The following is a 72,089-nucleotide window of genomic DNA, read 5'->3' on the forward strand; positions in this document are numbered from 1 at the left end:
GGCGTGGCTCACGGGGCTGTGCCGTTCTAGGCGCGGCCCGAAACTTGACCCCTATATGTGGATGAACAAATTTATAATGGAAAAGTTGACAAAGTATCCATCAACGCAGGATTTTACATTTATTGTATGCTCTTAATTTTTAATGCACATTGTTCTGTGGACATCTCCATTCTCACAGGGCCTTAATATTACAGTAGGGAATCAAAGTATTGGCATAGGCACTGCCACTGACTAGGACTGAGTTCTCTTGAAATTTAGAATTGGCAAAAGTTTTAAAAGTTACTAATTACTAAGAATTTAGGACATTTTTAAAGCTTAATTAAATTAACTTGTCACAAACTATTGATTGATCTTTAACCAGAGGAAATTTTAACTGGGCTTAAAATGCAGTGCAACTCAGAAGCCTTTTATTACAGATTTTATTTTGACTGATTTTTCAACTTCTCTCAAAGCTTTTGTTTGTGGAGGAGACTGTTAATTAAGGAGCGGTTCGAGAGACTGTTAATTAAGGAGAGATTCAAGAGACTGTTACTTGTTCAATGTTCCTGGGTGTGTTCCGGGCTGTGTTTATGTGACTTTGTTGTCCTACTCCAGGTTACACTGAGGTGATGCCATGGCAGAGCCTGGCAGAGGAGGAGACCCTTCCAGTCTGTGAGCGTGGCGATGCGTTTACTGTAGATGAGATTAAGTTGTTGGAGAAACAGACAAACCCACCTGACTACCTGACGGAGGCAGAGCTCATCACCTTGATGGAAAAACATGGCATTGGTAAGTCAGCCTTTTGTGTACCCTATCGCTGGCCATTCTAGCCCGTTTTTAGATTTTAAGCAACCCCTCTTCATTTTCTGGGGCACATATCGTGGTGCAATGTATCATTTAACACCATTGTGTAAATATTCTCATTCGGTGTGTCAAAGGTGAAGTATAGTGATCAGTGGAGGTGCCTGAGAATGGTAGATAGTTCACAGTACAGCAAGCAGGAAGGTTGTTTTATTTGAAATTTTTGCCACCAGGTCTTTGGTCCAGCAGCACACCAGACAGAGGTTTTGGTGGTTGTGGTGAAGTTATTACAGCGTCTCAAAGTAATAAAGTCGAGAAAAATCCAAACGCCCATAGCCGCAGAGATAATTTCAGCCTCTGATCCTGTGCTCTCTCCCTGAAATTAGTGTACTTATTTCAACATCTGACCCTGTGCTTGTACCTTTAGTCCGAGGACTAATTTCAGCCTCTGATCACCGGTCTCCACCTTCAGTTCATATACGAATTTCAACCTCTGAACCTATGCTCTCCCCCCTTCAGTTAGTTCACTAATTTTGTCTAATAGCACGCTCTTTCCCCTTCGGTTAATGCACTAATATCAGCCTCTGATCACGTGCTCGCACCTTCAAACCCAGCACTAATTTCAGTCGGTAAGAATTGTCGGGCTCAGAGCCCATACTATTGAGCTAGTTTGTTTCTGGAAGTGGATCCATGTGTTTTTTTTGCATTTTCTGTTTTGATATCCGATATGCTGCATTTGTAGAATTCCTTTTTTCCTCCTCTCTTCATTTCCCAGGATTTTCTTTTATTTCAGATTTACATTTTTTTCTGTTTATTTGACTGACAGATTCTCAAAAACAAATGGTTGCAAAATAGTTTCCATTAATTCATTGCTTGCATAACCTAACTGTGTATGGAGGTTGACATACTTTAATAGGGCCCAAATTCCCCCAACCCCTTTTTCCCGCGCACTCTCCCGAGATGCGCCGACTTTGTGCGCTCAAAACGGCGCCAAAAAATTTACCAAGAATTCTAGCCGCTCTGCTCTGTGTCCCGGGTCCTGGCACGGCGATTCGCGTCGAGTGGGGGGCGGAGCTACAGCCCTACGCCGAAAACCGTGCCGGCAGCTGCGCGCATGCACAGTGAAGTCTGAGCACGGCCGAAGGGACGATCCGATGCTCGCCGCCCCTAATCTTGGCCAAAGGGATCTCAGCACGGCTGCGGTAAGGGTGTGCAGATGTGGTCTCAGAGTCACTGTGTTCCTGCCCCCGATCACAATCCAGTGACACCTGTTGGAATCTCATACATGTGAACGTTAAGCAAGGATGGGATCAGGCACAGCTGTGATGCCTCACCGCGGCTGAACAGCCTGCTGATACTCACCTACTCGGGAATAATTGCCGATTGGGCAGGGGGTGCCTGTGCAAAGCAAAGAACCAAAAGCCTCCAGAGACAATAGCAGGAGTGGCATGTCTGTCAGACAGGTTTCCACAGAGTTCATGGAATCCTGTTGTTTAGAAACACCAGTAGCCATAATGAATCGCTTAGCAGAGTGTGCACAGTTGCATACGTGAGGTGACTTAAATTTTATTTTTTACTTATTTTTAAAAAATTTCTTATTGATGGTTTTTAATGCTTCTTTAATGTCATTGTGAAGGTGTTTAGTGCTTTTAGTACTTTGCAAGATCCTCTGTGCTTCCCTTACCCCCTCCCCCCCCCCCCCCCAATCTCTGGCTACCTGCGCTGATTTCTTAACTCTCCGCAAGGGTTTGCTTTGCGGCCACAGATGGCCACATACGCTGGCCTAAGTTAATTAGCAGTAACTATTAGCTGTCCAAACTGGCTTAAATGACCAAAACAAGCATAGGTGCCTGATAACGCCTCCTTTTGGAAAAAAAAACTAAACTAAAATAAATCCTAACTAACTCACTTACACTGGTGCAAATTAAATGTGCAGAATGGGGATTTTTAAAATACTCCAGAAAAATCAAGTTGCTCCAAAAAAAGCGGAGCAACTCCTGGGGAAATTTGGGCCCATAGTGAGGAAAGTGAAACCTACCATTGGTAACCTAATATTGTTTAGGGTATTTGGTACGTTTCAGTAATACAGCAATCAAATCTTTATTCACTCTACTTTTTCAAAAGGCTGCTGACCATTTTCAATTAGACATTACACTCTTGTGATGTTTCTTTGTCTATTTTTCTTGATGAACTCGCATAAACCCGTGGGTACTTCACTGTCCTCATAATGCGAGAGATGTTGGAGCAGAAGCCGTATCGTTACAGGCCTGCACAACACCACTGCCTGATGCCTGAAAACAGTCTCCCATCGTTGTAAATCAACCTTTATCACATTGCCCATTTACTTGCAATTTTAAAGTAAAGCCCACACGCAGCCCAGGAACATCCCAGGATTTCCAAAAGGCACTCGATAAGGTGCCACACAAAAGGTTACTGCAGAAGATAAAGGTACGCGGAATCGGAGGAAATGTATTAGCATGGATCGAGAATTGGCTGGCTAACCGAAAGCAGAGAGTCGGGATGAATGGGTCCTTTTCGGGTTGGAAATCGGTGGTTAGTGGTGTGCCACAGGGATTGATATACTGTTTACAATATACATAGATGACCTGGAAGAGGGGACAGAGTGTAGTGTAACAAAATTTGCAGATGACACAAAGATTAGTGGGAAAGCGGGTTGTGTAGAGGACACAGAGAGGCTGCAAAGAGATTTAGATAGGTTAAGCGAATGGGCTAAGGTTTGGCAGATGGAATACAATGTCGGAAAATGTGAGGTCATCCACCTTGGGGGAAAAAAAACAGTAAAAGGGAATATTATTTGAATGGGGAGAAATTACAACATTCTGCGGTGTCCTTGTGCATGAATCCCAAAAAGTTAGTTTGCAGGTGCAGCAGGTAATCAGGAAGGCGAATGGAATGTTGGCCTTCATTGCGAGAGGGATGGAGTACAAAAGCAGGGAAGTCCTGCTGCAACTGTACAGGGGGTATTGGTGAGGCCGCACCTGGAGTACAGCGTGCAGTTTTGGTCACCTTACTTAAGGAAGGATATACTAGCTTTGGAGAGGGTACAGAGACGATTCACTAGACTGATTCCGGAGATGAGGGGGTTACCTTATGATAATAGATTGAGTAGACTGGGTCTTTACTCGTTGGAGTTCAGAACGATGAGGGGTGATCTTATAGAAACATTTTAAATAATGAAAAGGATAGACAAGATAGAGGCAGAGAAGTTGTTGCCACTGGTCGGGGAGACTAGTACTAGGGGGCACAACCTCAAAATACGGGGGAGCCAATTTAAAACCGAGTTGAGAAGGAATTTCTTCTCCCAGAGGATTGTGAATCTGTGGCATTCTCTGTCCAAGGAAGCAGTTGAGGCTAGCTCATTGAATATATTCAAATCACAGATAGATAGATTTTTAACCAATAAGGGAATTAAGAGTTATGGGGAGCGGGCGGGTAAGTGGAGCTGAGTTCATGGCCAGATCAGCCACGATCTTGTTGAGTGGTGGAGCAGGCTTAAGGGGCTAGATGGCCTACTCCTGTTCCTAATTCTTATGTTCTTATGATTGATCCTTGGTCTATACCGAGTTAGCTGATCTCAGCTGGGGTGACGGGTTGAGGTGCCACAGTTGGCTTCAGAGCCCCTGGGATAGAAAGGGGACAAACATTTCTGCTTCGGATTACTCTCCACTGACCCATGGTGAAAAATGCACACGTGTGGACCAATGTTCCTGCTAAGCTGCGCGGCCACGCTTGCTGCTCCCTGGCTTCTCCATTGTAGATATGCCGCGCGTGCCCACAAGTTTGAATGCTCCGTGCATTGGGGGAGGGAAGCCATACAGGAGGCAGTGCAGATTATGGGGGCATTGGTGTGGACGTCAGATGATGGCCGGATCGGATTGGCTGTGATGCCTTTGTAGTTGATTGTCTTCCAACACTCACTGTCTGGGCTCGTGCATGAATTGGTGAGGTGTTGAAGAGCAGCCGTCGCGCATGGAACCATATCCCAGCAAGAGTCAGCACCTTCAGAAGAGAAAATGGGAGAAAATTTAGTGGGAGCACTAGTCTTATTCAGGCAAAGTATTTTCTTCAGAGCTGCAGATAGGATTCGATGGCGATGTGAATCATTTTTCGAGATTATGTTTGATAATAAATATCAATTATTAATATTCTTTCAGATGGTCTTGGCTTGGTTGTTCATTGAACTGCTCTGAACATTTTGCCTTTGGGTATTACACGTCCTCCCTTTTGTGTTCTTCCCTTTGCCTGGAAGTGAATTGCAAAGCTAAATGAAAAATAACAATCTGCTTCAATTCTGACATGTATAAGTCTCTCATCAGAACTACATCAGCCCAGACTGGATATAACTAAGATTTTATTGCGTAGTTTTGCAGTGTTGCCTTTTGAGTCCTGTGGTGATGCCAGCACGGGACGGGAGTGTCTCTAATGACTTATAAAGTTTTGATCGCCAGTTTTCCCTCCTTAACTGACTGAAGAGGGGGGAGAATAGAAGCCGAACAATTGCAGTCATCCGATGAAGACCTTTTCTTGCTGCTGCTGGTCACATATCCAGTACAATATTTATAGATTGTGCACCAGCAAGCTTCACGGATCCAGTATGAAGCCATGGTCCCCTATTCCCTGTCTAACAATACTTTGTAAACTGCACAAAATAGTGATTTGTACATGCTTTTGATACAAGAACAACTGCTACACAGGTCACATTTCTCGCAAGGTACATCTGGTTTGGCATTTCGAGTCTACTACCCATACTACAAAAGAACATAAGAAATAGGAGCAGGAGTAGGCCAATCGGCCCCTCTGCCATTCAACAAGATCGTGGCTGATCAGATCTTGGCCTTAACTCCACTTCCTGCCTGTTCCCCATAACCCTTGACTTGCCTGTAGCTCAAAAATCTGTCTATCCTCGCCTTGAATATATTCAATGACCCAGCGTCCAAAGCTCTCTGAGGCAGAAAATTCCAAAGATTCACAACCCTCTGAGAGAAGAAATTCCTTCTCATCTCTGTCTTAGATGGACGACCCCTTATTCTGAAACTATGCCCCCTAGTTCAAAGGGAAACATCCTCTCTGCATCTACCCTGTCAAGTCCCCTCAGAATCTCATATGTTTCAATAAGATCACCTCTCATTCTTCTAAATTCCAATGAGTATAGGCCCAACCTGCTTAACCTTTCCTCATAAGTCAACCCCTTCATCTCAGAAATCAACCTTGTGAACCTTCTCTGAACAGCCTCCAATGCAAGTATATCCCTCCTTAAATAAAGAGACCAAAACTATACGCAGTACTTGAGATGTGGTCTCACCAATATACTGTACAGTTGTAGCAAGATTTCCCTACTTTTATACTCCATCCCCCTTGCAATAAAGGCCAACATTCCATTTGCCTTCCTAATTACGTGCTGTACCAGCATGCTAACTTTTTGCGTTTCATGTACGAGGACCCCCAGATCCCTCTGTACCGCAGCATTCTGTAGTCTCTCTCCATTTAAACAATATTTTGCTTTTCCATCCTTCCACATTTTCACACATACTCCATCTGCCAAATTTTTGCCCACTCACTTAACCTATCTACATCCCTTTGCAGACTCGTTGTGTCCTCCTGACAATTTGCTTTCCCACCTATCTTTGTATCGTTAGCAAATTTGGCTACAGTACACTCGGTCCCTTCATCCAAGTCATTAATATAAATTGTAAATAGTTGAGTCCCTAGCACTGATCCATGTGGCACCCCACTAGTTACAGTTTGCCAACCTGAAAATTACCCATTTATCCCGACTCTCTGTTTTCTACTAGTAAGCCATTCCTCTATCCATGCTAATATATTACCCCCAACCCCGTGAGCTCTTACCTTGTTCAGTTATGTGGCACCTTATTGAATGCCTTTTGGAAATCCAAATACACTACATCTACTGGTCCCCCTTTATCCTCCCTGCTTGTTACATCCTCAAAGACCTCTAATAAATTTTTCCAACACGATTTCCCTTTCATAAAACCATGTTGACTCTGATTGTATTATGATTTTCTAAATGTCCTGCTACTACTCCCTTAATAATGGATTCCAGCATTTTCCCAATGACAGATGTTTAGCTAACTGGCCTATAGTTTCCTGCTTTCTGTCTCCCCACTTTCTTAAATAGGGGCGTTACATTTGTGGTTTTCCAATCCGCTTGGACCTTTCCAGAATCGAGGAAATTTTGGTAGATTAATACCAATGCATTCACTATCTCTGCAGCCACTTCTTTTATGACCCTAGGATGCAAGCGATTGGGTCCAGGAAACTTGTCAACCTTTAGTCCCATTAGTTTGCCTAGTACTTTTTCTCTAGTGAAAGTGATTGTTTTAAGTTCCTCCCTCCCTTTCACCCCTTGATTATCTGCTATTATTGGGATACTTTTAGTGTCCTCTAACTTGAAGACAGATACAAAATATTTGTTCAAAGTCTCTGCTATTTCCTCGTTTCCCATTATTTAATTCCCCAGTTTCATGCTCTGAGCGACCAACGTTTACTTTAGCTACTCTCTTCCTTTTTATATACTTGTAGAAACTCTTACTGTCTCTGTTTATATTTCTTGCTAGTTTACTCTCATAATCTATTTTCTCCCTCTTTATTATTTTTTTTAATCATCTGGTTTCTAAAAATGTCCCAATCTTCCGGCCTACCACGAATCTTTGCAACATTGTATGTCTTTTCTTTCAATTTGATACCATCCTTAACTTCCTTAGTTAACCAGGGATGGTTCATCCTTCTCGTAGAGTCTTTCTTTCGCACTGGAATATATCTTTGTTGAGAGTTATGAAATATCTCCTTAAATGTCTGCCACTGTTTATCTACCGTCTTTGGTTATCCATTTTGGCAAAAAAAATAGAAAAGCAAATTTCAATTTAAATGGAGAAAAATTGCAAAGTACTGCAGTACAGAGGGACCTGGTGCATGAAACACAAAAAGTTAGTATGCAGGTACAGCAAGTAATCAGGAAGGCAAATGGAATGTTGTCCTTTATTGCAAGCTCCTCCCTGAGTCACAATGCGGATTCTGTCCACTAAGGGGTACAACAGACATGATCTTCACCGCGCGACAACTACAAGAGAATTGCAGGGAACAGCACTAACCCTTGTACATGACCTTCTTTGACCATACAAAGGCCTTTGACACTGTCAACCATGAGGGACTATGGAGTGTCCTCCTCCGTTTCGGCTGCCCCCAAAAGTTTGTCACCATCCTCCCTCTGCCTGCTCCACGACGACATGCAAGCCATGTTCTAAGAAACCGTCCCGAACACACTCTATAAACTCATCCTCGAGGCTACCTTTATCAATTTGATTTGTCCAATCTATATTGGACGATTAAAATCACCCATGATTATTGCTGTAACTTTCTTATTGGCCCCCATTTCTTGATTTCTTGATTTATACTCTGTCCTACAGTGTAGCTACTGTTAGGGGACCTATAGACTTCTTTCCCTTACTATTTCTTATCTCCATCCAAACTGATTCTACCTCTTGATCTTCTGAGCCAAGATTATTTCTCACAACTGTACTGATCTCATCCTTTATTAACAAAGCTACTCCACCTTCTTTTCCTTTCTGCCTATCCTTCCGAAATGTCAAATACCCCTGAATATTCAGTTACCAGCCTTGGTCACCTTGCAGCCATGTCTCTGTAATGGCTATCAGATCATACTGATTTATTTATATTTGTGCCGTTAATTCATCTGTCTTGTTACGAATGCTGTGGGCATTCAGATAGAAAACATGGAAAATAGGTGTAGGAGTAGGCCATTCGGCCCTTCGTGCTGCCATTCAATATGATCATGGCTGATCATGCAACTTCAGTACCCCACTCCTGCCTTCTCTCCATACCCCCTGATCCCTTTAGCCGTAAGGGCCACATCTAACTCCCTTTTGAATATATCCAACGAACTGGACTCAACAACTTTCTGTGTAGAGAATTCCAGAGGTTCACAATTCTCTGGGTGAAAAAGTTTCTCCTCATCTCGGTCCTAGATGGCTTACCCCTTACCCTTAGACTGTGACCCCTGGTTCTGGACTTCCCCAACATCGGGAACATTCTTCCTGCATCTAATCTGTCCAATCCCCTCAGAACTTTACATGCTTCTATGAGATCTCCTCTCATTCTTCTAAATTCCAGTGAATATAAGCCTAGTCGATCCAGTCTTTCTTCATATGTCAGTCCTGCCATCCCGGGAATCAGTCTGGTGAACCTTCGCTGCACTCCCTCACTGTCCTTCCTCAGATTAGGAGAACAAAACTGCACACAATACTCCAGGTGTGGCCTCACCATGGCCCTGTACAACTGCAGTAAGACCTCCCTGCTCCTATACTCAAATCCTCTCGCTATGAAGGCCAACATGCCAGTTGCTTTCTTTACTGCCTGCTGTACCTGCATGCCAACCTTCAATGACTGATGTACCATGACACCCAGGTCTCGTTGCACCTCCCCTTTTCCTAATCTGTCACCATTCAGATAATAATCTGTCTTCCAATTTTTGCCAACAAAGTGGATAACCTCACACTTATCCATATTATACTGCATCTGCCATGCATTTGCCCACTCACCTAACTTGTCCAAGTCACCCTGCAGCCTCTTAGCATCCTCCTCACAGCTCACACTGCCACCTAGCATAGTGTCATCTGCAACTTGGAGATATTACATTCAGTGCCTTCATCTAAATCATTAATATAAATAGATGAAGAGCCTTTAATTTTGTCTTTTTACCATTTTTCCCTATTCTGACCCAATTTGCTGGTTCACTCTTACATTTGTACGCTCTGTCCCTTCCTGCCACACTCTGGCTATCGCTACCCTGCACTATTGTCTTGTCCTTTCTCTTTAACTTTCTAAATGTATCCTCACCTGAACCCTCCCCCCCCCCCCCCACTTTTTAGTTTAAAGCCATATCTACAGCCTTAGTTATTCGATTCGCCAGCATTGTATTGATAGCATTTGAGAGACCTTCACGAATTTAATTTGATAACTGTACTGTTTCCAAATGTATTGGAGCTGACCATTCTGTTAACAATTCTCAACCATCATTGTGGGTCACGGTCCTGCTACCAGTGTCTGTTATCAGGACAGAGTACTGTGTTGCCAGAGCAAACTACCGCGGATGCTGGAAATAAAAACAGAAAATGCTGGAAATACTCAGCAGATCAGGCAGCATCCCCTCCTCCCTTGCCGTGTCCCTACACATGCTTAAAATCTGTTGCATAAATTTTTCCAATTTTGATGAAAGGTCATTGAGCTGAAACGTTAACTCTGTTTCTCTTTCCACAGATGCTGCCTGACCTGCTGAGTATTTCCAGCATTTTCTGTTTTTATTACTGTGTAATCCGGTCCTGGCGATTATTCCATTATCGACCCTGTCCGTATTGGGGCTGATCATCATGTGATCATTCCTGTCAGTTACCAGGGCTAACTGTCCCGTTACCAACGAATCTGTATCAGAGTTTACTTGTTATCTGGGCTCACCATCCCGCTACTAGTATTTAGTATTGGGGTTCACTGTCCAGTTACTGTCCCCATACATTATCAGGGCTGACTATCTTATTACACACCTCTTTCTATTATCGGTGCTGACCATCCTATTACTAACCCCTTGTCGTTATAAGGAATAACCATCCCGTTACCAACCCTTTCCGTTATCGTGACTGACTATCCTTTTATGAACCCCTTTTCATTTTCAAGATGTACTGTCTTGTTACCACCCAGTCCATTATCAAGGTGGGCTGTATCTTTACTTATCCTGTTTATATCAATAACCTATCTAGTTCATATTGGAACTAACTATCACATTGCCAACCGCAACCATTATTGGAGCTGCCTGTCCTGTTGTCGACCCTACCTGTTATTGGGGCTGATCATCTCATTTCTGACCCTCTCTTTTATGAAGGCTGACTGCTGGAGTTCTTTGAGGATGTAATAAACAGGGTAGCTAAAGAGGAACCAGTGGATGTGGTGTATTTGGACTTCCAGAAGGCATTTGACAAGGTGCTACATAAAAGGTTACTGCACAAGATAAAAGTTCACAGGATTGGGGGCAATATATTAGCATGGATAGAGGATTGGCTAACTAACAGAGAACAGAAAGTCGGGATAAATGGTTCATTCTCTGGTTGGCAACCAGTAACTAATGGGGTGCCGCAGGGGTCAGTGCTGGGACCCCAACTATTTACAATCTATATTAACGACTTTGAAGAAGGGATGGAGTGTAATGTAGTCAAGTTTGCTGACGATACAAAGATGGGAGGAAAAGCAATGTGTGAAGAGAACACACAAAATCTGCAAAAGGACATAGACAGGCTAAGTGAGTGGGCAAAAATTTGGCAGATGGAGTATAATGTTGGAAAATGTGAGGTCATGCACTTTGGCAGAAAAAAATCAAAGAGCAAGTTATTATTTAAATGGAGAAAGATTGCAAAGTGCCGCAGTACAGCGGGACCTGGGGGTACTTGTGCATGAAACACAAAAAGATAGAATGCAGGTACAGCAAGTGATCAGGAAGGCCAATGGTATCTTGGCCTTTATTGCAAAGGGGATGGAGTATAAAAGCAGGGAAGTGTTGCTAGGTTTTGGTGAGGCCACACCTGGAATACTGCGTGCAATTTTGGTTTCCATATTTACGAAAGGATATACTTGCTTTGGAGGCAGTTCAGAGAAGATTCACTAGGTTGATTCCGGAATGAGGGGGTTGACTTATGAGGAAAGGTTGAGTAGGTTGGGCCTCTACTCATTGGAGTTCAGAAGAATGAGAGGTGATCTTAGCGAAACGTATAAGATTATGAGGGGGATTGACAAGGTGGATGCAGAGAGGATGTCTCCACTGATGGGGGAGACTAGAACTAGAAGGAATGATCTTAGAATAAGGGGCCACCCATTTAAAACTGAGATGAAGAGAAATTTCTTCTCTGAGGGTTGCGAATCTGTGGAATTCACTGCTTCAGAGAGCTGTGGAAGCTGGGATATTGAACAAATTTAAGACAGAAATAGACAGTTTCTTAAATGATAAGGGGTTATGGGGAGCGGGCAGGGAAGTAGAGCCGAGTCCATGATCAGATCAGCCATGATCTTATTGAATGGCGGAGCAGGCTCAAGGGGCATTATGGCCTACTCCTGCTCCTATTTCTTATGTCCTTATGTTCTTAAAGATCTCAGTTATCAGGGCTGATCGGCCCATTACCAAACACGTCTGTATCGGAATTGACGGTCCCATGACCAATCTATGTTATCCGACGTTTACAGTCCCCTTACTAATCTGTCCATTTTTGGCAGCTGACATTCCCATTCGTATTGAGGCTGATCCCTCCATTAGCAATCCAGTCTACAGCAGACATCATCATAGGCAGTCCCTCGGAATCGAGGACGACTTGCTTCCACTCTTAGATTGAGTCCTTAGGTGGCTGAACAGTCCAATACGACAGCCACAGTCCCTGCCATAGGTGGGACATACAGTCATTGAGGGGAAAGGGAGGGTGGGACTGATTTGCCGCACGCTCCTTCTGCTGCCTGCGCTTGATTTGTGCATGCTCTCGGCGATGAGACTCGAGGTGCTCAGCGCCCTCCCGGCTGCACTTCCTCCACTTATGGTGGTCTTTGGCCAGGGACTCCCAGGTGTCGGTGGGGATGTTGCACTTTATCAAGGAGGCTTTGAGGGTGTCCTTGTAACGTTTTCTCTGTCCATCTTTGGCTTGTTTGCCAGGAAGGAGTTCTGAGTAGAGCGCTGGCTTTGGGAGTCTCGTGTCTGGCATGCGGACAATGTGGCCCGCCCAGCGGAGCTGATCAAGTGTGGTCAGTGCTTCAATGCTGGGAATGTTGGCCTGGACGAGGACACTAATGTTGGTGCATCTGTCCTCCCAGGGGATTTATAGGATCTTGTGGAGGCATCGTTGGTGGTATTTCTCCAGCGACTTGAGGTGTCTTAGGACGGTGTAAATGTTCCGACAGTGACTTTATATGATACATATAAGGCACAATGTAGGCTAAATAGCAGGATCCCATGCAATTCTGGGGCAGCCAAGGGTAGGCCTTGTGGCCACACACCCAATAGGTGCCATTATATGCAATGAATGTTAGCTGTTTCTTTGTCAGCAACACTCCGGGGTCTGTCCAGGCTTTTCCATCTGTTTTATTCAGAATCCCCGTTAAGTTAAAAATTCCCACATCGGCCCAGTTTGGACGGTTCCGTGGCTTGATTATATTATAATTCCGGGAGCAGTTACTATACCCCATATTTTGGCCTCCTTTGATGTTTCTAATCAGACAGACCGATTCCCCCGGTCTTCCTATTCCCGTTGTATTGGTGATAACAAAAAATGGGGGCCGTTTGGAATTATTGTAGCACGGTTGGTATCCCCCTTCAAAGGTAGTCAGATTGTAACCTGCTGACTTCCATTTACATGCCCAGTTTTCCGTATCCTGAAACGCATTGCCTGTTTTGTTTTGATTAATTATCCACTCAGCCATTTCCGAGATATTCAAAGGAACTGTCCTCAAGGGAATCCCTCCCTTTGAGTGAATAGGAATATGCGTGTACACCCAACAACTGGAAATGTTACCTTGTTTGGCATAAATGTATGACCTATATAAAAAGGTATTTACATGTAATTCCCTTGTTACCCTACTATTTCCCTTTGGTGCAGAGGGTCGGCTGGTAAGAAAGTAGGCCTATGCCTAGAATACCTACAATCAATAATACAGTAAATTTATACATTTTCGCAAAAAGTAATTTTCCTTATTAGATTTCAGCTTCAGTTACGGGTGCTCGTTTAACGTGTGAAGCGTGGATCCAGGCTTTCTTTCCTTGGACTTTAACAGCTGCCTGGGTGGTCAATAACACTTGATAAGGTCCCTTCCACTTGGCACCCAAAGGTTCTTTATGCAACTTTTTCACATACACCCAGACTCCCGGGATGATGTCGTGTCCTCCTTCAGGTGGATTACCCCAAGCTGCCGATACCTGTCGGGAAATAGAACTAATAGCACTGGTTAAGTTCTGACAGTATGATAACAAAGTGTCACTCATTAAGTGAACATCAGCTTTCCGTAAATCGATAGTTCCTGGCAGTGACATGGGTCTTCCTGTTATAATTTCAAATGGCCTTAGACCTGTAGTTCTGTTCGGGGTTGCCCTAATACTACATAGCACTATTGGTAGTGCCTGGGGCCATGGTGTTCCTTCTTGGTGATATTTGGCAAGCCGTTGTTTCAAAGTTCGATTCATTCGTTCTACTTGTCCTGATGATTGTGGATGATAAGGACAGTGTAAATCCCACATAATGTTCAGTAACCTACAGACTTCTTGGCAGACAGCACCTGTGAAGTGTGTTCCCTGATCTGAGTCAATGCTACTCGGGACTCCCCATCGGGGAATGTAATCCTTACACAAGACCTTTGCAGTGTGATTGGCTGTGGCTCTTTTAGTTGGGACAGCTTCTACCCATCTAGAGAATCTGTCGACCATGACAAGAATGTTAGTATATCCTTGGCATGAAGGAAGCGATATATAATCAACCTGCAGATGCTGGAATGGTCCGACAGGGGCAGGAGGCCTCAGTTGGGGCATTACCATGATGGGTCCAGAATTATTTTTCTGGCAGACCACACAGCTGTCTGTTACCAGCTGGGCATGTTTTTTAAATCCCCGACCCCACCAGCTTTTCTGGAACCGTGCCGTCATCTGTTGTGAGGCCAAGTGTCCCCACGAGTGGATCTGTTGGGCTAAAAAAAGCATAAGCGCTTGTGGCGCGACTGGCTTGTCGGTAACTCTTTGTCTCCAGACACCATCTTCACATAGCTTAATTCCTGCCTCAATCCATGTCCATTTTTCCTCTCGGGAGCACTCGCCTTGCATTGTTTGAAGGTCTCGTGTCAGAGTCGTGAGTGCTTTCAATCTGCACATCTGTGTTGGTTCTTCTGGAGGAACGCCTTGTGAGGCGGCATCTTTAGCTGCCTGGTTGGCTAGGGCATTTCCCTGTGCTTCTGTGGTATTTACCTTGGTATGGGCCTTACACTTCAGGATGGACACTTCCTGAGGTAATTGTATGGTCTCCAGTAAGTCTCGGACTTCTTTTCCATTTCGGATAGGTGTACCAGCAGCAGTGAGGAATCCTCTTTTCCGCCATAACATACCAAAGTCGTGAGCGACTCCAAAAGCATAACGCGAATCAGTGTAGACATTAGCTGTCTGTCCTTCTGCTATTCGACATGCTATCCGTAACTCGGCCTGTTGTGCTGACGTTCCTGAGGGTAAACATCCTTTTGCCACTACCTCATATAAGGTTGTAACTGCCCATCCTGCTTTTCTGATACCATTGTCAACAAAGGAGGAACCATCTGTAAACAGGATGAGGTCTGGGTTCTGCAGAGGCTCCTCTACTGCTAAGGCTGCTTCTTCTGTTTCTTTTAAAATCTCCACGCAGTCATGCTCTTCACATTCTCCCCCCTCTTGCTCCCTCGATTCTGACATCGGGAGCATAGTTGCGGGATTAACCGAGCTGGCCCGGACGATATGGAGATTAGGAGCTTCCAAAACTGCTGTCCAGCGGGTCCATCTTGCTGCTGTCACCTGAGACATTCTATTCATAGACAGCAAAGCGTGTACGGTGTGGGGACACTTGACAATCAGCTTTTGATCGAGGACTAGACCCACAGTGATCATTACCGCTCGACATGTAGCTTCCATGGCCCTTAGGCAACTTCCCCATCCGAGGGCTACCGCATCCAGTTTTGCCGAATAATAGCCAATAGGTCTTTGCCGATCCCAATGTTCTTGTGTCAGTATGGCTGTCATATATCCTTCTTTCTCATGGACAAACAGGGTAAATGGCTTACCACTGTCGGGGATTCCCAGAGCCGGTGCCGAACACAAAGCCTTTTTCAAATTCAGGAAGGCCTCTTGCTGTTCTTTTGTGAGGGTAATGGCTTCTTTAAAAGCACGTTTCCCCTTTAAAATATCATTCAATGGCTGAGCAAGCTATGTGAAGGAGTCAATCCAATTTCTGTTAAAGTTACACAATCCCAAAAAAGACCTTAGTTCCTGAATAGTGGTGGGTTTTTTAGCAGCCCGAATGGCTGCAGTTCTATCCTGGGTAAGTTCTCTCTCTTTCCTTGTGAAATCTTTTGTCCCAGGTATACAACCTCTTCTTGGGATATTTGTGCTTTGTCGATGCTGGCTTTATGTCCTTTCAGCCAAAGGTGATCCAGCAAAGCTCCTAATCTTGTTCATGCTGTTCTTCCGTGTTTGAAGCTAGCAGGATCTCGTCTACATATTGGATGACAGGGGAGGTAATTCTCGCAAATGGCTTTGTAAAGCCATGTGGAATACCGTAGGGCTGTTGTGGAAACCCTGCGGTAACCGGGTCCAAGTATACTGTTGTCCTTGGACAGTGAAAGCAAACCACTGTCGAACCTCCGGTGCCAGAGGCACCGACCAAAATCCATTGGCCATATCTATAACCGAGAAATATTTATGTTCCGGTTTGAGGGCATTAAAAATGGTGGAGGGATCTGCGACCAAAGGAGCTTTTTGATCAATACACTGGTTAGCTTTCCTATAATCGACAGTCAAACGGCAAGTCTCATTAGATTTCTGTACCGGCCACACGGGGCTATTGGAGGAGCTATGCGTTTTAATAAGCACCCCTTGTTTCTCCAATTGCTGAATAACCGGTAAGATTCCCGTGATGGCAGTTCGACTGATGGGATACTGTTTAGTGCATGGAGGCTTGGTCCCTGTAAATGACGCAGGCTCCATCTGGAGTAGGCCACAATCGCTCTTATCTTTAGCCCATATCGGGTGTTCCTTTAATTCTTCTTTCTTCAAAGTTCTAATTGACCATGCCACCCGACCATCCTCGAAATGCAACGATGAATCTACTTGGATTAGAACGTCCATTCCCAAAAGGGGTTGATCTACTGGACCTATCCAGACTGGCGTGGTTAGTTCATGTGGACCCAGCCCTATAAGTACCGGTGTTGTCTTTTTAATTTCCATTTTATAGCCCCCAACTCCAGAGGCTGTACATGCCCTACCATCCAACGGCAAAAAGTCTCCATATTGTAGGGGTAAGCGTGTTACTTCCGCCCCTGTGTCTAAAAGACTGTCCACATCCTTATCGCCCACCCTCACAGTTATATATAGCCCATCTCCCCTTTGTTGTATTAGTGCGAGGAGGGGGGCCAGGGTGGGCTCTAATCGTTTTTTGCTATCCCAAGTAACTCCTTCTGTTGTTGTATTGTCAGTCGCTTAACTGCTTCTATGAGGTCGTTATCTTGTGACAAGCCTGGCTTGTTGGCTGAATTGTATCACTGGCTGTGTCCTCTTCCCCAGCCACGACCTTTCTGTTTTTCCCTGCACGTCTTGGCCCAGTGACCTTCTTTCCCACAATAATGACATTTTCCGGGTAATTTTCCTAATGACTGTTTATCGGAATCCTGGGATTTCCATCCCATAGCCTGTACAGCTCGGACTTTAGCTCCCATATCCCGATCTAATTGGTTACATCGATCCACCAATGCTGCAAAGGTAGTTCCTCTACCTTCCCAGTCCGGTAACAATACCTTAAGCATTTTGGACAGTTCTGGCTTTAGACCAGCCACGAAAGCTGCTTTCAGGGGTCCAAACACTTGTTCATCCATTTCCTCATCCGTATTATTCATACCCGAATGTTCTAGCCACGTGCATCTAAACCGCTCGTCATACTCCAGGACCTCCTCTGTTCCTTTCTGTTGGCAGGCTGCAATTTTTCCCCAGTCTGTCTTAGCTGGACTGAAGGCTTGCAGCCAGTGTTTAATCGCCTCCCATCCTGCATCTAAATCTTGCTCATCCTGCCCCAAAGCTTCTTCTACCTTGTCGTGCAATTTTCTTCCCTGTGTTTTTGGCACCATTATGGTCAAAATTTGCACTCCATCCCAGGGATGAAGTTGATATATATTTCTTAAGCGGTACAATTGGTCCCACGTTTTTACTCCCCCTTTCTTTGGATTGGGCAATTCCTTGGACCATTTATCAATTTTCTCTGGGTCTGCCGGATCATGAATTAAGTATTTTTCATACAGCCTTTGCTTCGTTTTTTTGGTTCCGCCCTCATCCGCAGTCTCTTCTGATTTGACTACAACTCGTCTTTTTTTAAACGGGACAAAGCGCACCCCTAATTCTTCATCATCCTCCGACACTGTATTGTTGGAGGATTCAGAATTCGTATCTATTCCTCGGTCGTGTCTTCGGGTTTGCGCTTTTAATTTATCCAAACATGGGTACCCTGGGAATTGATCAATACATTTTCCTTTTCCTATTACTGTCTCTTGACCTAATGATTTTTTCCATTCTTTAATTTTACCTTTAAGATCTTTAACTTCCGCTTCCAGCTTTTCAAGTTCAAGCTTTTTCTGTCGCAGCTGCGCACAAACTGCTTGCAATTGATCCTTTGTACTGGTCAGTTCTCGATCATGTTGGGACCGCATTATAATTTCATTCCGGTTTCGGATCTTTCCCATTACCTCTAGGGACCATCTAGTTCGCTCTTTATTTTTCATATGGGTCGTTTTTCCCCAGACCCTTTTAATCTTGTCCAAGGACCATTGTCCTTTGGAGGTTCCGTACTTTAGTTCGATCTTAATACAGGTTTTAGATAAGTTGAACTGTTGCTCTATGTATTCTTTCAACTGTTCGAGAATTAAATCTAGCGAAACTTCAGGTGGTGCTTGGCCACCTTTAACAGTTGTAGGCAATTCTTTGCTCTTATCTCCTGCTGCCATAATTTCTTTACTGGGGTCTCGAGTCGTAGGCTTTCTAGCCGATCAATAGGTCGGTGATTAATTAACTAACACACCGCCGAAGTTTAGACGTCTATAGAACCTCTAGCCGACTACCAACCGGAGGGTTCGAAAAGAGGTGTCCTTACCTCAGTATGTAGGTCCGATGTCCAAAATTCAGTTTCTTTCCTCAGCGATCGTGTTCATGACGCCAAAATTGTTAGATCTCTTAATTTTCAATGAAATACGAACTCCGATTGTAGTTTTAACTTCTTTAATTTGGCAGACAGCAGTAACAATTTCTTGGCTTTAAGCCAGGTCTTTGTCCTTCTGAGACCACATGGTCAAAATGGCTGTACTTATACCTGGATCAATTTACAGAAAAGAACTCTCCTTCTTTGACCTTATTGGCTCAATTAATAGTCTTTTAACCTTTTAATTGGTTCGCTACCCAAGGGTCCTAAAATGTCAAGTTGATTGATGACTTAATGCAACATGCTAAACTGCATGTAGCAGCCTTGACTTGGGGGTCTGTGAATTTTCACAGTCTGTCTAAATGCAGCCTGTTTGAATTCTCTATCAGAGAAGTTGGTTGAGGAAGATTTTTGTGATTACTTTCCCAGTGGCAGACAACAGGGAGATTCCTCTGTAGTTGCAGTCGGACTTGTCCCCTTTTTTAAAGATGGTCACGATCACTGCATCTCTGAGCTCTCCCAGCATGCTCTCCTCCCTCCAGATGAGAGCGGTGACTGTTCCTTTACCAACTCTTCGGGGCTATCTGTCCCACTATTAACCCCTATTCATATAAGGGATGGTGGTCCCATTATAGACGCCCTAGTTATTCAGAGTAGCTGGAACAGGTAATGATATTCATATGTCACATTCGGAGTCTGGCTGGATTGAAGATGTGAGTTTAGCTCATTTGCTTCGAGAATATTCATCATGGTTTTGAACTTCCAAGATCTCCCAAATTGTTAATGGAGATGGTATTCGTGTTCTGGAAATTTTTAGTTTGTCATGCAGCAATAAAGTTGAACGTTCTAATGTACTTAAGAAATTGTGGATCCTTTTGGGAACTAAAAAAATTAATTGATTCTTGCTTAATATTCACTGCAACAAGCATAACATTCATTGCATAACATTCCATTTATCTGCTGTGATGTGAGTCAAGCCTATAAACACCCTCCAGTGACATGTTCGTGTTACAAATAGCAAAGGTTGAAGCAATCAGTGCAATTACTCCAATGAGATAAGTTGTTTGGAAAATGTCAGCATTATGTCAAAGATGCAATTACTTTCCTACAGACTGTATAATAAACTTTATGAAGAATCTCTAATAATACTAACTCTTGTTTATACTGAGCTTTAAAACCGCCATTTAGTCCTGATCAGTTCTACTTGGGTTCAGAACTCCTGAACTCGCAAACAAAGCTTCAGAAAATGTGTTTGAGCATCAACTCTCGGAAATTGAGTTCAATGTGTTTCTGAAATAAAAAGAGCAAAACTTGCAACAACTATCTGAACAGGGAAGATTAAAAAGGAGGTTTTATAATTTAAAAAGCCCCAATTTATAATTGCCCAATGCTGAGTCTTTGACCAGCTTGTAGTGTTTCCCTCTCTCTGGAAGGTGAATCGGGTCCTACTGTGGTAACGTAAGTAAGAGCAGGAGTAGGCCATGCGGCCCCTCGAGCCTGCTCCACTATTCATTCAGATATTGGCTGATCTACCTCAATTCCACTTTTCTGCACTATCCCCATATCCCTTGATTCCCTTGGTATCCAAAAATGTATCAATCTCTGTCTTGAATATACTCAATGACTGAGCCTCCACTGGGGTAGAGAATGCCAAAGATTCACCACATTCTGAATGAAGACATTTCTCTTCATCTCAGTTCTAAATGGCTGACCCCTTACTCTCCAGTTAGGGGAAACATCCTCCCTGCATCTATTCTGTCAAGCCCTGTAAAAATGTTGTATGTTTCAATGAGATCACCTCTCATTCTTCTAAACTCTAGAGAATATAGGCCTAGTGTACTCAGTCTCTCCTCATAGGACAATCCTCCCACCCCAGGAATCAGTCTGGTGAACCTTTGTTGCACTCCCTCTATGGCAAGTATATCCTTCCTTAGGTAAGGAGACCAAAACTACACAATAACCAGGTCAGCCTATCAATATCTGCTAAGATATAGACGGGGATGTGTGGGAATGGGAGGCAAAGCAGAGAGATTTGATGCTTGTCAGAGCATCTGTGTTCCCCTTTTTCTGAGGTCGGCAGTGATTGAATGTAATGACTTTAACCCCCCCCCCACCAAGGCTGCAAGTTCATCCCAGTGGTGGTGCAGTGATGGGTTCTGAGAAGACTGCAACACCAGAGGCTTTATCTGAGACTTAACAGAAATGTGTAACCTAAACTATGTTTGTCTTTTCTTCGCTCCCAGGGACGGATGCCAGTATCCCGGTCCATATCAACAACATCTGCCAGCGCAACTATGTCACTGTGGAGAGCGGCCGCAGGTTGAAGCCCACCAACCTCGGGATTGTCCTCGTTCATGGATATTACAAAATCGGTAAAGTGAAATTGAGGGAAATAAACCGTAGCCCCCAGCTCCAAAACTAGGAGCTTATTTGTGCTTCCATATTTAACCTTCAGAAGTGCTGAAATGGCTCTAGATGTCTGTGCAGATGGTTTGTAAAAATGGTAAGATGTAATGATCTTGATTTGATTTCCAGGGCCTGGCTGCCCGGATTATCGGCTTGCGGACCTCTTTCTCCCCCCCACCCCACCCCACCCCCCCCCAGTGAGTACTCTCGGACACTGGTTGAAAGAGTTTTATCAGCAGACAATTCACAGTCTCACGTCGATTGTATCAATCCGCTATTCTGCAGTGATTCAAGAAGAAGGCCTGCCACACCTCCTCCAGGCAACGAGGGATGGACAATAAACACCAGCCTTGCCAGCGACTCTCTCTGTCATGTATTAGAATGGTAACCATCCATTGGGTGCTGGGTCGCGTGATTCGATCGAATTGCGCTGGAGCAGTGTTCAGGGTTGGGCTGGTTAAGATTCATCTGGAATCTACTTCTGAGTACATTGTCCGTTTGTAGTGTTGCTTTGTAGTTCTGCATTCAGTCTTTCAGAGATTGTGTGTGTTAATTACATGGAACTACCAAATGCAAAAAATACTGAAATTTGATTATGACTTGACCATTGTTTACTTGGTCAATTACCGCGTCATCGTCCCAACCCTCTTCTCAATCTTCCTCGCTGCCATGCTCCACCTCACAGTCGACAAGCCCCCCACTGGAGTGGAACTGCAGAATCAGAGGGAACCTGTTCAACCTTTTCCGTCTCCAGGCCAAGTCCAAGACCACCCCAACCTCTGTCGTCGAGCTACAGTATGCGGACGATGCCCGCATCTGCGCACATACAGAGGCTGAGCTCCAGGATAGTGTTGACGTATTTACTGAGGTGTACGAAAGCATGGGCCTTACGCTAAATGTCCGTAAGACAAAGGTCCTCCACCAGCCTGTCCTCATCGCACAGCACTGCCCCCCAGTCATCAAGATCCACGACGCGTCCCTGGACAACGTGGACCATTTCCCATACCTCAGGAGCCTCCTATCAACAAGAGCAGACATTGACAACGAGATTCAACACCGTCTCCAGTGCGCCAGTGCAACCTTCGGCCGCCTGAGGAAAAGAGTGTTCGAAGACCAGGCCCTCAAATCCGTCAAGCTCATGGTCTACAGGGCTGTAGTAATACCCGCCCTCCTGTGTGGCTCAGAGACATGGACCATGTACAGTAGACACCTCAAGTTGCTGGAGAAATACCACCAACGATGTCTCCGCAAGATCCTACAAATCCCCTTGGAGGACAGACGCACCAACGTTAGTGTCCTCGACCAGGCCAACATCCCCAGCATTGAAGCACTGACCATACTTGATCAGCTCCGTTGGGTGGGCCATATTGTTCGCATGCCAGACACGAGACTTCCAAAGCAAGCGCTCTACTCAGAACTCCTTCATGGCAAATGAGCCAAAGGTGGGCAGAGGAATCATTACAAGGACACCCTCAAAGCCTCCCTAAGTGCAGCCTCCCCACCGACGCCTGGGAGTCCCTGGCCAAAGACCGCCGTAAGTGGAGGAAGTGCATTCGGGAGGGCGCTGAGCACCTCGCGTTTCATCGCCGAGAGCATGCAGATATTGAGCGCATGCAGCGGAAAGAGCGTGCGGCAAACCTTTCCCACGCTCCCTTACCCTCAATGACTATCTGACCCACCTGTGACAGAGATTGTGGTTCTCGTATTGGACTGTTCAGCCAGCTAAGGACTCATTTTAAGAGTGGAAGCAAGTCTTCCTCGATTCCGCGGGACTGCCTATGATGATGACAAAGTATTTATATTATAAAACTAAAAGGGAAATATAAGCTATCACAATATGAATCTATTTTAATGCACCCACTTCACCAGCAAAAGCAAAGGCAGGAGTTATGTTGTGGCAGTTCCTCATGACCCCATTAGTTTTATTTGGCAGGATGGTGGCACAATTAGTTGGCACTGCACGGTGTGTCGCCGGGTCATGGGCCATTACTGCATTTGCCCACAATTCCTCATAGCCAGTCTTGGCCATACATCAACGTGCAACCACTGAGCAGAGCCCAAGCACTTATCTATAGAAAAGGAGGCAGCATTGCAGACTAAAGACAGCTCTTGTACCCACAATGGGCCACATCAGGGGCTATGCTGACAGAGGCTTACTAGCCCGCTTCACTCAGGAATGATGCATTGCCCAGCGCTATATAAATGGGGCAATTACATTATTTTAGGCTTATTTGAACGGGACTTACACTGTTAATGGTCTGATAAGAGAAAGTCAGTTTTATATTTAGGATTACAAATATATATCTTTTTAAAATTTCTCCCCTCTCCTCCATTTAAGCTGCCCTGCATCGTGATGAGAGGGCAGGCAGGTGACCTGCTTTTGGAACGCTAACAGTTTTAGAGACAGCTGAGAGCTATACAAGAGCAGCCCTACCCATTAATTCATTTATTTAGTTTAATTTTTATTTAATGAAGCAACAAGTTTTTTTTTTTTGTCCACTTCCTTTTTCTGTGGTCTTCTCACACTGCGCACCATTCTTCATTTCACAAGGCAATCTGGTGACCAGATCTCCCGGTGCAACTCCGTGACTGGCTGCTATGACATGCGTGGAAATGGTTAGCGTGCAGGAGTACGGTAGTGTACTGGTTATGTTACTATACTAGTAATCCAGAGAACGTGAGTTTAAACCCCACCGTGGCAGTATGAGAAGTTTAATTCAGTAACAGTGACCATGAAGCTGTTGGATTGTCGTTAAAAATCCAACTGGTGCACTTAGTGTCCTTTTAGAGAAAGAAACCTTTCTTACCCGGCCTATGACTCCAGTTGCACACCAATCTGGTTGACTCTTAACTCCCCTTTGAGGTTGCTTAGCAAGTAAATCAGTTGTACCAAACCACTACACTGCAGTTGTTCAAGGAGAAGGCCTGCCTCTTCCTTCCCAGGGTAACTAGGGATGGGCAATAAATGCCGACCTTGCCAGCAACGCCCACCTGCTGAGAATGAATATTAAAAATCAAATGCTCTGTTACTAATCAAATTCCATTCGTTATATACAGCCACCTTGTTTCTCCAGTTAGTAATTTGTTCTGCAGCACCTTAAAGAATGTATGATCTGTTTGTATTTTGACAGACCAGGAGCTTGTCCTTCCCACCATCCGCAGTGCTGTCGAGAAACAGCTCGGCCTCATTGCAGCGGGTAAAGCTGATTTCCCCCCGGTCCTAGAGCATGCCTTGAATATCTTCAAAAGGAAGTTCCATTACTTTGTGGACTCCATAGCGGGTAGGACTGAATGTATTCACATCTTGTACTGTAACAAATTCCTATGACTAATTGTTAAGACTGTTCGACTAGCCAGTAACAAGGATATATTTTGTAAGGCTCCCCTCAGATGCCGATCTGTGTTCCCATCGAGTAAGGCTCTGCGCTGGGAGCAGAGGCTTGCAAAATTCACCCTATGGTCTGAACTGTGACCTGCATGTTCATTTGTAGATCTCGCATCTGTTTGCTTACATAGAAACATAGAAAATAGGTGTAGGAGTAGGCCATTCGGCCCTTCGAGCCTGCACCGCCATTCAATGAGTTCATGGCTGAACATGCAACTTCAGTACCCCATTCCTTCTTTCTCGCCATACCCCTTGATCCCGCTAGTAGTAAGGACTATATCTAACTCCTTTTGGAATATATTTAGTGAATTGGCCTCAACAACTTTCTGTGGTAGAGAATTCCACAGGTTCACCACTCTCTGGGTGAAGAAGTTTCTCCTCATCTCGGTCCTAAATGGCTTACCGCTTATCCTTAGACTGTGACCCCTGGTTCTGGACTTACAGGCCAAGCTTTCAGAAATCTATTTGTAACTGGAACACCGCCACTAAAAGGCTTATGGAATAAGTTACCTTATGGAATAACAGATAATGTGGGAGAAGGTTTAATTGCATCAAAAGTCTTGCATCAAGTTCTGATCAAGACAGGCATCATTATCAGCCGCAACATCTACTGTGCTTAAATCCTGTGCCCTCCTGAGGCTGAGGGTGTTCCAAAGTGCTCGTGAACTGATTCTACGACGAGAAACTTCCCTCGATCTCATCTCAGCCATGAATGTTAAGGTGGCTCCACCAATCATCCATTCCTTTCTAGCCAACTGGGGTCTTCCATGCCAGGATCTGAAAGGCCCCAGCAGTGGCACAAGCAGCCGCCCAGCAAGATGCCCACCTTCATGTTGCTGCCTCTTCTAAAACTGTCAGACATACCACCAGAGGATAGGATATGGAATAGTCGATAAGGCAATACATCCAGTAAGCTGTAAACTTCTATAAAACGGTGAAATTATCCCAGTACACACATTTCAGGGTGAAAGTGGAGAGAGTAGAAAGCACACCCAGTCAGTCTGACTGCAGCACCCAGCCTGTCCATATCATCCTCCGATTGCAACACTTTCACATCTAGCTTTGCTTAGAGGATTGATTCATCTGCGCTGCCTTTCAAAACTATGAAAGGATGAGTCCATTGTGCTATGAATACACTTGGGATGTTGAGAAGAATGCAGTTTGAGCCAGTGCACTATTTTAGCTCCGTTGCTGCTCAGTACCAGTCTTCTTGCCACAAGACTGGTTTACAACCACAGGGCTGCAGTGACACTTCTCTCCATGGTATTTAGTGCAAAACTTGTTTCTCAAACTTATCTAGTGTTAGGCGTGGCTCAGTGGGTAGCACTCTTGCCTCGGAGCCAGAAACTTCTGGGTTTATTTCCCACTCCAGGGACTTGAGCATAAAAATCTAGGCTGACACTCCAGTGCAATACTGAGGAAGCACTGCACTGTCAGAGGTATCGTCTTTTGGATGAGGTGCTAAACCGAGGCCCCGTCTGCTCTCTTAGGTGGATGTAAAAGATTCCATGTCACTATTCAAAGAAGTGCAAATGAGTTCTCCCCAGTGTTCTGGCCAATATATTTATCCCTTAACTAACATCACTAAAACAGATTATCCTGGTCATTATTACCTTGCTATTTGCAAATTGGTTGCTGCGTTTCCTACATTACAATAGTGATCACACTTCAAAAAGTACTTCATTGGCTATAATGTGCTTTGGGATATCCTGAAGTTGTGAAACATGCTGTATAAATGCAAGTCCCACAATGCATTGCCTGGTGTCTCCAGATATTGTCAATTAAGTGGTGATTGTTGCCTTACATTGTATTCTGAGAGAATTGCTTTTACAAACTCTGCCATTCTTGTATTCAATGTTTCCCCAATCGGCTGGGTCACCCATCTCAAAGTTACCCTGGATCCAGCATGTGTGCTCACAATCGCATGCAATTTAATGTGTAGAGACTCTAGCTATGGGTAACTTTTGATATTTCTTACTTTGTAATGATTTCCTCTGCATTTCTTTAAAAGTTCTATAATGCACGGAGAGTTGATGAGAAGCTGGTCTGATGCCACTGCTTTGGTGCAAGATGTCCTGCGCAAGGGCTGACTGCACCCTCCCAACTCCAGACATGGCACATGAGATTCAAACAAATGCAATTACTTGAAGACTGTTGTCATGGCAACCTGTCCGGACGGATTGGTTGCAGGAGTCAAAATAGCTGCTGCTCTATCTTAGTGGTGTACTGCTGGTGGCTCTGTTTCAATGATGTGTTAGTATACTGAGAGGGAATATTTCTGAAATGTTCTTTATTTGCTGATTCCACATTCTATTTCCATAAATCCAAGTTACCAACCGCGGGAAGCATGCAAGATGTGCCTCTAAGATGTTCGTGTCTGGGATATTCAGCGTTGGTCCTTTGACATCAAAGGGGTGCAATTCCTAGACATTTTTGGTTCTGTTCTTCACTGTCAACTCAGGAAGATGAACCCTGTCTGACTTTTCTCTCCCAAAGAGGGACTGAGGTCACTTGTCGTGTCCCATCATTGCCTGAGCTGAACTGCCTGAGCACAGTCCTGGGACTTGCTAGGCATGTCTGTCTCGGTACTAAATCAGGCAGTGTGTTTACGCACCGTGCCATTGGGGGATACGCCGTTCTTTTTTTTTTTACAGAATTGAGATACCTAGAGCTGAATTGGATATTCCTGACTGACGACAACCATCTTTTACGGATAAATAATTCTGTCTTTTATTGAGTTACAACACTACAAAAACAATAATCTGCATCCCAGATTGGAACAGTGCTGCTCATATCATGCAGTAATGCATTCTCTGTCACTGGGGATATATATTATTATATGTCAGAAAAATATTTTCCTTTGGTCCAAATGCTGAAATGATTGGCGTTTGGAGGGAGTTTGAACTCAAGAGGTTTGCTCTTTGACCGTCAGTGGAAGATTGGTGGCAGCTTGCCCTTTGACCTTCAGTGCCCTTCCGTGGTTACTTTGCTGAGCCTGTTCTCGGTTTCTCTGCAGGTATGGATGAATTAATGGAGGTGTCATTTTCTCCCATTGCTGAGACGGGAAAGCCTCTGTCCCGCTGTGGCAAGTGCCATCGATTCATGAAGTACATTCAGGTTGGTGATGGAAATGTGTAACTGCAGGGGGGTGGGGGGCATGGTGGGGTGTCATTTATTTTTAATAATCACAAGCATGGTCCCTTGTAATTCTATTAGTATTGGTTATCAATACAGTGATCATATATACCCACCCTCATCAATACCAAGGAACCCGATGATTATACCAAGTTGCTCGAAGTAAAGGTAGATTCTTGGAACAGTAAGTCCAGGTTTGTGATTAGAAAATTAATTTACAATAAGAGCAGGTTTTATGTGAGTGCCTTATAATGAGAAAAGTATAACAGCAATAATATAGATTAGATTATATGAGAGGAGTCTAAAAGAAGGCATTTGTATAATATCTGTACTTTGCATGATTTCAGGATGTTTCAAAATGGATCACGGCCAATGAATTACTTTTGAAATGTAGTCACTATTCTTTTGTAAGGAAATGCAGCAGATAATTGGCACACAGCAAGATCCCTTAAACCACAATAAGGTATATAGTATTAGGCAGTCCCTCGTATTGAGGATGACTTGCTTCCACACCAAAAAGGGATGAGTTCACAGGTGTTTCAATGAGGGACTTGATATTCTAAGTCCAGAGCTACATACTGAAGGGTGGAAGATGCCTGTGCGTGGATCTTTTTTAATGTGTGGTGGCAGTTGCACACCAGCCACCCCACGGGCTTGGCAGAGCTAGGTCTTGATCCAGTGGCAAGGGTTAACCAAGACGACTGGAGACCAAGCAAGCTTTGCTGCACGGACTTATTGCGCACACATGCTCCTACTATCCATAGATCGCAGTGTGGGCTGGCCCATGCTGTCCCTGGGCCCTCGCCTCTTCTAAACATAGAAAATAGGTGCAGCAGTAGGCCATTCGGCCCTTCGAGCCTGCACCGCCATTCAATGAGTTCATGGCTGAACATGCAACTTCAGTACCCCATTTCTGCTTTCTCGCCATACCCCTTGATTCCCCTAGTAGTAAGGACTACATCTAACTCCTTTTGGAATATATTTAGTGAATTGGCCTCAACAACTTTCTGTGGTAGAGAATTCCACAGGTTCACCACTCTCTGGGTGAAGAAGTTTCTTCTCATCTCTGTCCTAAATGGCTTACCCCTTATCCTTAGACTGTGACCCCTGGTTCTGGACTTCCCAACATTGGGAACATTCTTCCTGCATCTAACCTGTCTAAACCCGTCAGAATTTTAAACATTTCTATGAGATCCCCTCTCATTCTTCCGAACTCCAGTGAATACAAGCCCAGTTGATCCAGTCTTTCTTGATAGGTCAGTCCCGCCATCCCGGGAATCAGTCTGGTGAACCTTCGCTGCACTCCCTCAATAGCAATAATATCCTTCCTCAAGTTAGGAGAACAAAACTGTACACAATACTCCAGGTGTGGCCTCACCAAGGCCCTGTACAACTGTAGTAGCACCTCCCTGCGCCTGTACTCAAATCCCCTCGCTATGAAGGCCAACATGCCATTTGCTTTCTTAACCGCCTGCTGTATCTGCATGCCAACCTTCAATGACTGATGAACCATGACACCCAGGTCTCGTTGCACCTCCCCTTTTCCTAATCTGTCACGATTCGGATAATAGTCTGTCTCTCTGCTTTCACCACCAAAGTGGATAACCTCACATTTATCCACATTATATTTCATTTGCCATACATTTGCCCACTCACCTAACCTATCCAAGTCACTCTGCAGCCTCATAGCATCCTCCTCGCAGCTCACACTGCCACCCAACTTAGTTCCAATCCCCAAATTTGAAGATACTACATTTAATCCCCTCATCTAAATCATTAATGTACAATGTAAACAGCTGGGGCCCCAGCACAGAACCTTGCGGTACGCCACTAGTCACTGCCTGCCATTCTGAAAAGTACCCATTTATTCCTACACTTTGCTTCCTGTCTGCCAACCAGTTCTCAATCCACGTCAGCACACTACCCCCAATCCTATGTGCTTTAACTTTGCACATTAATCTCTTGTGTGGGACCTTGTCAAAAGCCTTCTGAAAGTCCAAATAGACCACATCAACTGATTCTCCCTTGTCCACTCTACTGGAAACATCCTCAAAAAATTCCAGAAGATTTGTCAAGCATGATTTCCCTTTCACAAATCCATACTGACTTGGACCTATTATGTCACCTCTTTCCAAATGCGCTGCTATGACATCCATAATAATTGATTCCATCATTTTACCCACTACCGATGTCAGGCTGACCGGTCTATAATTCCCTGTTTTCTCTCTCCCTCCTTTTTTAAAAAGTGGGGTTACATTAGCTACCCTCCACTCCATAGGAACTGATCCAGAGTCTATGGAATGTTGGAAAATCACTGTCAATGCATCCACTATTTCCAAGGCCACCTCCTTAAGTACTCTGGGATGCACTCCATCAGGCCCTGGGGATTTATCAGCCTTCAATCCCATCAATTTCCCCAACACAATTTCCCGACTATTAAGGATTTCCTTCAGTTCCTCCTTCTTACTAGACCTGTGTAATAACAAAGGCACAGTCTAGTGTAATGGGAGAAAGTGTATGTGGGAGAGAGTTCCACACTGCTACCACCCTTGGCGTGAGGCAGTGTCTCCTAACTTCTCTGCTGAATGACCGAGCTCTGATGTTAAGGTTATGTCCTCTTGTCCTAGACTCGCCCACCAGCGGAAAAGGTTTTTCTCCATCAGTTCCTTTCAAAATCCTAAAAACCTCAATCAAATCACACCTGAACCTTCTATATTCCAGGAATACAGGTCAACCACACATCTATTGTTATTGGACAAACAGAAAGAAGGCATGTCTCGCAGCACATTTCACAACCTCAGCACCTTTACAGCCAGTGAAGTACTATTGAAGTGTAGTCACTGTTGTAATGTTGGAAATGTGGCAGATATTTTTCACACAGCAAAATCCCATCAACAGTAAACTGATAATGTCAAATTAATCTGTTTTAGCGAAGTCAAGTGTGGTTTAAATGCTGGCCCCGGACACTGGAGAGCACTTCCCTGCTCTTCAAATAGTGGCCGTGGGATTTTTGACGTTCACCTGAAAGGGCAGACAAGGCGTCGGTTTGAAGACTCGTTGGAAAGACAGCACCTCCGACAGTGCTGCACTCCTCGGCACTGGCACCGCGAGTCTCAGCCTAAATATGTGCTCGAATCTCGAGTGGGAATTGAACCCATGACTCGGGGGCAAGAGTGCTACCAGTGCGCAAGGCTGACCAGATCCATTCCCTTTTCCCATTAGCAATAAGGTAAACAATCAGTTAATCCGTTTTGGTGGTGGATAAATGGGAGTTGACCAGGACCCTGGAGAACCTGCCTGACCAGGACCCTGGGAGAACCTGCCTGCTCCTTGGAAAAAGTACATGGGATTTCTTACATCCAACTGAAAGAAAAATGGCACCTCTGACAATGCAGCACTCTGTTAGTATCAGCGTAATTTATGTGCTCCAGTCCTTGAGTGGGGCTTAATCAAAAGATGCATTGCAGGCACAAACGGTTTATAGAAAGCACTGGGCATCAATCAAAACCCCTGTAGGTGTAAATCCAGAATTCTGTTCTGAGGAGGGATCTTGTACCCGAAACGTTAATCTGCCCTTTTACAGATTTTTATTACCTGCTGTATATTTCCAAAATTTCCTTTTTTTGTTTCAGCTTTCCAGCATTTCTTTTTTTTCTTTCTATAGCCCCATATGTCTATTTATGTAATTCTTTAATACGTGTATAATTACTGGGCCAGTAAATGTACGGCCAGTGCTCTTCTACGGTAATTGCTGGTTTAGTGTATTTGCTTAAGAATTCACAGCTTACACAATAGCTGCAAGAACTAGCTGGTTTATTAGCAAAGGTTTAACAATGAAACTGAACACTACTAGTTCATACATCAAGCTCACAACAGCCCACCTCATCATGGGGAGCCAGAGCTCACTTAACTGGGGTTTTATTGCATCTTGTGAGCATCGCGTGACTGGCTAAGCCACTCATAGTGCAACAGCTCCACAAACATGGGAGCATGCTCACAGGCGCGTACATTACATTTGTTTCTGTGGTTACTAGATCTGTGAATGGGTATCCAGGGCTCTAACTGTACTTCGCATGTCTGTGAATGAAAATCCAAGGCTCTAGTTCTGTAGTTGCCAGATCTGTAAATGGGCGTCCAGGGTTCTAGCTCTGTGGTTAGCAGCTCTCTGAATGGAGCACAGGGCTCTCACTGTAGTTGCTGAGTCTGTGTAACGTAACATAGTCCTCTACCTAATGCCTTGTAATCCCAGAAGTAGAACAGTTTAAACCCGCTCTGCGCTAATAACCTCTAAGTAATTTGTGTTGCTAATATCTGATTGTTGCCTCCTAGGCCAAACCCAGCCGGATGCACTGTTCCCATTGTGATGACACCTACAGCTTACCCCAGAACGGAACCATCAAACTGTACAAAGAGCTGCGATGCCCTTTGGATGAGTTTGAACTGGTTCTCTGGTCGTCTGGTTCCAGGGGGAAGAGTTACCCGCTGTGTCCGTATTGCTACAACCACCCGCCGTTCCGTGACATGAGGAAAGGTAAGAGAGCTGCTGAAACCATTGCTGACTCAGCTCGCTGGTTCATTTTGTTTGTGAATCTGCCACAAATGGAAAATAATCCTGACCTTCCTTGTTTGTTTGTTTTATTTCCAGTTTTCCCCTTTCCTGAGCATGCTAACTTGCCAGTGTAGTTCCACAGGAGTCATCGGTAATCCCCCAGGTGGCCATTCTTAATGTGTGAGCCTAGGCAGTGACCGCTGATGGGCTATTTGACCAATGGGTTTCACGGTATTCGCCCACACAAGCTATCCCGCAGCAATCACTGGATAGCAATTCATCCCCACCCTAGAACAGGGCAGCTGAGGGCACAGATTAGAGATCGATCCTGGGACCTCCTGATCCGAATGTCTCAGTACCACTCCACTCCGCGTTAAACCACTCGGAAAGGCACATCCACCCTTATGAAAAGAGACGCCTATGATGCACGTCTCCCCACCCCATCCTGATACATGGCTATACCCACTGCTCAATGTTGTATACTGCACAGCTTTCCAGGGTCATTTGTTGACAAAACAATTACTTGTCACCCACCCATTGTCCCTGTGCATTAACATGCAGCAATCACCTGTTAATATGTGCAGAGGTTTTTAAATTGATAAACCCAGACGATGGCCGAGGCCCGGAGTGCCAGGACGGGAAGTTGTAGGTGCAAGAGAAGGCTGGAGCAGGGGGAGCTGGGTAAGGAGTTCAGAGAATTGTACTCTCATAACCAAGTTAGTGTGTGCCATTTGAAATGGAATATGTATAATTTGTGATTTTTTTTTGTGATGTGATATTTTCCCACTTTAGATTAATCCACCCTTTTTGGTTTTGGAAGTTTGACATTTTTCATTCTCCACCATCCCACCCCCTTTTTACTCCTGTTGCCTGCTTACTTCCAGTATGTCCCCAAACTCCCCTTTAGCTGTCTGGTGATGGCCATGTGATACGTTATAATGATAATTGTCTTTCCTCCCCTTCATTTTCCCTGCAACAGCTACACACTTGCATTGAGACACGATACAGAAAAAGTATCAAACTCCCTCTGCTCCATGTTGCTTTAAGTTGGTGCTCCAAGCCATTGTGGCACCTGGCAGCACAGTCACCAGTGGGGTCCCTGTGGTATTCACCTCTGTCCCTACTCTACCTCATTGGTGGATAAATCCTAAATCAGAACACTAAGATTTCTTAGCAGCACCAATTTAAGTTATATGCAAATTAATGAGAACGGGGATTAACCTTTATTTTTTAGCCCCTTGAAGCTCATGAAGATAAAAAGCTTGGTCATTCTTGATGTACAGTGTGAATCACTCTAATTAATGGGCGAAGTTTGAGTCCCAGGAGTTCAGTACTCAGGACTGGATGAGAAATAGAAATGTTACTGATCAGATCAGCCAAATGGCCATACTCCTGCTCCTATTTCTTATGTTTTTAAAGAAAGAAAGCCTTACATTTATATAGTGCCTTTCACAACCACTGGCAGTCTCAAAGCACTCTACAGCCAATGAAGTACTTTTGGAGTGTAGTCACTGTTGTAACGTGGGAAACGCGGCAGCCAATTTGCGCACAAGCAAGCTCCCACAAACAGCAATGTGATAATGACCAGATAATCTCTTTTTTTTTGTTATGTTGATTGAGGGATAAATATTGGCTAACTCCCCGTTCTTCGAAATAGTGCCACAGGATCTTTTACGTCCACTTGAGAGAGCAGACGGGACCTCGGTATAACGTCTCATCTGAAAGACGGCACCTCCGACAGTGCAGCACTCCCTCAGCACTGCATTGGAGTGTCAGCCTAGATTTTTTTTTTGTGCTCAAGTCCCTGGAGTGGGACCTGAACCCACGACCTTCTGACTTGGAGGCAGGAGTGCTGCCACTGAGCCACAGCTGACACTGAAACATAAGGAAGGCGCATCTGTGACCGGATTGTTGTTTTTTTTGCCCTTAGGAATGGGATGTAATGAATGCACCCATCCAACATGTCAGCATTCGCTGAGCCTGCTCGGGATCGTCCAGTGTGTGGAATGTGAGAGCGGTGTGCTGGTCTTTGACCCCACCTCCGGCCCCAAGTGGAAGATGGCTTGCAACAAATGCAACGTGGTAGTGCACTTTTTTGAAAACGCCCACCGAGTGAAGGTGTCGTCCGAAACCTGTGACATGTGCGAGGCTGCGATTGTCGACGTGGACTTCAACAAGGCAAAGTCGCCACTGCCGGGCGAAGCAACGCAGCATTCGGGCTGCGTCTTCTGCGATCCGGTCTTTCAGAACCTCGTGGAACTTCAGTACGCCAAAATGAAGCACCCAATGCACAGGGGTGGTGGGGGGCAAGGCCGAAGGCGAGGGCGGGGGAGGGGTAGGGGCCGCAGACCTCCAGGCAGGAGCAATCCAAAGAAACCCAAAGACAAAATGGCGGCACTAGCTGCTTATTTCGTGTAGGTGTCAACAAGGGATTTGGAACAGCCTACAAGAAGGTCATTTTCATCGAAGTTAGTTGAGGAATTTGTGGTCTTTGTCTTTTGTCTCTGCTAAAAGAGCTCAAGTGGAGCAACAGAGCCCCCGAGGTTATAAGGAGGAGCTGTATACAAGTGGTGCTGATTTTCTGCTCGAGTAATTGACTTGGACACGCCAATGGTGCAATATTTGCCTTGTTCTTTTGTGTTTTAAACATGTTGGGATGAGCTTCCCTAATGGCTGAGCTGGAAATTGTCTGCACGGGGCCGATCCCTGTTCATGCTTAGTTAGCTGTTCTCAGCCAGGACGGGAATGGGGACAGGAGAATTTCCTTCAGTCTCCCTGGGTTAGGGAGGGAGGGAGGAAACCTGGTTGAGTTCTTGATTCCTGTCCAGGAGCTTCTGCTACACAGTACATGTGTAGGTATCCGATGAGGATGTGGCTGTGATGCCCTCCACAGTTGAATATGCTGCCAACATTGACCATCTCAGCTCATGAATGAAGAATAACCACTTCGATGATTTAAGACAAGGATTTTTTTCTTAAAGTATGCTGGAGCTGGCATGTTAAAAGATAAATTACTGCAATGTGCAGGAAATAATTACTCAGCCATGAGATAATATTTGACAAAGCATGCAGTGAAAGCAATGAGAAACGAGCTCAGTCAGCTTCACTGATTCACCCCAGAATGGATGAATGTCCTTGAGCAGACTACCTTTTTCATAAAGACAGCGAGCTGACATCGTTTACAACAGGTGAACACTGTGGACAAGAACCACCTCTGCAACTAACTCACAAAACTGCAGAACACAAAGTCAAAAAGTCTAAATATTCTTTTGCCAATATTAAAAAAGTAAAGAAACATTTGTATTTATTTAGTGCCTTATCGCATCTCTCAAACATCCCAAAGCGTTTCACACACAGTGAATTACTTGAAGTGTTGGAAATCTGAAATCAAAAGCGAAAATGGACAGCGAATCAATAAGCATCTGAAAGAGAGGTTTAATGTTTGTGAATGTTACCATGCCTATTTCACATTGATCAAGCTGCTGAGAGTTTCCAGCACTTCCTGGTTTTATGAATATTTAATCTGTGTTTGTTTTCCCAATATTTGGGTGGTGGCAGATGTTTTGAAGTTGCCCGTGATTTGGGTCGCCTGTCAGATTTTGGACATTATTGAAACCTGTGAATAATTCTGTCTGTTCCCAGGGAGTGTCCCAATGATAGCTAAATAGTCAGTCACAGGGAAACCTTTGACATATTAAAGTTTATTCTGGAGCTCTGAATAAACTGGAAAAGTTTTACATTTACATTAGATTTTATTCTATTTATTAGTGTTCCAGTTACTCACAGGTCAACAATACGGTGTGCTGTGTTGTATCTAAGTTCATTTTATTTTTTGGCTTTACTTTACCTGCCAGTTTTACAAATGCAGATTACAATACTCAATATAATACTGCCTTTGGAATTTTGGAAAACTGCCAAGCGGGAAAAATACCTGCTCTCTGTATTAATGAGACAGCTGGAACTAGGCAGTGATCACAGGATGTCTGTGTTGCAGAGAAGACAGAATCTACAAAGGGAATCCTAAAGGGATGCAAAATCTGAGACATGGTATAAAAAGGCACTGGTTACTGTGTGTGTATATATGTGTATCTGCACAGTTAAAATACAAATTGTTATCCCCTTCAAGAATCGAGCAAATAAACACACTAACTTGTCTGAGGTCATGTTTATTTGAAAAAATTATCTTTATAATCATTACTGTACCTTGTCTTTACCTATTTCCCCCTTGGGTTGATCCGTTTTCCCTATCTGCACACCTTTTAGCTGGCTGGGTGAGATGCAAGACCCTACTATATAAATACAGTTACTTCAGCTTCTCTCTGCCAATTTGTTTGCTTTGTTCCCGGCTAGCTGAAAGCATTTGAGGTTTGCTGCTAGACTGGGACCAACAGTCCTCTAATTGACTGCCATAGGCAGATTTGAATGACTGGCGGCCCTAAGATTTTATTCTGATACGTTATAATCTGGTGTTGCTCATTTTTACCTGTGGCCACATTCTCTTGCTCAAGGGCAACTTTCAGGAATACTGTAATACACAAGACTGATAGGATGGAGACCCTTGCCCTCCATTCTCCTTGTAGTGGTTTGCTACTCTCTTGGGTAGCTGCTGAGTGAACCCAGGCATTTCCCACAGAAGGGGAATTGTAATTTTTCAGGATTTTTGTCATTTTGATCGTGGGGTTTTGGGATCATTTATATTAAGATGTTGCTATTAAGTTAAATTCGGCCCACAAATGATTAACTCCTATCTGGGATGTGGATTAAATTCACTAGCTGGAACTAGATGAAGTGGCTATCAATTGTCTTTCTCGCTTACCATATCAGTTTGAGACAATAGGGTGTGTTAGTACATTTTAGAGCCATTCACTTCTGTAATGTTAGAATGGCTTCCATTTATTAAGCTAAACAGGAGTCATAACTGGTCAAACAATGTGTTACTGTGACCCTTTCACTGGGATGGAGAGGCAGTGGAATGAAACAGTTCCTGACTGAGAGCTGCCTCTTGTCCAATCCTGTTGGCTCACACAGCCAAGCATTCCCTAGGCAGACATATACTGGTGACAATGCGGTGACAGTTCTGCACTCCTGTCTATGCTACCTGGCTGTTTGGGCAGTGAAGCCAGTTCAAGTACACGTTGGTGTTATTTCTCCTTTTCCTCTGCCCCGAACTTGCACAGAGCTCCTCGAGCTGGGAGTGATGCTTTTCTTTAAGCTTGCAGCTGCATTAATTGCTCCTTTTTAACCTTTTGTTGGCACTGAACCTTCTCTTGCCTGAAAAGCAAGTTTCAAGCCTCCAAGCTAAGCAGCTTTAACTGCTGGCTAATTGAGGGGTTTGTATATTGAGTCACAGATATCTGGGAGTGAGTTACAGGCTGTAGTCTAATTAAGGGGTTCAAATGATTTACATAAAGAATAATGGATACCTGGGATTGTGCTATAGGCTGGGATTTAATTCAGGGATTCTAATGATTTACATTTAAAAAAGGAGACAGACAAAAAGCAGGAAACTATAGACCAGTTAGCCTAACATCTGGGGTTGGAAAAATGTTGGAGTCCATTATTAAAGAAGCAGTAGCAGGACATTTGGAAAAGCAAAATTCGGTCAGGCAGAGTCAGTATGGATTTATGAAGAGGAAGTCATGTCTGACAAATTTGCTGGAGTTCTTTGAGGATGTAACGAACGGGGTGGATAAAGGGAAACCAGTAGATGTGGTGTATTTGGACGTCCAGAAGGTATTTGACAAGGTGCCACATAAAAGTTTACTGCATGAGATAAAAGTTCACGAGGTTGGGTAATATATTAGCATGGATAGAGGATTGGCTAACTAACAGAAAACAGAGAGCCAGGATAAATGGTTCATTCTCTGGTTGGCAACCAGTAACTAGTGGGGTGCTGCAGGGATCAGTGCTGGGACCCCAACTATTTACAATCTATATTAATGACTTGGAAGAAGGGACTGAGTGTAACATAGACAAGTTTGCTGACGATACAAAGATGGGAGGAAAAGCAATGTGAGGAGGACACAAAAAATGTGCAAAAGAACATCGGCTAAGTGAGTGCAAAAATTTGGCAGATGGAGTATAATGTTGGAAAGTGTGAGGTCATGCACTTTGGCAGAAAAAAATCAAAGAGCAAGTTATTATTTAAATGGAGAAAGATTGCAAAGTGCTGCAGTACAGCTGGACCTGGGGGTACTTGTGCATGAAACACAAAAGGTTAGTATGCAGGTTCAGCAAGTATTCAGGAAGGCCAATGGAATCTTGGCCTTTATTGCAAAGGGGATGGAGTATAAAAGCAGAGAAGTCTTGCTACAGGGTATTGGTGAGGCCACACCTGGAATACTGCATGCCGTTTTGGTTTCCATATTTATGAAAGGATATACTTGCTTTGGAGGTAGTTCAGAGAAGGTTCACTAGGTTGATTCCGGGGATGAGGGTGTTGACTTAAGAGGAAAGGTTAAGTAGTTTGGGCCTCTACTCATTGGAATTCAGAAGAATGAAAGGCGATCTTATCGAAACGTATAAGATTATGAGGGGGCTTGACAAGGTGGATGCAGAGAGGATGTTTCCACGGATGGGGGAGACTAGAACTAGAGGGCATGATCTTAGAATAAGGGGCCGCCCATTTAAAACCGAGATGAGGAGAAATTTCTTCTCTCAGTGTTGTCAATCTGTGGAATTCGCTGCCTCAGAGAGCTGTGGATAGCTGGGAGTGCACTATAGGCTGGGATTTAATTGTAGCTTGGCTCTGTATGTTGTCCTTTTTTATGTGCATGTTGATTTGGATGCACATCCCATGTCATTAATGTGACAAATTCACACAAGAATTTGCATTTATATAATGCCTTTAACATAGAAAATTGTCTCGAGATGCTTTAGAGAGGTGCAAGGAAAAAATCGGCGATGAGCCAAAGAAGGAGATATTAGGAGTGACCAGAAGCTTGGTCAAAGAGGTGGGTTTTAAGGAGAGTCCTAAAGGAGGAGAGGAAGATACAATAGCAGAGAGGTTTAGGGAGGGTTGAGAAGGCACAGCGAATGATTGGCATTATTTGTACAGGTTTGTTGAACCATCTAGTCAATCACCAGGACCCCTGGATCTGAGCTCACTTCTTGTCGAGACTGATGTTTATAAGGGTCCTACGTGAAATGAGATTGAAGCTGTCTCACCACAGCTCTTGGTGCAACTCTTTTAAATACCGGCAATTAAGACAACAACTAATAAACCTGTAAATTAACATCACATTTGTTTTAAATTCCCGTTTATGATGATGCACTGCAGTCCCTCCGGTCGCGGAAGGCCTTGAGTAGCGGTGGACACCGCGCGCTCCATCTTCAGGGACACCCGGGCATGAACGTAACCGCGGCAGCTCTTAGTGCATCACTGCACAAAAACCCCTCTAATTAACTAAATTGTCAATCACACTTAGATTACAAGATGGCATGTGTGGGTAATGAAAAACTAGCAAGACTGAAAAAAAAGACTCACATTTATATAACGCCCTTCACAAGCTAAGGATGTTGCAAAGCACTTTACAGCCAATGAGGTAATTTTGAAATGTCGTCACTTGTAACGTAGGAAATGCGGCAATTTGCGCACAGTGATCTCCAACAAAGAGCAATGTGATCATGACAAAATAATCTGTTTTAGGTGTTGATTGAGAGATAAAAATGGCCAGGACACTGGTGTAACTACCTTGCTCTTTGAAATAGTGCCGAGGGATTTTTTACATCCACGTGAAAGAGCACATGGGGCCTCGGTTTAACGTCTCGTCCAAAAGATGGCACCTCTGTGCAGCAGTCCCTCAATGGAGTGTCAACTTAAACTGGTATAGTAAGAAGTTGGGGTTGAGGTATATTGTTGGGCATAATGAAAGGAAGTTTAGTAAAATTCACAACAAAATCCATTTTAAAAATGCAATATTTTTTGACAGTCCTGGTATTCTACACGTCAGATTGTTGAAGCTCTCTTTCTAGACAGCAGCTTGCACTGTATGCCATGGCTTTATCCAGTAGGGGGCAGTACATCCCTTTGTGGGCTTGTCTTCATTGGCAGGCTCTCTACATCCTGCACTGACCTGGAACAGGGTCGCCATCTGGAGTAATTTGAGGGAAGTACATCAGCAAAAAAACCCTGAACCTTCTGGATTGCTTCCCGCGAGTTTAAAAAAAACAGTTTATAAATGTTTACATTCATTCAGAATAGTTCTTAAATTGCAATGTGTTTAATTCATTGACTAACCATGACAGGGTTCCCCTTGTCCTCACCTTTCACCCCAACGGATCATCCTCCGACATTTCTGCCACCTCCAGCGTGATCCCACCACCAATCACATCTTTCCCTCCATTCCCCTCTCAGCTTTCTGAAGGGACCGCTCCCTCCGTGATACCCTGGTCCATTCCGCAATCACCCCAGCACCCTCTCCCCTTCTAACTGCACCTTTCCGTGCAAACGCCGGAGATGCAACACCTGCCCCTTTACTTCCTATCCAGGGCCTTCTTGCAATTTAGTCTACTGTATTTGCTGCTCACGATGTGGTCTCCTCTACATTGGGGAGACCAAGCGTAGATTGGGTGACCGCTTTGCAGAGCACCTCCGTTCAGTCCGCAAGTGTGACCCTGAGCTTCCGCTCACCTGTCACTTTAATTCTCCACTCCACTCCCACTCTGATCTCTCCGTCCTCGGTCTCCTACACTTCCAACGAAGCTCAACGCAAGCTCAAGGAACAGCACCTCCTCTTTCGTTTAGGCATTTTACAGCCTTCTGGACTCAACATCGAGTTCAACAATTTCAGAGCGTAACTGCTGCCAATCTTTGGCTCCCTTCACACCAACCTCCGACCCCCCAGCCAGCCCAAGCCTGTTCCTTTCTTTTTCCTTGTCTCTAATGGCAGCTGGTCATTATCACGCCATTCACACCCTATCTTGACTAATGTTTTTCTAACTCCTGGCATTACCTTCCCTTTTGTTCTTTCTTCCCTCCCCCTTTCAGTGCTTCTTAAGAATGTGTTCTCTCAGAACAATCTCCAGTTCTGACGAACTGTTAATTCTGCTTTCTCTCCAAAGATGCTGCCTGAGATTTCCAGCACTTTTTGTTTTTATTCCAGATTCCAGCATCTGCAGTATTTTGCTTTTGTACTAACCAAAATTTGTTGCTCCTGACCTGCACTGCAGACATGGCAGGTTTAAATGGAAACCTTGCTTGAGGAGAAAAGAAAGAAGATAAGCGACAGAGAGTTTCAATGTAAAGTACAACCGTGCAAAAACTGACATCTCTTACATGAGGGCTCCATTTCTGTTTGTGCAGCCTGGAGAAATCTGCACATTGGATCTGTCAAATGGAAAAACATCTGCAAGCTTATCTCTGCCCAGCTGCTACTCATCTGAGCCATGCTCTATATCCGTCCTGCTCCTGGATGTTGATCCTGGTGCTCCGATATAACCCCAAGGTTTGGTAATGGTTGAAACATAAAGTGCATAACTTGACTGGCTGCTCTGATGGCTCAGAAAATAAAGAAAGATCTGCATTATATAGCACCTTTCACGGCCGCCAGAAGTCTCAAAGCACTTTACAGCCAATTCAGTACCTTTGGGAGTGTAGTCACTGTTGTAATGTGGGAAACGTGGCAGTCAATCTGTGCACAGCAAACTCCCACAAACAGCAATGTGATGATGACCAGATAATCTGTTTTTGTTATGTTGATTATGCTGAGTAATGCAGAATAGGTGCTCACATTCAACCTCCAGTCAGTGCTGAGTGAGCCAATCCCATTATTTTTTTCCATTACCATTTTTTTTAGCTTGTATTAAATTCAAAAAGTTTCTCCCCTTGATAATTTTCAGGTTCCCTTGTACCACTGACATTTTGTCCTCTTCCTCTCCTGCAAAATGGATACAAAATATTCATTTCACAAGACTGTCATTTCCGCCTGCATCTGTCTTTAATAGGCCCACATCCCCCCACCCCCGCCATACCATTCTCTTTCTCTTAAAATATTTATAAAAGCTTTTACTTTTAGCTTTGATATCCCTTGCAAGTTTTTATTATACTTTCTTTATGCACCCAATTCTCTTTATTTTTACAGCTTTCCCTGCTGGATTTCCACTTCACCTTATATTTATGTAAGCTTTTTCTTTTAGCTTGATACCGTCTGTTACCTTGTTTGTTGAGCATGGCTGGTTAAACTCGTAAGTGAAGTTTTTGCCTTTTAAGAATATGTACTGATTCAGTGGGCTTATAGTGGATACTGGTCAATAGCCTATCCCCAGAGATAGAGGTGGAGAAGTCGAGGAAGGGAAGGGAAGAGCCGCAGATGGACCATGTGAAGCCTGGATTTTCGTGCTCAAGTCTCTGGAGTGTGACTTGAACCCACACCCTTCTGTCTCAGGAGGCGAGAGTGCTGCCCACTGAGCCACAGCTGACACCAATTAATTTCTTGAATGTATTTGGAACAGTTTTCTGGATAAATGTGTTTGAGAACTAACACGGGATAACGCCATACTGGATTTAGTGACGAGTAACAAACCAAAATTAGTTAACAATCTGATTGTAAGGGAACATCTGGCAATAGTGACCTTCAATCTTCCTTTTAAGCTGCGTGGCTGCGCAGGGCTCTGAAAGTCCCGCACATCCGGTGGGCCGGCTTTTAAATAAAAAAAACATGCACGTGCAGATTTTTGAATGGCCTGCGCAGCCTGTTAAAGGGGCCACCCGGGCCAAATAAAATTAGAGGGAACATTGGTGACAATATTATGATTAAATTTGATATTAGGTTTGAGAGGGAGAAGCAAGAGTCACAAACAAAGGTTTTAAATTTTAGTAAGGCAATCTTCGAACGGGTGAGAAATGGATTGATCTTAGTAAACTGTGCTGAACTATTAATGGGTAAACTTCCAAACACTGGGAAGTATTCAAACAGAAGCAAAATACTGCGGTTGCTGGAAATGGAAATAAAAGCAGAAAATGCTGGAAATACTCAGCAGGCTAGTCATCATCTGGAAGTATTCAAAGCGGTTTTTGGTACAATACACCCACAGCTACCTGGAGCACACTTCCTCCCACCCCGCTTCTATTCTCCCAGTTTCTCCGTCTCTGTCGCATCTGTTCTGACAACACCACCTTCCATACTAGTGCTTCCACTATGTCTTTCTTTTTCTTTCACTGTGGTTAACATAGCCCTTGACCGTGTCCGTTCCATTTCGTGTACTTCTGTTTTCACCCCTTCCCAGAACCATGACAGGGTTCTCCTTGTCCTCACCTTTCACCCCACCAGCCTCCACGTTCCATGGATTATCCTCCACCATTTCTGCCACCTCCAGCATAAACCCACCACCAATCACACCTTCCCCTCCCCTCTCAGCATTCCGAAGGGACTGCTCCCTCTGCGATACCCTGGTCCACTCCTCAATCACCCCCAATACTCCCTCCCTTCCCACAGCACCTTCCCGTGCAAGCGCAGGAGATGCAACACCTGCCTTTTGACTTCCTCCCTTCCCACTGTCCAGGGCCCCAAACACTTGTACTTCTTGCAATTTAGTGTGCTGTATTTGCTGCTCACGATGCGGTCTCCTCTACATTGAGGAGACCAAACACAGATTGGGTGGCTGCTTTGTGGAACACCTCCGTTCAGTCCGTAAGTGTGACTCCGAGCATCCGATCGCCTGTCACTTTAATTCTCCGCTCGACCTCCACTCTGATCTCTCCATCCTCTACCATTTAGACTGTTCCAACAAAGCTCAACATAAGCTCGGGGAACAGCACCTCAATTTTCGTTTAGGCCTGTTACAGCCTTCTGGACTCAACATCGAGTTCAACAATTTCAGACCATAACTTCTGCCTCTGTTTCCCCCTACCCCCATGGCAGCTGTTGATGATTCTGCCATCCCCATTCATAAGAACATAAGAATTAGGAACAGGAGTAGGCCATCTAGCCCTTCGAGCCTGCTCCGCCATTCAACAAGATCATGGCTGATCTGGCCGTGGACTCAGCTCCACTTACCCGCCCACTCCCCGTAACCCTTAATTCCTTTATTGGTTAAAAATCTATGACTTGAATACATTCAATGAGCTAGCCTCAACTGCTTCCTTGGGCAGAGAATTCCACAGATTCACAACCCTCTGGGAGAAGAAATTCCTTCTCAACTTGGTTTTAATTTGGCTCCCCCGTATTTTGAGACTGTGCCCCCTAGTTCTAGTCTTCCCCGACCAGTGGAAACAACCTCTCTGCCTCTATCTTGTCTATCCCTTTCATTATTTTAAATGTTTCTATAAGATCCCCCCTCATCCTTCTGAACTCCAACGAGTAAAGACCCAGTCTACTCAATCTATCATCATAAGGTAACCCCCTCATCTCCGGAATCAGCCGAGTGAATCGTCTCTGTACCCCCTCCAAAGCTAGTATATCATTCCTTAAGTAAGGTGACCAAAACTGCACGCAGTACTCCAGGTGCGGCCTCACCAATACCTTATACAGTTGCAGCAGGTCCTCCCTGCTTTTGTACTCCATCCCTCTCGCAATGGAGGCCAACGTTCCATTCGCCTTCCTGATTACCTGCTGCACCTGCAAACTAACTTTTTGGGATTCATGCACAAGGACCCCCAGGTCCCTCTGCACCGCAGCATGTTGTAATTTCTCCCCATTCAAATAATATTCCCTTTTACTGTTTTTTTTTCCCAAGGTGGATGACCTCACACTTTCCGACATTGTATTCCATCTGCCAAACCTTAGCCCATTCGCTTAACCTATCTAAATCTCTTTGCAGCCTCTCTGTGTCCTCTATACAACCCGCTTTCCCACTAATCTTTGTGTCATCTGCAAATTTTGTTACACTACACTCTGTCCCCACTTCCAGGTCATCTATGTATATTGTAAACAGTTGTGGTCCCAGCACCGATCCCTGTGGCACACCACTAACCACCGATTTCCAACCCAAAAAGGACCCGTTTATCTCGACTCTGCTTTCTGTTAGCCAGCCAATTCTCTATCCATGCTAATACATTTCCTCTGACTCTGCGTACCTTTATCTTCTGCAGTAACCTTTTGTGTGGCACCTTATCGAATGCCTTTTGGAAATCTAAATACACCACATCCATCGGTACACCTCTATCCACCATGCTCGTTATATCCTCAAAGAATTCCAATAAATTAGTTAAACATGATTTCCCCTTCATGAATCCATGCTGCGTCTGCTTGATTGCACTATTCCTATCTAGATGTCCCGCTATTTCTTCCTTAATGATAGTTTCAAGCATTTTCCCCATTACAGATGTTAAGCTAACCGGCCTATAGTTACCTGCCTTTTGTCTGCCCCCTTTTTTAAACAGAGGCGTTACATTAGCTGCTTTACAATCTGCTGGTACCTCCCCAGAGTCCAGAGAATTTTGGTAGATTATAATGAATGCATCTGCTATAACTTCCGCCATCTCTTTTAATACCCTGGGATGCATTTCATCAGGACCAGGGGACTTGTCTACCTTGAGTCCCATTAGCCTGTCCAGCACTACCCCGCTAGTGATAGTGATTGTCTCAAGGTCCTCCCTTCCCACATTTCTGTGACCAGCAATTTTTGGCATGGTTTTTGTGTCTTCCACCGTGAAGACCGAAGCAAAATAATTGTTTAAGGTCTCAGCCATTTCCACATTTCCCATTATTAAATCCCCCTTCTCATCTTCGAAGGGACCAACATTTACTTTAGTCACTCTTTTCCGTTTTATATTTCTGTAAAAGCCTTTACTAACTGTTTTTATGTTTTGCACAAGTTTACCTTCGTAATCTATCTTTCCTTTCTTTATTGCTTTCTTAGTCATTCTTTGCTGTTGTTTAAAATTTTCCCAATCTTCTAGTTTCCTATTAACCTTGGCCATCTTATACGCATTGGTTTTTAATTTGATACTCTCCTTTATTTCCTTGGTTATCCACGGCTGGTTATCCCTTCTCTTACTGCCCTTCTTTTTCACTGGAATATATTTTTGTTGAGCACTATGAAAGAGCTCCTTAAAAGTCCTCCACTGTTCCTCAATTGTGCCACCGTTTAGTCTGTGTTTCCAGTCTACTTTAGCCAACTCTGCCCTCATCCCATTGTAGTCCCCTTTGTTTAAGCATAGTATGCTCATTTGAGACACCACTTCCTCACCCTCAATCTGTATTATAAATTCAACCATACTGTGATCACTCATTCCGAGAGGACCTTTTACGAGGAGATTGTTTATTATTCCTGTCTCATTACACAGGACCAGATCTAAGATAGCTTGCTCCCTTGTAGGTTCTGTAACATACTGTTCTAAGAAACAATCCCGTATGCATTCTATGATTTCCTCCTCCAGGCTACCCCATGCGATTTGATTTCATCAATTAAAATCCCCCATGATTACTGCCGTTCCTTTTTCACATGCCTCCATTATTCACACTCCATCCAGACTCATCTTCTGTTTCTTAACTTGCCCCATTACCATCTCCTTTTGCCGTGCACCATCATCCCTTTGTCTCTCTAATCTCTCCTGCCTCCCACCCTATCACAGACCTTCCCCTTGTTTTTTCCTCCCCTCCCACCTTTCCCTGCCCCTGCACTTTCTTAAAAATCTGTTACATCTCTAACTTTTTCCAATTCTGGCGAAGGGTCATCGACCTGAAACGTTAACTCTGTTTCTCTCTCCACAGATGCTGCCTGACCCGCTGAGTATTTCCAACATTTTCATGTTTTTATTTCAGATTTCGGTATTTTTGTTGAGGAGTTCTAATGGTTTGTACATATAGGATAATGGATACCCAGGAATGAATTACAGACTAGAATCGAATCGAGGGCTTAGATAATTTATATATGGTTGCGAGCTGATACTCTATTGCTGTGGAGATGTTTGTTATTGTCTGTTCCTTGGAGCTCTGTCCTTCAGTGTTTTTGCACAACCCAACCCAGAATTTCTCATGCTCAGACTGGCCTTATCTAATGCAGGCAGACAGGCATCAGCTGCTAAAATACAGGAAATCTATGACTCTAAGGCACATGTTTGAACTTGTACATTCTAGTCCTGGGCAAAAGTTCAAGAACTTGCAGTCTTTTCCTATTGCCTGCTCAAATTAAGCTGAAAATGCCCGAGGGCTTTGACTCCTAGTTCTGTTCATTAGCAGCCAAGCTATATATCACTGGTGGGTAAAAAGGGAAATAAAATTAAAAGTACATTTTTGGTAAATTTGACACAATTCGGGGTGGAGGATGCCGTTTCTTCACTTTTGAGACCTAGCTTCAAATCTAGCTCCTCTCACTCAGTTGTAAGGGATCAAAATAAAATATACTTGTCCAGGCTCAGCTAGTTTCCAGTGGGTGCCAGGCCATAAGTCAGCAAAAAGATGTTTCACTTACGTTGACAGGATGCTTGCTGTGGGAAATGGAAGCATCACATTGGTTAAGGTAACCTTGCACTTTCGGCATTTGGGCAAAGAAGAGGGGCCCAGACCATTATCAGCAGCGCTTGGGGTGAGGGGGAGCTGGATTTGGACAATGGTGCTGGAAGAGGTGGCTCACTGGGGAAGTAATCCTGGGTGAGGAATCATGCCATTAGCATCAGCACTGAGGGAGTGACACTAGGAGAAAGGTCCATTATCAGCAGCACCTGGTAAAGGCAGTACTGAAAGCAGAGGAGTCGGTCCATTAGTGACAACACTGGGGAGTGGTTGTTAATAGTAGCACTGGAGGGGTGCTGCTCGTGGGGAGGGGGCGGGGGTGCGGGGGGATGACAGTGGGCGGAAGAGGCTCAACCTGCTCATGCCAGGATTGGTTTCTTGTTACAAGAGGAGTGACTTCTCCATCCATCAGTGGCAGCAGCACCCAAAGAAGGGCACTGAGGCGAAGAGTGGACGGTTCACTAATAGCAGGACTGAGGAGTAGAGAGGAGCTGAGAAGAGGGGGAAGAAATCAATGGTAATGAACAGGAAAGGGAAGGGGGTCAGAAACTGGGAGCAGTGCTGTGGGGAGGAAGTGGGGAGAAGAAAGGAGAGTGCTCACATTAACGGAGATGAACTCGGGAGAGGGCCAGCAGTAACTGAGGGTGTTTTTGGGGGCAAACGACTGCCAATTGGGGACGGAAGAGCAGTTCCAGCATAACCTGGTTTAGATGGAGAAAATTGCCACCAGGTTAAATAAAGCAACAGAGGAAGAAGAGTTCCAACCTGCACTTGGACCGTGGGCCGAGTCTCAAAAAAATACTTTTCTGTAGTCCCCTCTGTGCAAGTACTTCATATTCACACCAATATTAATTTAGGGACCACTTATCACAGAAATCTCGTCAAAAGTGATGCGTAATTGCGAGTTACTTAAATGACCAATCACAACTGCTGTATTTGTACCGCGAAATCAGCCAATCACGATCTCTACTAGATCAATTAGAGTCAGTGACTGCATGCACCGAAACAATGACATGTTACATGCACGCAGTTACGGGAGCCAAAGGCAACATAATTTATTTTTCGGACTCTAGCTGGATAACATTTTTCATAATTGTTCATCAGTGGAAATTTACTGGAATTAGAGAAACTAAAATTGCAGAGAATGCCATCGAGAGTTGATCTGGAGCTGGTTATTGCACCAGAAAGGCTCGCAACAATCCCACATTCGATTGGATATCATCGGCAGTGCTAAATGCATTTCACTGATAAATCCAAGATCGACAGAGCCAAAAAGAAGCAAGAAAGGAAAAATCTGAACTATGAACGTGAGTACACGTGATTTTACAATACAGATGGACCTCTCTAATCCGGCACCCTTGGGTCCTGACCGGTGCCGGACCAGAGAATTTTACGGACCACAGGAGGTCACGCTGACCCTGTACTCGCCGGGTCCTGATGACAGCACTTGGGCTCCTGAACCCTCCGCCATGCTCCAGCTGTAAAACTCAGGCCACACTCCCTCTCCGCGCCAATCCGACCAAGGAGGGAACACCGAAGGCAGCAGGGAGAAGAGGAGCAGCTAACCCCCAGGACACAGCACGGGACGCCACCCCCACCAGGAATGATGCTGGACCAGGGATGTTTCCGGACTAAAGAGTCCCGGACTAAAGAGTCCCGGACTGGAGAAGTACAACCTGTATTTCCTATCAATACTGAGAAGGATGAACTTAAAACATGACAAATGTCTATCACATTCATTGACCTCTCTTTTTCTCTCCGTTTGTCTCCCCCTCTTTTACTCGTTCTCTTCCTTAATCTTTTCTGTGTTCATTTTTTTGACTTTTTATTTCTGTGCAGCTGAAGCAGCCATTGCAGAACCAGTACAGAAAGAAGAGGAGAGAGGAGTTGCCACCAAGGTTCGACTGCTTCGCTCAAAGACAACAGACCCCAAGGTTATACCTGCGAGGGCTTCCCATCTTCTTCCAATGCAGTGCCTTCTCTGCAAGAAGGACAAAAACATTGTGGAGAGACATAGCTGAAAGAGACGAAAAGAGAGGCTGGTACACAATGTGAGACTAAAACTGCAGGTAAGTTGCTCCTTGCAACAGAAAGCCGCAAAGATGAGGCAATCCTGTTGTATATCTGTGAACAAGATCTTGTTGCCCTTGAAGCAAGGTATCATCTTAGCTGCTACCAGAGCTACACCAGATTTCTGACTAGAAAGTAGTTACAAGAACTTTGTTAGTAACAACAAAAACAACCTTGCATTTCAGTTCTGCAGTAGTTACCTCAGTATGGAAAAAAATTGCTGCTATTTATCAGAGCAACCAGCTGGGATCTTCATCTGTCACATGTTCGCTCCATGATGCCATGGTTCTTCTCATATTCCAGGTCAACTATTCCAGGTATCTTTCAGCTTATTGGCTCGATATGTACAGCTTGAAAGAGAGTCATCCCAATATTAATGCAGAGTTACAAGCAGGACAGTTTGTTGCCCAGAGACAGCAGGAATATGGCTTCTCTCAGACTGCATGTGATCAAGTTATAGAGCAGACGGCAAACCGCGACTCCAAGACAAAGGGAGGTTTGACAGGATTTACTCTCAACAAAGGAGCTGTACAAAGATGGACCCTTGTCACAGCATGAGAGGACTGCAATAAACAGAGAATGTCAAGAGATGGCTGGTCATAGGACATCAACAAGATCTCGCGTTGACTTGGACAAGACAAGACAAGAAGGGAGTGTGATGAAAAAGATGTGAGGAATGTCATGGACACCATTCAGAATATGGTTATTCCTTTTGACCCTTCCTTGGAGACAGATCAGTTGTATCACATTACATCAGGCCAAGTTGTTGTCAAAGACCTTACAGAGGCCGAGGAAAAGTGAGAGCAAGCATGCATGACTTTTTGTCAGGAGCGGATACAAAATCAAGATGTCAGCTTTCATGATCCTGTCAAAAAGATGAAACTGAAGACTTTCAAAGACTCGGGCAAATCTACCATAATGAAAGTAAAGGGTAGAGAGATTGTTCTGAAAGCAGATTGGAACTTATTTGCCAGATTAATAGTTGTTGGAACAATGAGAAAAGTGGACATCAACGAGATGCTGGTTCATACATTAGGACCGTTGCCCTTGCCTCTAGCTAATCATGATGGATCCTTCATCAAAACAAACAAAGCCAAGCTCTTACACTTTCTCGAGGGGTCAGTAAACCCACCCCCTACCATTGATGGGTTCCCAAGTGGTTCAACATGGGTGTGGGATGCTATGGCATTGATTCAAGTCATGAAACCACAATGAACATTTGGACAGTTTGCTGACCAAGAACTGAAAGTTCTTGTGAGACAAGCAAAGATGGTTAAGTCCAGAGTGATCCACTTTGTTCCAGACAGATACAAGACCAAGAGCATCAAACGTGGTAAAAGGTGACAGAGGTCAGTTGGAGGAACGCAAATCACCAAAATCTTCTCTTCTGACCAGAAAATTCCAAAGCAGTGGACAAAATTTCTGACTTGCGGTGACAACAAGGAAAATCTTCTCCAGTTCCTCTATGAAAGATGGTGCAAGTCTGCAAAGGAGATTATTGATGATGTAACACTCTTTGTTGGACACAGCAAAACAGTTCTGGAGGTGGTACCAATCACAGCACTCTTCTCCAACCAGGTAGAAGCCGACACACAACTACTGCTTCACAGTGCATTTGCTGCCAGTTCCAGTGAGCATGTCATCATCATAAACAGTCCTGACATTGATGTCTTTGTACTGTGCATCTGCGCACATTCAGAGGCTGAACTCCAAGTCATCATCAACATCTTCACTAAGGCGTACGAAAGCATGGGCCTTACACTAAACATCTGTAAGGCAAAGGTCCTCCACCAACTTGACCCCGCCACACAGCACTGTACGCCCCCCCAGTCATCAAGATCCACAGCGTGGCCCTGGACAACATGGACCACTTTCCATATCTCGGGAGCCTATTATCAGCAAGGGCAGACATCGATGATGAGGCTCAACACCACCTCCAGTGTGCCAGCGCCGCCTGAGGAAGAGAGTGTTTGAAGATCAGGTCCTCCAATCTGCCACCAAGCTTATGGTCTGCAGGGCTGTAGTGATCCCCGCCCTCCTGTATGGCTCAGAGATGTGGACCATATACAGTAGACACCTCAAAATACTGGCGAAATACTACCAGAGATGCCTCCGCAAGATCCTGCAAATCCCCTGGGAGGGCAGATGCACCAACATCAGTGTTCTTGATCAGGCCAATATCCCCAGCATCGAAGCACTGACCACACTCGACCAGCTCCGTTGGGTGGGCCACACTGTTCGCATGCTCAACATGAGACTCCCAAAACAAGCACTCTACTCGGAACTCCTACACGGCAAGCGAGCCCCAGGTGGGCAGAGGAAATATTTCAAGGACACCTTCAAAGTCTCCTTGATAAAGTGCAACATCCCCACCGATAGCTGGAAGTCCCTGGCTGCCCTTTTCCTTATCTGCCGCCATTCAGATAATATTCTGCCTTCGTGTATTTGCCCCCAAAGTGGATAACCTCACATTTATCCACATTATATTGCATCTGCCATGCATTTGCCCACTCACCTAACCTGTCCAAGTCACCCTGCAGCCTCTTAGCGTCCTTCTCATAGCTCACACCGCCACCCAGTTTAGTGTCATCTGCAAACCTGGAGATATTACACTCAATTCCTTCATCTAAATCATTAATGTATATTGTAAATAGCTGGGGTCCCAGCACTGAGCCCTGCTGCACCCCACTAGTTACTGCCTGCCATTCTGAAAAGGACCTTGTTTATCCTGACTCTCTGCTTCCTGTCTGCCAACAAGTTCTCTATCCATGTCAGTACATTACCCCAATACCATGTGCTTTAGGTTTGCCCATCAATCTCTTGTGTGGGACCTTATCAAAAGCCTTTTGAAAGTCCAAATACACCACATCCACTGGTTCTCCCTTGTCCACTCTACTAGTTACATCCTCAAAAGATTCCAGAAGATTTGTCAAGCATGATTTCCCTTTCATAAATCCATGTTGACTTGGACCGATCCTGTCACTGCTTTCCAAATGCGCTGTTATTTCATCTTTAATAAGTGATTCCAACATTTTCCCCATTGCTGATATCAGGCTAACCGGTCTATAATTCCCTGTTTTCTCTCTCCCTCCTTTTTTAAAAAGTGATGTTACATTAGCTACCATCCAGTCAATAGGAGCTGATCCAGAGTCGATAGACTATTGGAAAATGATCACCAATGCATCCACTATTTCTAGGGCCACTTCCTTAAGTACTCTGGGATGCAGACTCTCAGGCCCCGGGGATTTATCAGCCTTCAATCCCATCAATTTCCATAACACAATTTCCCACCTAATAAGGATATCCTTCAGTTCCTCCTTCTCACTAGACCCTCGGTCCCCTAGTACTTCCGGAAGGTTATTTGTGACTTCCTTCATGAAGACAGAACCAAAGTATTTGTTCAACTGGGCTGCCATTTCTTTGTTCCCCATTATAAATTCACCTGAATCTGACTGCAAGGGACCTATGTTTGTCTTCACTAATCTTTTTCTCTTCACATATCTATAGTAGCTTTTGAAGTCAGTTTTTATGTTCCTGACAAGCTTCCTCTCGTACTCTATTTTGCCCTTCCTAATTAAACCCTTTGTCCTCCTCTGCTGAATTCTAAATTTCTCCCAGTCCTCAGGTTTGCTGCTTTTTCTGGCTAATTTATATGCCTCTTCCTTGGATTGAACACGATCCTTAATTTCCCTTGTTAGCCACGGTTGAGCCATCTTCCCCATTTTATTTTTACTCCAGACAGGAATGTACAATTGTTGAAGTTCATCCATGTGATCTTTAAATGTTTGCCATTGCCTATCCACCGTCAACCTTTTAAGTATCATTCGCCAGTCTATTCTCGCCAATTCACGCCTCAAACCATCAAAGTTACCTTTCCTTAAATTCAGGACCCTAGTCTCTGAATTTACTGTATCGCTCTCCATCTTAATAAGGAATTCTACCATATTATGTTCACTCTTTCCCAAGGGACCTCGCACAACAAGATTGCTAATTAGTCCTTTCTCATTACACATCACCCAGTCTAGGATGGCCAGCCCTCTAGTAGGTACCTCGACACATTGAGGTAGAAAACCATCCAGGAAATCCTCCTCCATCGTATTGCTACCAGTTTGGTTAGCCCAATCTATCTGTAGATTAAAATCACCCATGATAACTGCTTACCTTTATTTTACGCATCCCTAATTCCTTGTTTGATGCTGTCCCCAACCTCACTACTACTGTTTGGTGGTCTGTACACAACTCCCACTAGCATTTTCTGCCCTTTGGTATTCCGCAGCTCCATCCATACAGATTCCACATCATCCACGTTGATGTCCTTTCTTACTATTGCGTTAATTTCCTCTTTAACCAGCAACACTACCCCACCTCCTTTTCCTTTCTGTCTATCCTTCCTGAATGTTGAATACCCTGAGAAGTTGAGTTCCCAGTCTTGGTCACCCTGGGACCATGTCTCCATGATGCCAATTAAATCATATTCATTAATTGCTGCCTATGCATTTCTTCGCATTTAGGCACAGAGCCTTCAGGCTTCTCTTTTTAACACACTTTGCCTTTTTAGAATTTTGCTACAATATGGCCCTTTTTGATTTTTGCCTTGGGTTTCTCTGCCCTCCACTTTTACTTTTCTTCTTTCTGTCTTTTGCTTCTGCCCCTATTTTATTTCCCGCTGTCTCCCTGCATAGGTTCCCATCCCCCTGCCATATTAGTTTAACCCCTCCCCAACAGCATTAGCAAACACTCCCCCTAGGACATTGGTTTCGGTCCTGCCCAGATGCAGACTGTCCAGTTTGTACTGGTCCCACCTCCCCCAGAACTGTTCCCAATGTCCCAGGAATTTGAATTCCTCCTTTCTGCACTATGCCTCAAGCCACGTATTCATCTGAACTATCCTGCGATTCCTACTCTGACTAGCACGTGGCACTGGTAGAAATCCTGAGATTACTACCTTTGAGGTCCTACTTTTTAATTTAATTCCTAACTCCCTAAATTCAGCTTGTTGGACCTCATTCCGTTTTTTACCTATATCGTTGATACCTTTGTGCACCACAACAACTGGCTGTTCACCCTCCTTTTTCAAAATGTCCTGCAACCGCTCTGAGACATCCTTGATCCTTGCACCAGGGAGGCAACATACCATCCTGGAGTCTCGATTGTGGCTGCAGAAACGTCTATCTATTCCCCTTACAATAGAATCCCCTACCACTATAGCTCTCCCACACTTTTTCCTCCCCTACTGTGCAGCAGAGTCACCCACGGTGCCATGAACTTGGCTGCTGCTGCTCTCCCCTGATGAGTCATCTGGGGTTGGATGTGTTTTGCAACAAGCTGATGAATTTGGGAAATTGGAATCGGTTGCTTATGCATCCAGAAGTCTGTCTAAGGCCGAGAGGGCCTACGTTATGATCGAAGGGGAAGCATTACCATGTGTTTACGGGGTAAAGAAAATATCTGTTCGGGCTCAAATTTGAATTGGAAACCAACCATAAGCCGCTTATCTCCCTCTTTTCTGAAAATAAGGGGATAAATACGAATGCATCGGCCTGCATCCAGAGATGGGCGCTCACATTGTCCGCATACAACTACGCCATCTGCCACAGGCCAGGCACAGAAAATCCTGCCGATGCTCTCAGTAGGCTGCCATTGCCCACCACCGGGGTGGAGATAGCACATCCTGCAGATCTAGTTATGGTAATGGAAGAATTTGCGAGTGAGCAATCACCTGTTACCGCCCAGCAGATTATTAGCTGGATGAGCCATGACCTCTAACTGTCCTCAGTAAAAAACTGTGTGCTCCACGCTAGTTGGTCTAGTGTCCAATTAGAGATGCAGGAAGAAATAAAGCCGTATTAGCGGTGCAAAGATGAAAAGTCTATACAGGCAGACTGCCTCCTATGGGGTAATCGGGTGCTTGTGCCAAAAAAGGGCAGGGACACTTTCATTAGTGATCTCCACAGTACCCACCCAGGCATCGTAATGATGAAAGCGATAGCCAGATCCCACGTGTGGTGGCCCAGTATCGATGCAGACTTAGAGTCCTGCGTGCACAAATGTAATACATGTTCCCAGTTAAGCAATGTACCCAGGGAGGCGCCATTCAGTTTATATTCTTGGCCCTCCAAACCGTGCTCTAGAGTTAATGTCGAATATGCAGGCCCATTCTTGGGAAAAATGTTTTTAGTGGTTGTAAACATAGAAACATAGAAAATAGGTGCAGGAGTAGGCCATTCGACCCTTCGAGCCTGCACCACCATTCAATAAGATTATGGCTGATCGATCACCTCAGTACCCTTTTCCTACTTTCTCTCCATACCCCTTGATCCCTTTAGCCATAAGGGCCATATCTAACTCCCTCTTGAATATATCTAACGAACTGGCATCAACAACTCCCTGCGGTAGAGAATTCCACAGGTTCACAGCTCTCTGAGTGAAGAAGTTTCTCCTCATCTCGGTCCTAAATGGCTTACCCCTTAGCCTTAGACTGTGACCCCTGGTTCTGGACTTCCCCAACATTGGGAACATTCTTCCTGCATCTAACCTGTCCAGTCCCGTCACAATTTTATATGTTTCTATGAGATCCCCTCTCATTTTTCTCAACTCCAGTGAATACAGGCCCAGTCGATCCAATCTCTCCTCATATGTCAGTCCTGCCATCTCGCGAATCAGTCTGGTGAACCTTCACTGCACTCCCTCAATAGCACAAACGTCCTTCCTCAGATTCGGAGACGAAAACTGAACACAATACTCCAGGCGAGGCCTCACCAAGGCCCAGTACAACTGCAGTAAGACCTCCCTGCTCCTGTACTCAAATCCCCTAGCTATGAAGGCCATTTGCCTTCTTCACTGCCTGCTATACCTGCATGTCAACTTTCAATGACTGATGTACCATGACACCGAGGTCTCGTTGCACCTCCCCTTTTCCTAATCTGCCGCCATTCAGATAATATTCTGCCTTCATGTTTTTGCCACCAAAGTGGATAACCTCATATTTATCCACATTATACTGCATCTGCCATGCATTTGCCCACTCACCTAACCTGTCCAAGTCACCCTGCAGCCTCTTAGCGTCCTCCTCACAGCTCACACCGCCACCCAGCTTAGTGTAATTTGCAAACTTAGAGATATTACACTCAATTCCTTCATCTAAATCATTGATGTATATTGTAAATAACTGGGGTCCCAGCACTGAGCCCTGCGGCACCCCACTAGTCACTGCCTGCCATTCTGAAAAGGATCCGTTTATCCCGACTCTCTGCTTCCTGTCTGCCAACCAGTTCTCTTACCACATCAATACATTACCCCCAATACCATGTAGTTTAACTTTGCACACCAATCTCTTGTGTGGGACCTTGTCAAAAGCCTTTTTGAAAGTCCAAATACACCACATCCACTGGTTCTCCCTTGTCCACTCAACTAGTTACATCCTCAAAAAATTCTAGAAGATTTGTCAAGCATGATTTCCCTTTCATAAATCCATGCTGACTTGGACCGATCCTGTCACTGCTTTCCAACTGTGCTGCTATTTCATCTTTAATAATTGATTCCAACATTTTCCCCACTACCGATGTCAGGCTAGCCAGTCTATAATTCCCTGTTTTCTCTCTCCCTCCTTTTTTAAAAAGTGGTGTTACATTAGCTACCCTCCAGTTCTCTGATCCAGAGTCGATAGACTGTTGGAAAATGATCACCAATGCATCCACTATTTCTATGGCCACTTTCTTAAGTACTCTGGGATGCAGACTATCAGGCCCTGGGGATTTATTGTCCTTCAATCCCATCAATTTCCCTAACACAATTTCCTGACTAATAAGGATTTCCTTCAGTTCTTCCTTCTCGCTAGATCCTCTGTCCCCTAGTATTTCCGGAAGGTTATTCGTGTCTTCCTTCATGAAGACAGAGCCAAAGTATTTGTTCAATTGGTTTGCCATTTCTTTGTTCCCCATTATAAATTCACCTGATTCTGACTGCAAAGGACCTATGTTTGTCTTCACTAATCTCTTTCTCTTCACATATCTATAGAAGCTTTTGCAGTCAGTTTTTATTTTCCCAGCAAGCTTCCTCTCATGCTTTATTTTCCCCCTCCTAATTAAACACTTTGTCCTCATCTGCGGAATTCTAAATTTCTCCCAGTCCTCAGGATTGCCACTTTTTCTGGCTAATTTATATGCCTCTTCCTTGGATTTAACACTATCCCTAATTTCCCTTGTTAGCCATGGTTGAGCCACCTTCCCCGTTTTATTTTTACTCCAGACAGGGATGTACAATTGTTGAAGTTCATCCATGTGATATTTAAATGTCTGCCATTGCCTATCCACCGTCAACCCTTTAAGTATAATTTGCCAGTCTATTCTAGCCAATTCACGCCTCAAACCATCAAAGTTACCTTTCCTTAAGTTCAGGACCTAGTCACTGAATTAACTGTATCACTCTCCATCTTAATAAAGAATTCTACCATATTATGGTCACTCTTTCCCAAGGGGCCTCGCACAACAAGATTGCTAATTAATCCTTTCTCATTACACGTCACCCAGTTGTAGATGCGTACTCCAAGTGGATTGAATGTGTGATAATATCGGCAAGCACGTCCACTGCCACCATTGAAAGCCTACGGGCCATGTTTGCCATGCACAACCTGCCTGATGTCCTTGTAAGTGACAATAGGCCGTGCTTTACCAGTGCTGAATTCAAGGAATTCATGACCCGCAATGAGGTCAAACATGTCACGTCTGCCCCGTTTAAACCAGCGTCCAATGGTCAGGCAGAACGAGCAGTTCAAACAATCAAGCAGAGCTTGAAAAGGGTAACTGAAGGATCACTGCAGACTCACTTATCCTGAGTCCTGCTTAGTTACTGCACAAGACCCCACTCGCTCACCGGGGTCCCTCCCGTTGAACTGCTCATGAAAAGGGCACTTAAGACAAGGCTCTCGTTAGTACACCCTGACCTACACGAACAGGTAGAGAGCAGGCAGCTTCAAAAGAATACATATCATGATCGCGCAAATGTATCACGAGAAATTGAAGTAAATGATCCTGTATTTGTGTTGAACTATGGACAAGATCCCAAGTGGATTGCTGGCACTGTGTTGGCCAAAGAAGGGAGTAGGGTGTTTGTGGTCAAACTCGCAAATGGTCTCACCTGCAGAAAACACTTGGACCAAACCAAACTCAAATTTACGGACTATCCAGCACAACCCACAATAGACTCTACCTTTTTCGACCTTCCAACACACACACAAGTGGCAAACGACCCAGCAGTTGACCACGAAGCAGAACCCATCACCCACAGCAGCCCAGCAAGGCCAGCTGCACAGCAGCCCAGCGAGGGCGCAACAAACGACTCACCAAAACCAGCATTTGCATCGAGACGATCAACCAGGGAAAGGAACGCCCCAGATCGACTCACATTGTAAATAGTTACACTATTGACTTTGGGGGTGGTGGGGGGGGAGGCGGGGTGGAGGGGAGTGTTGTTATGTATGTAACCCTGTAATTACCATGTCTAACCACCACAGGGCTTATCCCCTGGAGTCCCAAGGGATCCCACAAACCCTTGAGAGCACCTGTATATAAGGAGGCCTCACAAGCTGGAGAGGCACCCTGAGATCTGTAATAAAGGATTTACTTTGAGCTTGCAGTATCTAGTCTGACTCTTTATTCAAGACATAACACAATACATGTGTATATAGAGCAAGAGGATGGTCTGTGATGGGGTGGAGGGCGGGAGTGATCGGAAGGAGGGATGGGGTCAGAGGAATGTGAAGGGGACGAAGGATTGGAGTGGCGTTAGTATCTAGGAATTGTTGAAGCTTGTGGTCCTTGGCATTGGAAAGGAAGTTTTTTGTTGGAGCGCCAGAGTGAGGTGAAACTGAGCTGCGGACCCGGCGAGAGTGAGTCGGTGTTGCTGAGGCGTGAATTCGGGGCCAGGGGCCCAGGGGCAGCACGGACCAGCCCACACTGCGATATGTGTGCCCACTAGGTCCGTGCAGCAGAGCAGGTCTCCAGTCATTTTGGTTAATCCTTGCCACTGGACCAAGACCTAGCTCTGTCAAGTGCATGTGGTGGCTGGTGTGCAATGGCCACGACATGTTAAAAAAATCCATGCACAGGCATCTTCCACCCTTCAGGATGTAGTTCAGGATCTGGAATATTAGGTCCTTCATTGGAACACCTGTGAACTTATCCTTTTTTAGCATGGAAGCAAGTCATCCTCATTTTGCGGGACCGCCTAGGATGATGATGACTGTGCTTGGTGTTACTAAACAGCGTCTGCCACCGTTGCAAGGCAAGGCACAACATTGAAACTTTTTGCTTTCTAGATTTAACACAATCCCAGCATTCTTCCTCTTGGGGATTTTCTTTCAAAGAATTTTATTCTGTAAGTTACTGTAAACCAAATTACTGGAAATAGCTACTTTAGGATGAGCACAGATGTCAAAGTTGAAAACTCATTTTTTGGCTTCTTCCACTTTTCGTTAAATCTTTCTACTGACTGAATTTCTCACCCATCATTTTATATATCAATATTTGAACAATTGTACAACACATGAAAGCATACTAAAAAATGCTTTAGGCCTCAGACATCTAACACTTGGTGAAATAAATGTGTTAATGTCGTATCCTTTCTATATTGCAAGCATGTTTCCATCTTCTCAAGCACCCTCTTCCTCCGTGCCATCGTTAACAATTCCTTTATCAATACTCTCCAGCCTCAATCTCTGACCTGCAGAGTTTTTTGCTTCCTCTGTTGGTACTCCCAGGTACAGTTTTAATAACCGTAAACAAATCTCCAGGCAAACTGCTCTCCCCAAAAAAACTCACTTTGGCATCCGTCTCAACAGCTTTGGCCAAACTGGCAGCAAAATTGTCCAGAGTTTTGTGAACATCTGCTTTGATTTGCAGGACTGAAGATTGGTCAACTTCTTCTTGTGGTTCTGGGAGTTCATCAGTTGTGGTGCAAACAATGAGTTCCATCTGAATTGAAATCTTCCAACAGCATGACATCAGTGCCTGAGTCCTGATGCCAAGCTCCACTTTCTCTTAGGAAGAGGAAACAACATGCGTACAATAGATGTTCATCGTATCTTTGATCACTTTGGGAAAGATGTATGTGCTGCTCTCATAGGGTTTCACTGTTTTTCCGGATGTGATTCAGTGAGTACTCTTTATGGAATGGGGAAGATGAAATCAGTGAAAGTCCTGATCGGCAGCAAGGAGCACTGCTCGACACTTGAGCAGTTAGGGACCTTGTTTATTGTTTCACAATCCCTTTGTGAAGAACTAGGGGCGTACACTTGCAAACTCTATGGGCAGAGTGGATGCAGAGATGTGAACCAGGCCACATGTCAAATATTCAAGACCGGAAGTTATGTCGAGAAGTGCTTGCCACCAAATAAAGATTCACTGTACAAGCATATACAGCGTGCCAATTACCCGTCTGCAACTCACAAGCGATGTCTTGAGAACATGCTGGAAATCCCATCTCCAAAGGACCATGGGTGGAAACTTGAAGATGATGTACTTGTCACAGACTGGATGCCACTTCCTCCAGCACCAGCAAGTGTAATGGAGCTCGCTCATTGTTCATGCAAAAAGACCCAGTGTGCACAAGGAAGGTGCTCTTATCTTCTCAACAAGCTACCTTGCACCGACATCTGCTCGTGTGTAGGTTGTGGGAATGTTGTATCTTTGCCCGAGACATCGCGGGCTGAGGAAACAGATACCCTTGATTCTGATGATGATTCATAGATATGCATTCCTTCTCAGCCTCTAACTTTTTTGCAGATCTATTTTGTTTTTTCAGTACGTCTATCTTTAAAGCAAATCAATACAATACTTTTATTATTATTGCTATAATAATTATTATTATAATTATATGGTTGACAAATGAGTGCGGGTGTCTATCTGAAATGTCAATAAGTGTGTATGAAATAAATGATTGCTAGGTTTCTTTCTTAGCAATGGAAATGAAATCAAAACTTAGATTTATGTATAACTGCACCATATGATGACCAGTCCTCAGATGTCCTCAGTGATATTTTTGGCAGTAGCACTGGTATGTCATTGTTGCTAGGGGAAAGAAAGTCCATAGCAACCATTTTTATGTTTTTCTTTGATTTTTGGCCATTTCTCGGTAACACTCAATTTTCCGACTTGGGAACATTTGTTTTTTGCTTCAGATACATATGTTTAACATATCTTTACCTTGGAGTTGGGTTGGGTGGATGCGGGCCACGTAGTGGGTTGGGAACCTGAAGATTTGAACTGCACGTTCTGCACTGTGCTTTTAACTTAATGGCACCAATTGAAAGACACCTGCGCGTTACCCGGTCCAATTAAAAGGAGCGGGTCTGATGATGTCATCAATGACTCATTTTCCCTGCGGATATTTAAAGCAGCCTTGCACATTTCTCATTTGAAGGTCGCTGCAGGAGCGTAGAAAGTGGTTTGGAGATCTCTAAATGATGGATTAAGAGTGACAAAGAGTGAATCATGGAGACAAGAGAGGGCAGCGGCAAGATACACAGATGCCTCCCTGGAAATGCTGGTGCAGACAGTAAGAGCACGCAGGAAGGTTCCCTTCCCTGGGGATGGACAAAATTTACCACCCAAAGAGACAAAAAAGGCATGGCTAGAGATCTCGGAGGAGGACAACAGCAGGGATATCATGAGGAGGACATGGATCCACTGCTGCAAGAGATTCTATGAATTCCTGAGGTCAGGAAAGGTGAATGGAATCCTAATGTGGATTCCACTCACCCCAATCACGTCACTCTACCTTCCGAAACCCACTCCAGCACATCACTCCTCACAGCAACCTACCTTGCAGTTCATGGGATGCGGACATCACTGGTAAGGCCAGCATTTATTGCCCATCCATAATTGCCCTTCAGAAGATAGCCTTCTTGAACCACTGCAGTCCATGTGGTGAAGGTACCCCCGCAGTGCTGTTAGGGAGGGAGTTCCAGGATTGGGACCCAGCGACGATGAAGGAATGGCAATATACTTCCAAGTCAGAATGGTGTGTGACTTTGAGGGGAGCATGGAGGTGGTGGTGTTACCATGCGCCTGCTGCCCTTGTCATAAAATCCTAGAAGTTTACAGCACAGAAAGAGGCCTTTTCAGCCCATCGGAGATTCAGTCCATGCCGACCAACAAGAGGCAATCCAGCGTAATCCCACTTTCCACCTCTAGGTCCGTAACCCTGCAGGTTACGGCACTTCAGGTGCACATCCAAGTACTTTTTAAATGTGGTAAGGGTTTCTGCCTCTACCACCTTTTCAGTCAGTGAGTTCCAGACCCCCACAACCCTCTGCATGAAGATATTTTCCCCTCAAATCCCCTCTAAACCTTCTACCAATTACTTTAAATTTATGCCCCCTGGTTGTTGATCCCTCTTCTAAGGGAAATAGGCCCTTTCTAGCCACTATATCGAGGCCCCTCATAATTTTATACACCTCAATGAGGTCTCAACCTCCTCTGTTCCAATGAAAACAAATCCAGCCGATCTAATCTGTCCTCATAGCTTAGATTCTCCACTCCCGGCAACATCCTTGTAAATCTCCTCTGTACCCTCTCCAGTGCAATCACATCCTTCCTGTAATGCGGTGACCAGAACTGCACGCAGTACTCCAGCTATGGCCAAACCAGTGTTTTATACAGTTCAAGCATAACCCACTGCTCTTGTATTCTATGCCTCAGCTAATAAAGGCAAGCATTCCATATGCCTTCTCAACCTGGCCTGCTACTTTCAGGGATCTGTGGACATGCACTCCAAGGTCCCTTTGTTCCTCTAACTTCTCAGTATCCTACCATTTAATATGTATTCCCTTTCCTTGTTAGCCCTCCCAAAATGCATTACCTCACACTTCTCTGGATTAAATTCCATTTGCCACTGTTCTACCCACCTGACCAGTTGATTGATATCTTCCTGCAGTCCGCAGCTTTCTTCTTCAACATCAACCACACAGCCGATTCTTAATCATACCCCCAATATTCAAGTCTCATCATCATAGGCAGTCCCTTGGAATCGAGGAAGACTTGCTTCCATTCCTGAAGTGAGTTCTTTGGTGGCTGAACAGTCCAATACGAGTGCCACAGACTCTGTCACAGGTGGGACAGATAGTCATTGAGGGAAGGGATGGGTGGGACTGGTTTGCCGCACGCTCTTTCCGCTGCCTGTGCTTGATTTCTGCATGCTCTCGGCGTTGAGACTCAGCGCCCTCTCAGATGCACTTCCTCCACTTAGGGCAGTCTTGGGCCAGGGACTCCCAGGTGTCAGTGGGGATGTCGCACTTTATCAGGGAGGCTTTGTGATATACATCAGATGTATATCACAAAAAGCAAGGGACCTGGTACCGAGCCCTGCTGGAAACATCCTTCCAGTCGCAAAAACACCCATCAACCATTACCTTTTGCTTCCTGCTTCTGAGCTAATTTTGGATCCAATTTGCCACTTTGCCCTGGATTCCATGGGCTTTTACTTTTGTGACCAGTCTGCCATGTGAAATCTTAACAAAAGCTTTGCTAAAATCCATATATACTACATCATAAGCTTTGCCTTCATTGACCCTTCTGGTTACCTCCTTGAAAAATCCAAGTTAGTCAGACGTGACCTGTTCTTCTCGGTGGTAGAGGTCATGGGTTTGGGAGGTGCTGCCGAAGAAGCCTTGGTGAATTGCTGCAGTGCATCTTGTAGACGGTACACACTGTAGCCACAGTGCGCCGGTGGTGTCGGGAGTGAATGTTTAAGGTGGTGAATGTGGTGCCAAGCAAAAGGGCTGCTTTGTCCTGGATGGTGTCGAGCGTCTTGAGTGTTGTTGGAGCTGCACTCATCCAGGCAACTGGAGAGTATTCCATCACATTCTGACTTGGGACTTGCAGATGGTGGGAAAGCATTGGGGAGTCAGGAGGTGAGACACTCGCTGCAGAATATCCAGTCTCTGACCTGCTCTTGTTCCCACAGTGTTTATGTAGCTGGTCCAGTTAAGTTTCTGGTCAATGGTGACCCCCAGGATGTTAATGCATCTGTGTCAGTTTGCCAGGCAGTGCCACACTCTTGTGCACGGGGCGGTGTATATGTCAGTCCAGTCGATACAGAACAAGCTGGAACAGCAATGATGGGGCTGAGTTTGTATTTTCTGTAATAAATACAGAAAATGTTGGAAATACTCAGCAGGTCAGGCAGCATCTGTGGAGAGAGAAACGGAGTTAATGTTTCAGGGCGATGACCCTTTGTCAGAACTGGAAAATGTTAGAGATGTAACATATTTTAAGCAAGTGTAGGGGCAGGGAAAGGGGGGAGGGGAGGAAAGAACAAAAAAGATGGTCTGTGATAGGATAGAAGGCAGGAGTGATTAGATAACAAAAGGTATGATAGTACAAGGCAAAATGAGATGGTAATGGGACAAGTAAAGAAACAAAAGATGATTTGTTGAGAATAGGTGTATCCGGGAATGGCAGAATCATCAACAGCTGTCATGTGAAAAAGTAGGGGCAGAGGTTATGGTCTGAAATTGTAGAACTCGATGTTGAGTCCGGAAGGCTGTAAAGTGATTAATCAAAAGATGAGGTGCTGTTCCTTCAGCTTACGTTGAGCTTCGTTGGAACAGTGTAAGAGGCCGAAGATGGAGAGATCAGAGTGGAAGTGGAGTGGAGAATTAAAGTGATAGGCAATCGGAAGCTCGGGGTCACATGGACTGAACGGAGGTGTTCCGCAAAGCGGTCACCCAACCTGCGCTTGGTCTCCCCAGTGTAGAGGAGACCACATCGTGAGCAGCGAATACAGTACACTAAATTGCAAGAAGTCCAAGTAAATCGCTGTTTCACTTGGAAGGAGTATTTGGGACCCTGGACAGTGGGAAGGGAGGAGGTAAAAGGGCAGGTGTTGCATCTCCTGCGCTTGCATTGGAAGGCACCATGGGAAGGGGAGGGGTGTTGGGGATGATTGAGGAGAGAACCAGTGTGTCGCGGAATGCTGGGAGGGGAGGGGAGGGGCAGAGGTGTTTGGTGGTGAGATCACGCTGGAGGTGGCGGAAATGGTGGAGGCTGATCTGTGAAAGTGGAGGCTGGTGGGGTGAAAGGTGATCACAAGGGGAACCCCCTCTCATGGTTCTGGGAGGGAGGGGATGGGAGAGAACAGAAGTGCGGGAAATGGGACGAACACGGTCGAGGACCATGTCAACCACGGTATAGGGGAATCCTCGGTTGAGGAATGTAAAGGGCTAAAGTATTGTAAGCGGATAAAATACTGTTATGTATGTTAACCTGTAAATACCATGTCTAACCACCAGAGGGCTTATCCCCTGGAGTCCCAAGAGATCCCACAATCCCTTGGGAACCCCTGTATATGAGGAAGCCTCACAGGCTGGAGAGGCACTCTGAGATCTGTAATAAAGGACTACGGTCCCACCTTACTTTGAGCATGCAGTATCTAGTCTGACTCTTTATTCAAGACTTAACAACTGGCGACGAGATACAAATGACGAACTCCACCGCAACAATGCAGAGAACCGTGGGCATCCTGGAGAAATTTTCGGAGGGAGATGATTGGGAAACCTTCATGGAGGGACTCAACCAACACTTTGTGGTCAATGAGCTGGAAGGAGAAGCAAACGCTGCCAAACGAAGGGCGATCCTCCTCACCGTTTGCGGGCACCAACGTATGGCCTCATGAAAAACCTGCTCGCTCCAGCGAAACCCACAAACAAGTCATTAGATGAGTTGTGCACACTGGTCCGGGAGCATCTAAACCCGAAGGAAAGCGTTCTGATGGTGAGGTATCGGTTCTACAAGTACAAGAGGTCTAAAGGCCAGAAAGTGGCGAGCTACGTCGCCGAGCTAAGGTGCCTTGCAGGACATTGCGAATTAGAAGGACACTTGGAGCACATCCGCAGGGACTTCTTTGTACTTGGCATTGGCCATGAAGTAATACTTCGCAAACTTTTGACTGTAGAGACCTCAACCTTGAGTAAAGCCATAGCGATAGCCCAGGCATTTATCGCCACCAGTGACAATACCAAACAAATTTCTCAGCACACGAATGCTGCTGCAAGTACTGTGAACAAAGTAACATTGTTTTCAAATTGAAATGTACAGGGCAGGAATAACACTCCTGCAGCTGCACGTCCGCAGAAGACTGAGAGTCCACCATCAAGAGTGGTGAATACGTTTAATTGTTGGCGCTGCGGGGGTGATCATCGTTTCCATTCATGCCGCTTCAAAGGATACGTTTGCAAGGGCTGTGGAACAATGGGACAGCTGCAAACTCTGCTAATCCTGCAAACCACCATGTTGCAGAGGAGGACAGATGCACGGTGGATCACGATGAACCAGAGCCTCAGAACAAGGAGGCAGAGGTATATGGGGTGCTTACATTTACCACAAAGTGTCCCCTGATAATGCTGACGGTTGAATTAAATGGACTCCCGGTGTCCATGGAGCTGGACATGGGCGCAAGCCAGTCCATAATGAGCAGAAAGACTTTCGATAAATTGTGGTGCAGCGAAGCGTCAAGGCCAGTCCTGACTCCCATTCGTACTAAACTGAGAACATACACAAAGGAACTGATTCCCGTAATCGGCAGTGCTACTGTAAAGGTCTCCTTCGATGGAGCGGTGCACGAGTTACCACTCTGGGTGGTACCGGGCAATGGACGAGTGCTTTTGTCCGTCGATGACACCTCATGTTCCCAAGTCCTAAACAAGTTCCCCTCGCTGTTCGAACCAGGCATCGGGAAATTCCAAGGAGCAAAAGTGCAGATCCATTTGATTCCGGGGGGGCAACCCATCCATCACAAGGCGAGAGTGGTACCTTACATGATGAGAGAGAGGGTGGAGATCAAATTGGACAGGCTGCAACGAGAGGGCAGAATTTTGCCGATCGAATTCAATGAGTGGGCCAGTTCGATTGTTCCAGTCCTCAAGGGAGATGGCACTGTCAGAATCTGTGGTGATTACAAAGTAACTATCAATCATTTCTCACTGCAGGATCAATACCTGCTACCAAAGGTAGACGACCTATTTGCGACGCTGGTGGGAGGGAAAACATTCATGAAGCTGGACTTGACCTCGGCCTACATGACGCAGGAGTTGGAGGAATCATCGAAAGGCCTCACTTGCATCAACACGCACAAAGGTCTCTTCATTTACAACAGATGCCCATTTGGGATTCAATCAGCAGCGGCGATATTCCAGAGGAACATGGAAAGCTTGCTGAAGTCAGTCCCGCACACCGTGGTCTTCCAGGATGACATCTTGGTTACAGGTCGGGACACCGTCGAGCACCTGCAGAACCTGGAGGAGGTTCTTAGTTGGCTTAATCGTGTGGGGCTCAGGCTAAAACGCTCAAAGTGCGTTTTCCTGGTGCCTGAAGTGGAGTTCCTGGGGAGAAGAATCGCGGCGGACGGCATCAGGCCCACCGATTCGAAGACGGAGGCAATCAAGAACGCACCGAGACAACAGAACGTGACGGAGCTGCGGTTGTTCTTGGGACTCCTGAACTATTTTGGTAACATTTTACCAGGTCTTAGCACATTGTTAGAACTCCTGCACTCCTTATTGCATAAGGGAGATGAATGGGTATGGGGTAAATGTCAAGAAAATGCCTTTGAGAAAGCTAGGAAGCTGTTATGCTCAAACAAATTGCTTGTGTTGTACGATCCATGTAAGCGTTTGGTACTAGCATGTGATGCGTCGGTGTATGGGGTCGGTTGTGTATTGCAACAAGCTAATGAATTTGGGAAATTGGAACCGGTTGCTTATGCATCCAGAAATCTGTCGAAGGCCGAGAGGACCTACAGTATTATCGAAAAAGAAGTGTTAGCATGTGTTTACAGGGTAAAGAAAATGCATCAATATCTGTTCGGGCTCAAATTTGAATTGGAAACCGACCATAAGCCGCTTATATTCCTCTTTTCTGAAAGCAAGGGGATAAATACGAATGCATCGGCCCGCATCCAGAGATGGGCATTCACATTGTCCGCATACAACTATGCTATCCGCCACAGGCCAGGCACAGAAAACTGTGCCGATGCTCTCAGCAGGCTGCCATTGCCCACCACAGGGATGGAGATGGCACAGCCGCAGATTTAGTCATAGTAATGGAAGCATTCGAGAGTGAGCAATCACCTGTTACCGCCCGACATATTAGAACCTGAACGAGCCAGGACCCCTTACTGTCCTTAGTAAAAAACTGTGTGCTCCACGGGAGTTAGTCTAGTGTCCCGTTAGAGATGCAGGAGGAAATAAAGCCGTACCAGCGGCGCAAAGATGAAATGTCTATACAGGCAGACTGCCTCCTATGGGGTAATCGGGTCGTGGTGCCAAAAAAGGGCAGGGACACTTTCATCAGTGATCTCCACAGCACCCACCCAGGCATCGTAATGATGAAAGTGATAGCCAGATCCCACATTTGGTGGCCCTGTATCGATGCAGACTTAGAGTCCTGCGTGCACAAATGTAATGCATGTTCACAATTAAGCAATACACCCAGGGAGGCGCTACTAAATTTATGGTCCTGGCCCTCCAAACCATGGTCTAGGGACCATGTCGACTATGCAGGCCCATTCTTGGGAAAAATGTTCTTAGTGGTTTAGATGCGTACTCCAAATGGATTGAATGTGTGATAATGTCGACATGTACATCCGCTGGCACCATTGAAAGCCTAAATAGAAACATAGAAACATAGAAAAATAGGTGCAGTAGTAGGCCATTCGACCCTCTGAGCCTGCACCACCATTCAATAAGATCATGGCTGATCCTTCAACTCAGTACCCCTTTCCCGCTTTCTCTCCATACCCCTTGATCTCTTTAGCCATAAGGGCCATATCTAACTCCCTCTTGAATACATCCAATGAACTGGCATCAACAACTCTCTGCGGCAGGGAATTCCACAGGTTAACAACTCTCTGAGTGAAGATGTTTCTTCTCATCTCAGTCGTAAATGGTCTACCTCTTATCCTAAGACTGTGTCCCCTGATTTTGGACTTCCCCAACATCGGGAACATTCTTCCCGCATCTAACCTGTCCCGTCCCGTCAGAATCTTATACATTTCTATGAGATCCCCTCTCATCCTTCTAAACTCCAGTGTATAAAGGCCCAGTTGATCCAGTCTCTCCTCATATGTCAGTCCAGCCATCCCTGGAATCAGTCTGGTGAACCTTTGCTGCACTCCCTCAATAGCAAGAACGTCTTTCCTCAGATTAGGAGACCAAAACTGAACACAATATTCCAGGTGAGGCCTCATCAAGGCCCTTGTACAATTGCAGTAAGACCTCCCTGCTCCTATACTCAAATCCCCTAGCTATGAAGGCCAACATGCCATTTGTCTTCTTCACTGCCTGCTGTACCTGCATGCCAACTTTCAATGACTGATGAACCATGACACCCAGGTCTCGTTGCACCTCCCCTTTTCCTAATCTGCTGCCATTCAGATAATATTCTGCCTTTGTGTTTTTGCCACCAAAGTGGATAACCTCACATTTATCCACATCATACTGCATCTGCCATGCATTTGCCCACTCACCTAACCTGTCCAAGTCACCCTGCAGCCTCTTCGCATCCTCCTCACAGCTCACACCACCACCCAGTTTAGTGTAATCTGCAAACTTGGAGATATTACACTCAATTCCTTCATTCAAATCATTGATGTATATTGTAAAGAGCTGGGGTCCCAGCACTGAGCCCTGCGGCACTCCACTAGTCACTGCCTCCCATACCGAAAGGGACCCGTTTATCCCGACTCTCTGCTTCCTGTCTGCCAACCAATTCTCTATCCACGTCAGTACATTACCCCCAATACCATGTGCTTTGATTTTGCACACCAATCTCTTATGTGGGGCCTTGTCAAAGGCCTTTTGAAAGTCCAAATACACCACATCCACTGGTTCTCCCTTGTCCACTCTACTAGTTACATCCTCAAAAAATTCCAGAAGATTTGTCAAGCATGACTTCCCTTTCATAAATCCATGCTGACTTGGACCGATCCTGTCACTGCTTTCCAAATGTGTTGCTATTTCATCCTTAATAATTGATTCCAACATTTTCCTCACTACTGATGTCAGGCTAACCGGTCTATAATTATCCGTTTTCTTTATCCCTCCTTTTTTAAAAAGTGGTGTTACATTAGCTACCCTCCAGTCCATAGGAACTGATCCTGAGTCGATTGACTGTTGGAAAATGATCACCAATGCATCCACTATTTCTAGGGCCGCTTCCTTCAGTACTCTGGGATGCAGACAATCAGGACCCGGGGATTTATTGGCCTTCAATCCCATCAATTTCCCCAACACAATTTCCCGCCTAATTAGGATATCCTTCAATTCCTCCTTCTCACTAGACCCTCGGTTCCCGAGTACATCCGGAAGGTTATTTGTGTCTTCCTTCGTGAAGACAGAACCAAAGTATTTGTTCAATTGGTCTGCCATTTCTTTGTTCCCCATTATAAATTCACCCGAGTCCGACTGCAAGGGACCTACGTTTGTCTTCACTAATCTTTTTCTCTTCACATATCTATAGAAGCTTTTGCTGTCAGTTTTTATATTCCCGGCAAACTTCCTCTCGTACTCTATTTTCCCCCTCCTGATTAAACTCTTTGTCCTCCTCTGCTGAATTCTAAATTTCTCCCAGTTCTTAGGTTTGCTGCTTTTTCTGGCCAATTTATATGCCTCTTCCTTGGATCTAACACTATCCTTAATTTCCCTTGTTAGCCACGGTTGAGCCACCTTCCCTGTTTTATTTTTACACCAGACAGGGATGTACAATTGTTGAAGTTCATCCATGTGATCTATAAATGTTTGCCATTGCCTATCCACCCTCAACCCTTTAAGTATCACTCGCCAGTCTATTCTAGCCAATTCACGCCTCATACTGTCGAAGTTAGCTGTCCTTCAGTTCAGGACCCTAGTTTCTGATTTAACTGTGTCACTCTCCATCTTAATCAGGAATTCTACCATATTGTGTTCACTCTTCCCCAAGGGGCCTCGCACAACAAGATTGCTAATTAGTCCCTTCTCATTACACATCACCCAGTCTAGGATGGCCAGCTCTCTAGTTGGTTCCTCGACATATTGGTCAAGAAATCCATCCATAATACATTCCAGGAAATCCTCCTCCACCGCATTGCTACCAGTTTGGTTAGCCCAATCTATATATAAATTAAAGTCGCCCATGATAACTGCTGTACCTTTATTGCACACATTCCTTATTTCTTGTTTGATGCTGTCCCCAACCTCACTACTACTGTTTGGTGGCCTGTATACAACTCCCATCAGCGTTTTCTGCCCTTTGGTATTCCGTAGCTCCACCCATACCGATTCCACATCATCAGAACCAATGTCCTTCCTTATTATTGCATTAATTTCCTCTTTAACCAGCAACACCACCCCACCT

General features: G+C 44.9%; 1 protein-coding gene across 1 annotated transcript; it reads left to right on the forward strand.

Moving 5' to 3' along the window:
• Positions 1-594: 594 nt before the first annotated feature.
• On the forward strand, positions 595-50,262 carry LOC139241451 (DNA topoisomerase 3-beta-1-like; the record flags this gene model as incomplete). Its single annotated transcript, XM_070870012.1, has 8 exons — positions 595-768; positions 21,008-21,136; positions 24,302-24,451; positions 27,572-27,672; positions 32,020-32,221; positions 34,170-34,538; positions 49,474-49,568; positions 50,008-50,262. Coding segments are annotated over 8 exons (1,475 nt in total), but the record flags the coding sequence as incomplete, so codon positions are not given.
• Between the last annotated feature and the right edge of the window lie 21,827 nt (positions 50,263-72,089).

Source organism: Pristiophorus japonicus, unplaced genomic scaffold (genome assembly GCF_044704955.1).
Source record: "Pristiophorus japonicus isolate sPriJap1 unplaced genomic scaffold, sPriJap1.hap1 HAP1_SCAFFOLD_1083, whole genome shotgun sequence".
Classification (NCBI taxonomy): Eukaryota; Metazoa; Chordata; class Chondrichthyes; family Pristiophoridae; genus Pristiophorus; species Pristiophorus japonicus.